At 40.3% G+C, this 72089-nt stretch overlaps 1 long non-coding RNA gene across 1 annotated transcript; it reads left to right on the top strand.

The window, feature by feature from the left end:
• The first annotated feature begins 32518 nt into the window (after window positions 1–32518).
• LOC122560963 lies at window positions 32519–44191 on the top strand. Its single transcript, XR_006314864.1, has 3 exons — window positions 32519–32618; window positions 41897–42025; window positions 43788–44191. It is a non-coding gene; the product is annotated as an uncharacterized LOC122560963 (long non-coding RNA).
• Window positions 44192–72089: the final 27898 nt, after the last annotated feature.

Raw genomic sequence — 72089 nt, 5'->3', positions numbered from 1 at the left:
TTGGTTGCCCCCACATTCCAATAGATGTGCAGGTCAGGTAAATTGACCATGCTAAATTGCCCATAGTATTAGGTGCATTAGTCAGGAGTAAAGTAGGAAATGAGTCTGGGTGGGTTACTCACCAGAGGGTCGGTCTGTTTGCCCATGAAACCCCAGTACCTTTGACTAATTTGAAATGTATGCAATTCTGGAGGTAGAATTCTGAGATTATGTTCTAGATTATATTCTCAAATGTAAAATATTCTATTCTTGTTGGGAGTGACAGCACAAATCTAGAACTCAACCTTCGAGGCCTATTTATATAGGAAACGGGAAATATAATGAAATGCAGGCCATGGTTTTTGAGCAAAGGCAATAAGCTAATGTGGAACAAAGCCTATGATGACACTAAACATGGAGTATTGTGCACAGTTTTGGGCCCCATATCCCAGGAAGGATGTACTGGCCCTGGAGCGGTTCAGAAGAGGTTCACGAGAATGGTCCCAGGAATGAAAAGCTTAACATATGAAGAACGTTTGAAGACTCTGCATTTATATTCCTTGGAGTTTAGAAAGATGAGGGGCAGAACTAATTGAAACTTACAGGATACTGAATAACCTGGACAGAGTGGACGTTAGGAAGATGTTTCTGTTGGTTGGATAGGCAAGGACCCAAGGGCACAGCCTTAGAGTAAAGGGAAAACCTTTCAGAACAAAGATAAGGAGAAACTTCTTCAGTCAGAGTGTGGTGAATCAATGGAATTCATTGCCACAGTAGGCTTTGGAGGCCAGGTCATTGAGTGTATTTAAGACAGAGCTAGATAGGTTCTTGAGTATCATGGGGATCAAACTGGAATATGGGGTTGAGAAACATATCAGTCATGTCTGAATCGCAGGGTAGGCTTGATGGGCTTAATAGCTTAATCTTTGCTCCTATATTTGATGGAGAAAGTGAGGGCTGCAGATGCTGGAGATCAGAGCTGAAAATGTGTTGCTGGAAAAGCGCAGCAGGTCAGGCAGCATCCAAGGAACAGGAGAATCGATGTTTCGGGCTTATGCCCGAAACGTCGATTCTCCTGTTCCTTGGTTGCTGCCTGACCTGCTGCGCTTTTCCAGCAACACATTTTCAGCTCCAATATCTGATGGTCTTATGAAACATAAAGAAAGGCAATTACAAGGGAGTTCTTTTCCTGACCCTAAAGTGGTGAGGTGGGTGGGTTGTGGTGGGGTTCGGTGGGGTGGGCTGAAGGAGGATGGGGTGGAGTGTGGAGGGATTCAGTGGGATGGGCTGAGGTGGGAGTGAGGTGGGGTGAGGTGGGGTGAGGTGGGGTGAGGTGGGGTGAGGTGGGGTGAGGTGGGGTGAGGTGGGGTGAGGTGGGGTGAGGTGGGGTGAGGTGGGGTGAGGTGGGGTGAGGTGGGGTGAGGTGGGGTGAGGTGGGGTGAGGTGGGGTGAGGTGGGGTGAGGTGGGGTGAGGTGGGGTGAGGTGGGGTGAGGTGGGGTGAGGTGGGGTGAGGTGGGGTGAGGTGGGGTGAGGTGGGGTGAGGTGGGGTGAGGTGGGGTGAGGTGGGGTGAGGTGGGGTGAGGTGGGGTGAGGTGGGGTGAGGTGGGGTGAGGTGGGGTGAGGTGGGGTGAGGTGGGGTGAGGTGGGGTGAGGTGGGGTGAGGTGGGGTGAGGTGGGGTGAGGTGGGGTGAGGTGGGGTGAGGTGGGGTGAGGTGGGGTGAGGTGGGGTGAGGTGGGGTGAGGTGGGGTGAGGTGGGGTGAGGTGGGGTGAGGTGAGGTGAGGTGAGGTGAGGTGAGGTGAGGTGAGGTGAGGTGGGGTGGCAGCGGTGAGGTGGGGGTGCCGTGAGGTGTAGGTCCATCAGATTTCAGTAAGATCCATACTATGACAAACAAGTTCACAGTCTCAAAGCCAGAACCAAGATGCTGCCATTGCCATGGAAATTGCCAACCATTTACCGTGCCCCCATTTCTAGTCAAAGTGCCATGTTTGTAGGAAGGTTAATCATATCCAGGTACCATGCAGAAAAGGACAAAAAAGTGATGCTCCAAGTCTTGGTAAAGCTCCAGGTCACAGTCTTGCACCAGGTTGAGGGATGATACATATAAATCTATCTCCAGAGTCTGAAAATCCTCAAATGTGCACGTGGTAGATGTGGAAACAGAAGCTGATACTTTTGAGCAAGGAGCATCATAAATTGTTGCTGCAGAAAGCAGTTCACTGATTGTGAAGGGTACTTGCTAAGTGGCGAGCTAGGCACTACATTCCATGTTTCTGTCAATAACTATCCCACAGTCTGTAACAATCTTCTGAGTTAACGTTTAAATACGCTCCTAGGGCAAGGTTTAGTTTGCTTCAGCATTATATAAATAGAAAAGTAAGACAGAAGTGAGACAATCTGATAATGAATCATGATACATGAGGCATAAAACTTAGAGAGTTCAGAGCTCATCAAAAAGTTAAAGTGAGGTGATAAGGAGAAATTTGTGATTGGAGCTATAAAGAGACTCAGTGCATTCACACATCCAGCAAAGCTTCAGCGAGATTGTCAATGTGATGTTGGAATTGGATTGAACGAGAACATATGACAGAGGGAGAGCAGGATGAACCCTCTATAATCCAAATTTATCACATAAGCCAGAAAGACCAGGGAAGAAATGAAAAGTAAAATGAAACCGAGTTTGCCACTGTTCATTGTTGTCTAACACTCACTAATGAGTATGATTGTCCACCTTAGAAATTCCGTGTCACTGGTCATTGAGTCAGTGGGTCCTTGTGTAACTGATGCTCCCGAATCTAGAGCCACATCTCCAACCGTACACTTGGCAGTTGTTTCCTGGAGGTGGAATTGGTCCAAGTCAGTTTCTTCTGAACAAGGGTCTCTTGCACATTGATATCTATGTTGCATTTGTAGAGCAAAATGAGTCAGGAGCTTTGATAAAACAAACAAAATCAATTAATGTCATCTTCCCAACACCGGCACCTCCAAGTCATGGCATTCCTTGAGGAAAGCCTTCAGGGACTCCTTGAAATGCCGCCTTTGTCCTCCTCACACCTGAGTGCCTTCCTAGAGCTGAATGACGAAGACATGTTTTCTCAGTTGGAAGTCAGGCAGCCTAAGTATGTGGCTGGCCTAACAGGGTTGGTTTTGCATGGTCATAGCCTCAATGCCGGTGCTATTGTCTGCATCAAGGACACTGATGTTAGTACACCTATCCTCCCAGCCAATGCAGGGAATCTACCATGATCAGCATTGCTGCTACTTCTCAAGGGCCTTGAGGTGGCTACTAAATCTAGTCCAAGTGTGTGCCACTGGTAGAGCAAAATGTGTCAGGAGCTTTGATAAAACAAACTAAATCAATGAATATCACCTTCCCAACCATTGGTACACAAAGCCTAAGCAGAACAGCATCAAGCTAGTGGGAATGGAAGGGGAGAACCAGACAGAGGGAGAAGACAGAAATGAAACAGAGGATTGATGAAAGAAGACAAAATCTTTTCTTCATTACTGCACAATTTTTTTCTTTTGTTCAATGTGTACTGGTGGCAGGCAACAATTTTTTGACATGTTAATTACGCTGATAATATTGATCAACGGTGCTTTCACAGTGATTGCAGAAATACAATTTTTCAACCCAACCTGTTAAATATTCGGCTCCAATTGATGTTGGTTTAGTTGTAACAGGTAGAGTTTTATCAATGTCTGAGTCATGTGGGCTACAGAGAGACTCGTGACAGATTCAGACAAAATGTCCATCAAGGTTGATCTCAGTTGGGAGCGTCTGTCTCCGTCTTTTATGCTTTAGATTAGCAAAGTGGTAAGTTACTCACTGGAAAGTGGCACATTGCCAATCCGGGGATTATTGCTTGTTAAGTGACTTGTTAACAACCCAATTCACCTCATTAATATTTTGAAGCACAAACAGAAATTGTTGGAAGGTCCGGCAGTATCTGTGGAGAGAAAGCATTTCAGATCCGGTGACTCTCTTCAGAAGTGATTGTAGCTAGGTTTATATGCTGCAGACGGAATGGTGGGTAAAGGAGTAAACAATAAGTGGAGGCAGAACCCAGAGGGAGACTCAGACAGACAAAGGCATGAATAATGTTAAGCAAGGGAGAGAGAAAAGCTAATAATAGAGACCATAGTAGGTGAAAGTAGATTGGCTATGCTGAAAACAGCCCATTTCATGACCAGGATTTAAAGGAAATGGAAGATGTTCAGGCCTTAAATATATTGAACTCAATATTGAGTCCTGCAGGCTGCAGGGACTCCAAATGGTAAATGAGGTGCTGCTCTTTCAGCTTATACTGAGACTTGTTGAAGCACTGCAACAAATCCAAGACAAAAATATTGATCATTGAACATGGTGTTTTGTAGAAACAGCAGGCAATTGGAAGCTCAGGGTTAGTATTTTAGACAGAACTCAGCCTCACAGCGCCAGAGACCCGGGTTCAATTCCCGCCTCAGGCGACTGACTGTGTGGAGTTTGCACATTCTCCCCGTGACTGCGTGGGTTTCCTCCGGGTGCTCCGGTTTCCTCCCACAATCCAAAAATGTGCAGGTTAGGTGAATTGGCCACGCTAAATTGCCCGTAGTGTTAGGTAAGGGGTAAATGTAGGAGAATGGGTCTGGGTGGGTTACGCTTCGGCGGGTCGGTGTGGACTTGTTGGGCCGAAGGGCCTGTTTCCACACTGTAGGTAATCTAATCTAATAGAACATGGGTGCTGTGCAATGCAGTCACCCAGTCTGCTGTGTTTTGTCTTTCCAAGGTGGAGAAGACCACACGGTGAAGAGTGAATACAGTGGACCAGACTGAGTGAAATGCAGGCAAATGCTTCACTTGGAAGGAGTTCCCGGACCCTTAGATAGTGAGGAAGAGGAAGTAAATGGTGTTAACACCTTCCGCGATTGTATGGGAAGATTGCATGAGGAGGTGGGGATGTTGAGAGTGGTGGGGAAGTGGACCAGGGTGTCCTGGAGAGAACGGTCACTGTGGAAGGCTGACAAGGGAGGGGAGGTGGCATCCTGGAGGTGGCAGAAATGGCAGCTTATTGTCCTTTGGATGGGATGCTAAAGGGATGGAATTGGGAGCTACTTGCTCCATATTTTAACACTTCTCACAAGCAGTGTGGTGAGATTTTCACTAGGCAACATTCAGTTGCCAATTTAAGGGGATTATTGCTTGTTAAATGCTTTGTTGATGACACAAACTCCAATTCTGTTACACATCTCACCAGAGCCTACATTAGAATTCCAGCCACTAGACTTCTTTGATGTCTAATCGAAAACAAAGGTTAAGGCATTTATGAAAGGATATAGCCATCGTAATAGCAAGTCATATTTATGCACGGCATGCCCTGCACTATAGAATCAAATCTTGACATTTATAATCATATAAAGGAAAATATCTTAGATGATTGTTTTCTTAACAGGTTCAAAAAGCTAACCATGAAAGATTTGCAACTTGGAATCAATTAGTGCAGAAATATGGGGAGGCAGGGAACAGTTTTTAGAGAAAGATCTGCAATATTTATTTCCAGTGTTGGAATCTTTCTCACAGTGAAGATTCTGATTTATAACGTGCAAAATTTATTTAAATAAATTGGTTTATGTACTGAAGGGCAGATACCTTTTGACTTTCTATTTCAGGGAAAGAAAGATTTGGAAAGATGACGTGCAACATTTCACAGATAAAGCATGAAAAGTTAAATTGCAATTAGATGATCATGTGCGTACAAACTGAAATAAATTAAATAAGCAACAGAATTTGTTGTGAACAGTTCAGTACCTTGGATTCGTTTTTTAAAACTCTAGTTCTGCAGCAATACTGTTTTATCATGCAACTGTTGATGATTTTAATAAGCATCAGTTACACACCGGAAAGCCCCAGGCTTAGAAATATTAATATGGCAGATGCAGGCAAAAATCCCTACATGAGAAGAGAGATGCCTGATAATAGACCAGGAAGCTGAGGAATGAATGGAAACAGGAAGAAGGTATCAGGGATTAGGAGCAATCTTCTTTGCTACCCCAATCATCAGCCTCAGTATTCACCTTTTTTTGCTTTGTGACAAGGGTCCACAGCATGTGATGATATTCCAGATTTCTGTTAAGTATATCCTCCATCCCCAGCTCCACTGACAAGAATGGCAGAAGCAACAACATAATGGAAATACCATCACTTCCAAATCATATGCTATTCCAACTTGGAAAATTCCTACTGTTGCTTCATTATTGATGAGTCAAACACAAGGAATTCCTTAACTTATCCAGTGCTGAAGAAATATTAGTGCAGTAATATCTTTTTGTCAATATTCATACTCGAAAGCTTTTCATCAGTATTCACACTAGAAAAAGACAATGTGGTCGAGGAGAATACTGAGATACAGGCTACTAGACTAGGTGGGATTAAGATCCATAAGGAGGAGTGTTAGCAATTTTGGAAAGTGTAAAAGTGGTTAAGTCCCCAGGGCTGGATGGGATTTATCCTCGGATTCTCTGGGAAGCCAGAGTGGAGATTGCAGAGCCTTTGGCTTTTATCTTTATGTCATCACTATCCACAGGGATAGTGCCAGAAGACTGGAGGGTAGCAAATGTTCCTTTGTTCAAGAAGGGGTGTAGAGGCAACCCTGGAAACTATAGACCTGTAAGCCTTACTTCGGTTGTAGGTAAAGTGTTGGAGAGTGTTATAATCATCAAGAAAGGAATAAGTTGACTAAGAATAGTCAACATGGTTTTTTGTAGATTAGATCATGCCTCACAACCCTTATTGACTTATTTGAGAAGGTGACCAAACAGGTGGATAAGGGTAAAGTGGTTGATGTGGTGTATATGGATTTCAGTAAGGAGTTCGATAAGGTTCCCCATGGTATGCTATTGCGCAAAATATTGAGACATAGTATTGAGGGTGATTTAGTGATTTGGATCAGAAATTGGCTAACTGAAAGAAGACACAGGATGGTGGTTGATGGGAAATGTTCATCCTGGAGTTCAGTTACTAGTGGTGTACCGCAAGGATGGTTTTGGGTCCACTGTTGTTTGTCATTTGTATAAATGACCTGGATGAAGGCATAGAAGGATGGGTTAGTAAATGTGCGGATTACACTAAGCTCGGCAGAGTTGTGGATCATGCTGAAGGATGTTGTAGGTTACAGTGACATAGAAAAGCTGCAGAGCTGGGCTGAGAGATGACAAATGGAGTTTAATGCAGAAACGCGTGAGGTGATTCACTTTGGAAGGAGTAACAGTAATGCAGAGTACTGAGCTAATGGTAAGATTTTTGGTAGCGTAGATTAACAGAGAGATCTCGGTGTCCTTGTACATAGATCCTTGAAAGCTCCCCCCCAGGTCAATAGGGTTGTTAAGAATGCATACAGTGTGTAAGCTTTTATTGGTAGAGGGATTGAGTTTCGAAACCATGAGCTCATGCTGCAGCTGTTCAAATCTCTGGTGCAGCCACATTTGGAGTATTGCGTACAATTCTAGTCACCGCATTGTAGTAAGGATGTGGAAGCTTTGGAAAAGGTCAGAGGAGATTTACTAGAATGTTGCCTGGTATGGAGGGAAAGTCTCGCAAGGAAAGGCTGATGGACTTGAGGCTGTTTTTGCTAGAGAGAAGAAGGTTGAGAGGCAACTTAATCGAGACATATAAGATAATCAGAGCATTAGATTGGATGGACAGTGGGAGCCATTTTCCTCGGATGGCGATGGCTTGCAGGAGGGGGCATAGCTTTAAATTGAGGGGTGATAGATATAGGACAGATGTCAGATGTAGTTTCTTTACTCAGAGAATAGTAAGGGCATGGATTTCACTGCCAGCAACAGTAGTAGACTCGCTAACTTTAAGGGCATTTAGATGGTCATTGTATAGGCATATGGATGAAAATGGAATAGTGTAGTTTAGATGGGCTTCAGATTGGTTCCATAGGTCGGTGCAACACTGAGGGCCAAAGGGCCTATACTGCACAGTAATGTTCTATGTTCTACATTCTATGTTCTATCTTCACTGCATTGAGTGCAGAAAGCAAAATGGCATCACCGTCTCCTCAGGGAGCTGGGGAAGGGCAATAAATGTGAATTTGTCAGACTTGTGGACAGCCAAAAACAGGTATATTGCAAAAATAATCTCCAGATGTTGGAATTCTGAAATAATAATATAAATTTCTGGAAACACTAGCTGTTAGAGCTTCATCTGTGGATGGCAAAGATCTGCCTGTTGATTTTGTCCAATATTTGTTCTCATCAAATTTAAAAATAATAGCATTGCACCAGATACTTTAAAAATAATTTAATACCAGATTTTAATGGTTTGGTTCAATGCTTCTTTAAGACATTGAAGATTGCACTACACATTTTATTCAATTCTCTATATCTTCCACACCTATTGACAATAATGATGAGGCTATAGTGACTTAAATCAATAGTTACATTGACACAGTGTTTTTCATTTCCTTGACCCACTGTACAGCTTGGGATTGCAAACACAATGTGTTGCTGCTTTCTATCACATTCCATTGTCGCATAATGAAACCAGGTTGTCATTCCATTAAATCATGCCTAAAAAATATTAATTTAAAGCATCCAAGCATATTACAAGGTCTGAAAACAAATACTATGACACATATTTGCAACTTGCACTTTGAGTTTTTAAAAATTTGACAGAATAATTTTAGACATTTCTTGAAAATATTTGGTACTGGAGAGAGAATTTAGATACCTAAATAGAAATAGCATTTTTAATTGTTCAAGTTAATGATTGTTCGAAGACCAGGTCTAAAAATCATAAAGATGATATGAGGCAGTGCTAAATTTCAATAGAAAATTATTCTCAGAAATAATAGATTATGTTATTCAGGTAATGACCTTAATCAAATAGAGAATCTCTGATCAATTTGCAATTACATTTTCTTGTGCAGCATTATATCTAAGGAGTAATGTGAATTATGAGTCTGAACACTGTACATTGAGTAGTTTTATGAGGAAGTAGATGTGTAAACTCTAAGTATGTTCCAAATTAGGACTGTGACTCTTCTAAAAATTGTATCTTTAATTCTATAATTTGGAGAATATGAAAAATCATTTCTAGGTCACAGGGTAAAAGGGGAGAATATATTCAACCTGGATTCTTGTCCTTAATCAATGTGTAGTCAGCTTTCTGGAGAATGCGCAGGTATAGAAATCAGGTGACAAAAACAGGCTCACCCATAACATGGAATGCTACGAAGAACTACAATTTGTGTGATGAGAATTAACAGTATTAGTGAGGTAACAGATGATTTTCATTGAACTGAAATAGCTTAATAGCTTCAGAAGAGAATGATCCCTGAACAGGAACACTGGCAGAATAACCTTCCATCCTCAGAGCTCAGCGGATGAATGTGTCAAACTGTGCTGTAGTGTACTTTGCGTTGCTTAGTAAATTTTGGGACACAGAGAGAATCAAAAGATATACAGAAGAGTCATTGCAGAAGATGCAGAGACCATCTGGCCTTACCCTGCTGCCATTCCTTATGATCTTAATACCACACATGTCCGAGGTTCACTGGGTGAGTTAGCTTAGCCAGTAATACCTGCTTTCTTTAGCTCATTTGGGGTGAGATTACAATTAATAAAGTAAACTGTTCATAAATATAATACTTATTAGGAATAAATGGTGAATTTTATGTGATAATAAGATTGGGTTCAACTGTAATACCCTATATATAAGTTGATGGTTCTGAAAGGGTTAACATTGGAGACTGCACTGGGTTCACAATCTGATGATATCACACAGTCTTGGGTGGAAAACCAGGAGTCCAATTCTAAATACTGATACGGTCACCTCTATCTCTTGATTGGCTTAGAAATTATGCCTAATTAGCTAATTCACACCAATTGTTATCATACAATAAACTACATCTTTTTGTTAAGTTGAAAATCACACAATGCCAGATTATAGTCCAACAGGTTTATTTGGAAGCACTAGCTTTTGGAGCGCTGCTCCTTCATCAGGTGGTTGTGAAGTATAAGACCTTTTTATGAAGATGTTCTTTTGATCATTAAGATCCACTGGTGTTTCATCCTCCATTGCTATTAAGCGAACAGCCTTTAGTTTCAGTATTGAAAAGTGGATTCGTGGGAGCACTCTACACCGACCACAAGTTGTCAATGGTTCATTCAACATGGTGATCAACATGGTGATCAACATGGTGATCAACATGGTGATCAACATGGGATCATTGCTCAAACACATCAAGGTGACAACTGTGAAAAATTATATTAGAGCCAGGAGAAAAAAACACATAAGTCAAATGAGTCTATGAACAGTTTATGAACATTATTTCTTCAAGAATACTCCAATAGTCAGTCAGTAACTGCAAATATTTGCCTAGAGAATCATTCTGCGGAATCTATGGAAAGAATGGCCGAACAAAAGCAGTGCTCTTGGTGAAAAGCTTCAACGTGACAATAGGAAAGTCAAGGGCCATTAAATTAATTTATACCAAGGCTGTGACATCAGAAATATGCGGAGCAGACTTAAGTTGACAAAAGAGGAATTTAAAAGATTGAGAATTTGGAATCTTGCAGTAAAAGGAAGTTTTAAAATTTAGGTTTTTGGTAAGATCGGGAAATAATAATTTTAAACCTCAAATTTGTCAGAGAAATTTACAAAGACCACAGCCACAGATGTTTATGTGAAATATCAGGGACAGGGAGATGCTTTCTATATTGTGTTAGAAAAAGCCATCTTACCCAGGAAGTAGCAGGATAATTCCATCTAGCTTGCAGAAGGCAGGAAAACCTCCATTTTGCCTGCAGGAAGTGGGAAACCATGACTATATACAGTGATACAATAACATTACTCAATAGAATTACAATTTCCAGCTTTGTGTTGCAATAATATCTGTCACGATTAAATAAGAAAGCAATGCTATAACAGTAAAAGCCTGAATTGATTTTAAACTAAGAAAATTAAAATGGTATTGTGATACTATACAATGACAAATGAAATTGCCATCTGATTACAAACAGCACAAAAATGTTGCCAAGCTGAATCAGCTTTATAATTTTAAATATAATTAACTGCAATAAACATCAACGACAAAAGAGATAATACTACCTTGAAATTTCTATATCAGAATTGGGACAAATCAGAAAATATTGTAGGACAACTTGGAGAAAACAGTTGTCACAAATCAAAATTGTTTTAAAATTAAATATTAAATCTCTTGTTGAACAAGTAAAAGCACTATTATATTCAGCAGGACCTCTAGCTGATGATCTTATAAACCTAGCAAAATGTTAACGAAGATACAAACACGCCTGACAAATTTCTACCAGCTTTGATAATAACTTTAATCTGCAAACAAATAAAATCCCTGAAAGGGCAAGTTTTAACAGAAGAGTTCAGCATCTAGGAAAACCTGTCAGTGATTTTATTATTGCCTTTTACAGATTCGCAGAAAAAGGGTAACCGTGGAGCTTTGAAATCAGAATTCATACAAGACAAAATCGTTGGTGAAATTGTTGAGTCTTTGTCAGGTGTATTACAGTCAAATAAAATTTGACTTTGGAGAAAGACATAAAAATTGTGCTGCAAATAGAAACCTGGAACTCACAGACGAATCTTAAAATGAGAAGGACAACTTCTACCACAAGAGGCAACAGAACCTATCCACTTCATTAAGTACATAGCTTCTCTAGACATATATACCAACTCAGCACAAAAGTAAATCAAACAGGAGATACAAAGAGACAGTGTCAGAACAGTGGAGTAAAAGAAATGCACAAATCACAAGCAATGCCTTGTTATGACAAGAAGAATGTTATATTTTTCAAACAATGGGTCACTTCCAGAAGTTATGTAGAAGGATGCAGTTTCACAGCAGCAAGAAGTCAAATGCCTAAGTTTAGCAAAGAAGCTAACAAAATAGAATCTTCCCCACTAGAAAGATACTACAGACAAGCAAAATTAATTGCTCAAGTGACCCAAACTTGACAGAAATAAATAGAGCATACAAGAGTCAAAACAGATGTATCAGGAGATTGAGAATAAAGATTTACTTCAATAAAATGGACATATGCTGCATGCACCCTCATAGAAGCCAGACCAATGCCACAGATTCAGAAGATTTTCTGATCTGAAAATCCAGGATACTGTGGAGAAGAAAGTATTTGGCTCAACAAAGGAGGCAACTTCCAAGATGGATATCTATGAGGTTAAAGATTAACTGTCAGTATTGGCATTACTGAAACTGTGGTTGAGAACAGAGAGTATCAGGGCACTTTTCTCCCCCTAACAACCCTAAATGGATCATGCAGTATTGCAGGAGAAAGTGAGGACTGCAGATGCTGGAGATCAGAGCTGAAAATGTGTTGCTGGAAAAGCGCAGCAGATCAGGCAGCATCCAAGGAGCGGGAGAATCGTGTCCAGCCCGCTTGGCACGCTTTCCTCATTCCTGAAGAAGGGCTCATGCCCGAAACGTCGATTCTCCCGCTCCTTGGATGCTGCCTGACCTGCTGCGCTTTTCCAGCAACACATTTTCAGCTCATGCAGTATTGCAGCCATGCCCTGGGAGACATGCTGGCAGCATTTTCCTGCTCTGCCATTGCTTCCCAGGGTCAGCCAATTCAACACATGCTGAGCTCAGGCATTCTGAGTCCTCAAGGTGAAAGCAGGTTGGGGTAGAGGAGAATCGAGAATATCCCCCTTGCTCCCCACTGCCTGCAGCAAGGTCTAGTTTGGGAACCTCAGCTGATCTTCTCTCTCAGCCATTTCCTCGACAACAGGTCTCTCCGATGCCTGTGACCTGGATGCATGTGCCCAATGAATGGAGCTAGTTGTCTTTAAATAGCATCGAAAGTATCCAAACCCCCCAGACACTCAGGTAGTGTGTGTACTCAGTGTGTGAGTAGCACTGACTGCATTCCTACATCTTCAGACTATGTTAACAGCATAAATATTACATGCTTGGTGGATTCACACTGACAAGTATGTATTATATGCACCCAGCCCCTGATTTCTAGATCAATATATATTTTCTTTCAGTTGTTGATCAATCTCTATGTTGTTTTTGCAGCTTCTATATTTGTTTCTCATCTGAAGATTTTGTGGTTTTTCTTTTTATCTCTGTTGTGTATTCCAAGATATGCCAAGACAAACCATCAGTTTTTTGGAGGATGATTGATTTCAGAATGCATCGTTTGTTGCATTTCCAAATTTCCAGCAGACATAGTAGAGGGAAATATTTGTATTTTGAGCAATGGTATTGGGCTAAAAGGAAACCTAAATGAGCTCATGCCAGAAGACCTATCCATAAGCTGCCAAGTCTGCAAGCGTCTGCTTGTTCGGACAGACTAAACGTTTGAGCTGCAGTTGCAGTATTTGGAGGCTTTATGCTTAAACCACAGGCTGAACAATTCACTTTGAACTCACTCGGTTTGCCATCTCTTCATCAGAGGAGAAAAACCCCAGCAGTCAATGTACATAGCAATTTAAAGGCTTTACTTAAACACTAAATTCCAATCTGATTGGTAACAGGTAAACATTTTTAAAATCCGCACTAGATGGGGAAAAAGCTAAGATATGAAGTGTCAGGACACAAGCAGTAGATTAGTCTGTAAAGTTAGTGAATAATACAAGGATATCCTAATGTCTTCTGCAATTTAGCTGAAACAATTGAAAACCTGATACGCTAAAACATTAGAATAGATTAATCTGCTTGTGTTTACTTTTCTGATCGTTACCATGGAAACTGGATTAATGTCCTTCAAATTCTCACAAAAGTATTGATTTCCACTATTCATATTACCACTCCCACTCTGTAAAACATCACCATCCATGTATGGTCATTTTCACAGGGATGTGCAGTATTTTTCACTCTTCTGCCCTATGGCGGATGAAGAAGCCAAATGTTTGGACTGAGTATGCATTCTTTGTCATTTCTTTTGCCACAGTTTGCTCAAATCTGAATGGGTGCTGCAAACTCCTCCATTACTAACAAACAGCCTACCTTCCTCCCTCACACTGTGCATTTATTCAAGGTTTAAACATGTAAGGTGAATCTGTCCTGTAAAATAATTACAAAAGATATGTATTTTGAACAGAACCCAACGCAATCAGACATCCTCTCAATGCTGCATGTACTGAAAATAATTCATTCAATTCATATCAGATGTTGTTTCTTCACAACTAAATTTGCCATCAATACTTGGGAATTTCTCAGTACATAAAGGCAGAAAAACTTTCTCTACAAGGCCAAAGAAAATGACGCCTTATATTGTGAAAAATTGAAAGGGATGTCATTAAAGATAGGAAGACTTGCATTAATATAGCACCTTTTGTAGTATCTGGACAGCCCAATGTGCTTTTCAGCCCACAATGAACAAATGAATTTAAGCTGCTAACTAACCACATAATAAGCCCTTTTTAAAGTCCCAGTTTTAAATTATTACTAATTTCCTCTTTAAAAGCATATTTCAGAATACTGTAACACCAGCAAAACGATAGCTATGTTTTCAATACTATTTTATGTAGATATCATATTGCAGAATACATTTTTAAAAAATATATACTAAGAAACAACGTTTTGTTGATCTACAAGAAATATTTCATCCACTTGTTAAAAGAAATGAATTGCCATATTGACATTGAATCATGAATACCTGAAAAGATCGAACTGTGGTTGTAAACTATTCTTGACAATGTTAATATTCATTTGCTAAAGTACTTCCATGTTATTTATCTGTCAATCATTCTGCCACAGAAAGCAGCTGGATGAGCCTGTGGGTAGAATGATTATAAATTGTTCAATTGGTCAGATGCATTAGTGGGTGTAATCTTCAGTCATAAAAGACTGGGGGATTAAAAGGTTTAACTATTTATTGAACAGACATAATGGAGTAAATTTTACCAGCCTCTGAATGATGTAGACGGCAAGTCAGATGGTAAATATTGTGAGTTCAGAAAGATTGAATCCCCAACAAAAATAAGACAAAGCCCAATTTTCCAGCCAACGTTTAAAAATAAGATGAGAGTCATGCTGGAGGGTGATGAGGGGCTTTTTACATTCATTTACACCTCATTATTACCTATTCTTATCTCACTTGTATGGAATTTCCTATTCACCCACATGTCAGAAAGAAACTAAATGGCACCAATTCCCATCAGAGCAGGTGTCTCTCGGACAGCGCCTGCATCCCACTTTCTCCTCCAGGCCTCTGTCTTGGACAGCAATTCCAAAAAGCTCAGGGTGTATTCCACTGGCAGCAACCATCCCTAACCAAGTTGGCATTGGACACGTGCCAGCCTCACCACATGATAATGGCAAATCTCCAACCCCTTAGAATACAGTTCTCCACCTCAAATTTGGAGCATGTGTGTGAGCGCGCGCGCACACACACACGCACACACAAACAGACATACTTTCCATGACAATGTTACTAAGAAGAGGCCACTTTGCACATACAGACAAGCACCTGACTCATGCATCAGATTAGGGCACATCTCTAGGCTCTTTGCTTGATCTCTTAGCTCTCATTCTCACTTGAGATACTCACAACACCTCTGCCTTACCTTGCATTTTTGTACTTTGCCATCTCATTCAAAACTGAAAACCTCACAGTAGTTCTGGCCTGCATTGCCATATAGTGTAGACATAAAGCCAGGCAGTGGATCATAATTGTCAGCATTGATCAGTTAGAAGGATGGATACATTGCTGTACATCAATGCCACAACTGCAGTATGTTCCAGTAGCTTACATGGTAAACACACTGATTATACTTCAACCAATTGGCCATGTCTCAAAGTCTAAAAGGAACAGACCTCAGTCAGGGGACTGTGTTCAGTCAGGGAGTCAGGGGCAACATCTGATTTCAATCCAGGGGTTTGGATATGGTCAGTCAGCTGCTTGGGACCATCAGAGTCAGAGGGTCAATCTCCCGCTACAGATTTTTCTTTTACCATGACTCATGTTCTAAGCTTAAAGCATAGACTTCTGTAACTGCAGTTTAGGCAGAGAGCCACAGCCTGTACTGCTGGTCCAGAGTAGTCAGTCAGTCAGGGAGCTGTACAGAGATCAGTCTGAGGCCTGGTCACTTATCAGTTAGGAACTTCCATCCAGGTCAGTCGGGGTGTACCACAGTCAGTCCTGGTGATCTGATTACTGAAAGGTTGGGGAGGGATCAGGAATCACCACTGTGGTAGAGAAGCAAGTCAGTTGTAGGATTTGGAGACAGTTTAAGTTTGAAGGGAGGTAACTGAACATTATAAGGGTTGGAGACAAAAATGGTGGGCATCAATTGGTGGGGTCAGGTACATCTCAATGGTTGGCATGGCTACTGTGAAAAGGCCGGGGCATGGGGTAACACTGAGAAATGAAAACTAAGTAAAAGAGTTTGTGGGAACTTTTGGACACACAGAACTGATGGGCGTTAATAGGGAGTGCAAGGAGGAAAGGACCATGAAGATTTGGATGAGTGGGGGAGATGGCAGGACCTTGATTACTCCCACTTTCCACCTTACATCTCATGTTAAACTGGATAGAAACATTTTACATACAATGAGAAAGATTGGATTTCATTTCGTCTCAGGGCTTCACTGACAGTTGGATGATTTGGTTCGAATCATCATTTTAAGTTGCCCAGAATTGATGATTTTCTTGCTTTCTCATCTTACCAACGACAGGATCTAATGAACAGTATTTAATTTGACTATCATTCCAAAGTACTTTGCAGCAGTGATATATAATTTAGTATCAGCCTTGGCTCAGTAATCACACTTGTCACCTCTGAGCCAAGAGGTCATGAGTTCATGTACTTGAGAACATAATTTCAGCTGACACGTCACTGCAATATCGTGAAGGAATTTGTGTGAAGAAATACAGCCATAAAGAAGGCTTGCAAGAGTAATTTTTTCTATAGATAAGGGTCCATCTCGGTAAAAGAGGATCTGCTGATTATAAAGACACATTTAAATATTGCACATGAGCATATGTTATTCTGAAATTCTCAGGAAAGATGGCAACATGTAGAAACAAGAATACGTACAGCTGTGGATTTTTCTTTTAACTATGACCCATGTTGTAATCTAAAAGCACGGACTTCTGACTGATAGTAAAACATTGACCACCATTGCCTTCTCAAGTTTGGCTTCCATAGAATCAAAGGGACCCATAACTCTCAAGAATTTGACAGTTATGTCAGTTTCTTTAGAATTAAAGAGACTTGACTTTCAAGAAAAGTTAAGTGATCAAAAACAAATTTGGAAGGTAAAAGAAGGAATCTAATGAAGAGATCAAATGAATAATTAATTCTGCAACACAAAGAACAAACTGGAAGGCAGTCACATGGGTTTGACTAGATAGTTACAAAATTTACTGCCTCTCATTCAATTAGAGTTATAGAGTCATAGAGATGTACAGCATGGAAACAGACCATTTGGTCCAACTCGTCCACGCCGACCAGACATCCCAACCCAATCTAGTCCTACCTGCCAGCACGCGGCCCATATCCCTCCAAACCCTTCCTATTCATATACCCATTCAGATGCCTTTTAAATGTTGCAATTATACTCTGCCACTTTCTCTGGCAGCTCATCCCATACACGTACCACCCTCTGCAAGAAATAATTGCCCCTTAGGTCTCTTTTATATCTTTCCCCTCTCACCCTAAACCTATGCCCTCTAGTTCTGGACTCTCCCAACCCAGGGAAGAGACTTTGTCTACTTATCCTATCCATGCCCGTCATGATTTTATAAATCTCTATAAGGTCACCCCTCAGTCTCCGACGCTCGAGTGAAAACAGCCCCAGCCTGTTCAGCCTCTCCCTACAGTTCAAATCCTCCAACCCTGGCAACATCCTTGTAAATCTTTTCTGAACCCTTTCAAGTTTCACAACATCTTTCCGATAGGAGGGAAACCAGAATTGCACGCAATTTTCCAAGATGAAGAATAATGTTACTTTAATAGTTGATGGGTATCTTAACTAAAATTCTTTTTGGAACAATAGTTGAACTTTGACTGGATTCCCCAATGTAAATAAAGCTGTATTTTCCTTGTTGTCTTTCTCGAAACACACTATGCTGTGATTGACTATTTTCACCAGACTTTGAATTGCATATTCAGTTCTTTAAAAAAGCATTTACATGTTTTAAAATGTATATTGTCTCACATATTCTTCTGTGTCAATAAATTGAGAACACAATTCCATAGCCCCTTGGTGGGCATACAGATGGAAGGTTTTCACCCAAACCATAATAATAGTCAGGAAATTATTGATTTTTCTAAAGCAGTTCGATACAAACTAGTGTCTGCTGAACGCCTTCAGTGGGCAGTTAAGAGTCAACCTGTTGGTCTGGGATCAAATGTTAGTCAGACCAGGTAAGAACAGCAGATTTAATTACCTAAAGGGCATTAGTGAACCAAATAAATTTTTATAACAGTCACTAATGGTTCAGGGTCACCATGATTAAAACCAGCTTTTAATTCCAGATTTATTAATTAATAAGTCCCACCAGTTACCTTAGTGGGATTTAAATCCAATTCCATAAAGCATGACCACAGAAGATGGTAATAATCTTGCCTAGCTCCCCTCCTTTGGTGGAAATAGATCAGTTCTTCAGATCCATTTAAGGGTCTTTGGGATGACTTTCTCTGCCTTAGGTTGAGAGGGATTATCCGGAATGTACTCCAGATCTTCAATCGTGCCAAAAAGGGGCTCAAATTTTTAAACTACAATGACAGGGATTTTAAGCTCACTTAAGTGTTAAGTTGAATATAAATGATCACAGAATCTGGCAGTATCTGTGGAGAGAAATTAGAGTTAATGTTTTGGATCCAGCAACTCAGAACTGTTCTAAAGAAGGATCACTGAACCCAAAACATTAACTGTGATTTCTCTCCACAGATGCGACCAGACCTGTTGAGTTTTTCCAGCAATTTCTGTTCTTGTTTTTGATTTCCAGCATCTGCAGTTCTTTCAATGAATATAAATGATCCCTTGGTCTCTTTTGAGGAAGATTAAGTGAATTTCTTAGCATCCTGCTGGACATTTATCCTTCAGTCAGCAACAGCAAAGAAATTGATGAATTTGTGATTTCTTTTTATCCTATTGAAAAACTTTGCTATGCATAAATCTGGCTTTGTGTTCACCCACCAAACAGTAATAGCTACCTCTGAAAAATAAGTAATTGCCTGTAAGATGTATAGGAACATCTTGAGCACATGAGAAGTATCATATAAATGTTGGATTTTTGCTGATCATCCACAACAGAATTGGAATTGTGATCACCAACAATCTCAATTATATGCAGCAATTTTCATGCAAATCAGGAGCTCAGTGGAAGCCACATGAATCATCTGAAACATAATGGACAATTTCCTGGGAGATAGGTAACTGCTATTTGGAATTCTTGGGCCTTTGTGGAATTTACAATCCCTATTCAAAATATGACTTGCATTGTTTAACTTTGAATCATGAAGCCAGGAAGAGTCAGTGTTCTGGGTCATTAAGGGTAACATTTTTTTTAAAATCTTAAAAATTACTTTCTGAGAAATGGTTAAGGTAATCTAAATTGATCAGGAATTTAACCCACGCATGACAGTACACTGATTACATAGCAATAACATGTTATAATGGAATGTATTAGGAAACAAATATTTTCATGCACGTGTTAGAAGATTTGTATTTTATCTATAACATAAAGAAAATAAAGGAAACTGTACCCCATAGGTATTTGCTATGGCTACACTGCATCACCCTCTCAAAGGCTGAAAAATGCAGAACTGAAGATGAAAATTGAACTCGACTCCCATTTATAACAAGTGGACAGTCTGCTATTATTGAAATTTATTCAGTATTAGGTAAATATAGTTTCAGAAACTGAATATCAAGTATTAAAAGTTGATTTAAATTTAATACAGAACTGATCACGATCAAAGTAACAAAACAATAGCTTTTGTTTTTATTCCAAAACAACTGAGCATTCCGCAGTGCAGTGAAGGTTGTTCAGTTCCCGGGAATGCGATTGCCTAATGGTATTATTGCTGGCCTGTTAATCCAGAGACCCAGGTAATATTTTAGGGCAGCATGGTGGCAAATGGTTAGCACTGCTGCTTCACAGCACCAGAGACCTAGGTTTGATTCCTGTGTGGAATATCTGTGTGGAGTTTGCATCTTCTCCCTGTGTCAGCGCGGGTTTCCTCCGGGTGCTCCGGTTTACTCCCACAGTCCAAAGATGTGCAGATCAGGTGGATTGGCCATGCTAAATTGCTCATAGTGTCCAGAGATGTGCAGGCTGGGTGGATTAGACACAGGGTTATGGGAATAGGTGGGTGGGATGCTCTTTGGAGGGTCGATCAGCTGAATGGTCTCCATCTACACTGCAGGGATTCTATTACTCATGGTTTTGAACAGTTCATCATTTTAACTCAACACATTTTTATCTCCTGCTGTTCATAAGCCACAGCTTTCTTTCCTTCAATCTTTCTTTAGGCTTATGCAGCCTGACAAGATTTGTTAGTTGTTTGTGTAAAAAAATCAGTCTCTATGGTGAATGGAACCAGACGTGTGCCTTTTGATTTTAAAAGCTTGAACTTTGAGTAGCACGGTTAAAATCTTAACTTTCTGCTGGAGGTAATTTGCATTAGTCAAATCGCGTCTCACAAACTTGATTGAGTTTGTTGAAGCAGTAACAAAGAGGATTGCTGAGGGCAGAGCAGTAGATGTAATCTATATGGACTTCAGTAAGGCATTCGACAAAGTTCCCCATGGGAGATTGGTTAGCAAGGTTAGATCTCATGGAATACAGGGAGAACTAGCCTTTTGGATACACAACTGGCTCAAAGGTAGAAAACAGAGGATGGTGGTGAAGGGTTGTTTTTCAGACTGAAGGCCTGTGACCACTGGAGTGTCACAAGGATCAGTGCTAGTTCCACTACTTTTCATCATTCATATAAATAATTTGGATGTGAGCATAAGAGGTATAGTTAGTAAGTTTGCAGATGACACCAAAATTGGAGGTGTAGTGGACAGCAAAGAAGGTTACCGCAGATTACAATGGGATCTTGACCTGATGGGCCAATGGGCTGAGAAGTGGCAGATGGAGTTTAATTCAGATAAATGCGAGGTGCTGCATTTTGGGGAAGCAAATCTTAGCAGGACTTATACATTTAATGGTAATGTCCTCGAGAGTGTTGCTGAAAAAAGAGACCTTCGAGTGCAAGTTCATAGCTCCTTGAAAGTGGAGACTCAAATAGATAGGATAGTGAAGAAGGTGTTTGGTATGCTTTTGTTTATTGGCCAGAGTACTGAGTACAGAAGTTGGGAGGTCATGTTGCGGCTGTACAGGGCATTGGTTAGGCAACTATTGGAACATTGTGTGCAATTCTGGTCTCCTTCCTATCGGAAAGATGCTGTGAAACTTGAAAAGGTTCAGCAAAGATTTACACGAATGTTGCCAGGTTGGAGGATTTGTGCTATAGGGAGAGGCTGAACAGACTGGGGCTGTTTCCCCTGTAATGTTGGAGGCTGAGGGGTGATCTTGTAGAGGTTTACAAAATCATGAGGAGCATGGATAGGATAAGTAGACAAAGTCTCTTCCCTGGGTTGGGAGAGTCCAGAACTAGAGGCCATAGGTTTAGGGTGAGAGGGGAAAGATATAAAAGAGACCTAAGGGGCAACTTTGTCGCGCAGAGGATGATACGTGTATGGAATGAGCTGCCAGTGGAAGTACAATTGCAACATTTAAAAGGCATCTGAATGGGTATATGAATAGGAAGGAATTAGAGGGATATGGGCGGAGTGCTGGCAGGTGGGACTAGATTGGGTTGGGACTAGATTGGTTTGGGATACCTGGTCGGCATGGACGGGTTGGACCGAAGGTTCTGTTTCCGTGTTGTACATCTCTATGACTCTTATGCTCATATCCAAATCATTTATATGAATGATGAAAAGTAGTGGACCCAGCAGCGATCCTTGTGGCACTCCAGTGGTCACAGGCCTTCAGTCTGAAAAACAACCCTCCACCACCATCCTCTGTTTTCTACCTTTGAGCCAGTTGTGTATCCAAAAGGCTAGTTCTCCCTGTATTCCATGAGGTCTAACCTTGCTAACCAATCTCCCATGGGGAACTTTGTCGAATGCCTTTCTGAAGTCCTTATAGATCACATCTACTGCTCTGCCCTCAGCAATCCTCTTTAAGATTAGATTACTTACGGTATGGAAACAGGCCCTTTGGCCCAACAAGTCCACACCGACCCACCGAAGCGCAACCCACCCAGACCCATTCCCCTACATTAACCCCTTCAGCTAACACTACGGGCAACTTAGCATGGCCAATTCACCTAACCTGCACATCTTTGGACTGTGGGAGGAAACTGGAGCACCCAGAGGAAACCCACGCAGACACAGGAAGAATGTGCAAACTCCACACAGTCAGTCGCCTGAGGTGGGAATTGAACCCAGATCTCTGGCGCTGTGGCAGCAGTGCTAATCACTGTGCCACCGTGCCACCTTTAAGTGGCTCAGTAGTGAAGCATTATTGGTGAATCTTCAACCAAGGAATACTTTTTGCATTGAGATGCGAATGGCTTAGAACTTAACAGGAAGGCTTGCATTTTCCTTAAATATGGTACAATGCTTTACCATCCACAATTTGGATGAGCACCATCTTCACCAGGTTAAGATAAAACAAAACATGCAATGTTCCATACAGGGGCTTGTTTGAGTCACGAACCCAAGGAGATTTGTTCTCTCACGGACCCCATGCTTTCAAAACCTTGCCTTTCACTGAAATGCAAATGTTTTTTGCCAACAAAGCTGATAAGTTAACATTTGTTGGAACCATAATGAATACATCATATCAACATGTTTAAAAGGCAAATCTCTTAACTCTTTGTTTCCATTGTTTGAGAAAATATACAAACATTGAGAGCTGCAGATAATTCTAGACAGACAATATCAATTGTAGATAGTAGTCTCTTTTAATTGCTTTGTAGTATTTGTATTGTTGGTTTTACATTAAACTGTAGTGAATGGCATAGGAAGATTAGAAAGTAACTAATAAATAATTGCTTTTTATCTGCTATCAGCCAGCAGACTGAAAAATCAGGTACAATCTCCAGAACAAAGGATAAAACAATGGTCTTTTGTTTCTGGAATAAGCAATGTAAATGAGAAGCGAATAGCAGCAATGGGTTAGAAGAAGCAAAAATGGAATTTATAGCCTTACCCGACCTAGTCCAAGACATAAATCATTTTTAAAACAGATAGGCTGTGGAAAGACTTTCCAGTTGATAAGAAGCAAAGGAAGGTTAGAAGTAATTTGAAAGGGTATGATAAACTGTCAGATACTGTAATTGAACAGCTGGCAGCTATGAATACTTTGTGAAGAAGAGGAGCAGGTCACTATATTTAGACACATTGATGCGGACTCTCGCCTATTTTCTGAGGCCCTCGAAGTTTGAGATGTGGGGATTTCAGATTGCTTCAATGACGATTGATTTCAGTCCTAAACTTTCAGCATGGAGCTTCTTTACATTATGAACAATCTAAAAGGAATTTGAACTAAGAATACAAAGTATTCTTAGGTCATTAGACATGTTAACATCTTCAGCAATATAATCTGGAAAGTTATGTATCAATTATGCATTTTCATTGTTGCAGGTTGAGTAAAGTTATTAAATTCTTAATGTTAAGATAACTTAGGCAGAGTATATGAAGTACTTCCCATTTCCTTGAGATGTAGATTCTGGTCGGACAATGTTGGTGGCATCCTGAGTGTGTATTTTTATTTGTGAATTTAAAACATCAGTTTGATTACTTGATCTAAAAACCAACTGTTTTCCTGATTTTAAAAATTTGTAACACAGGTCTATCCTTTGTGGGCTCCAACTGGCTATGCAAGGTTGATATTTTTGTTTTGGTGTGCTGTTGTTTCAGATTTCCAGCATCCATAGTCATTGTTTTATAAGCAGCCAATGCTCCCCTGCTTCTTTGATTCATGAGGCATTCATGTGGTTCAGGTAAAATATAGAATTGGATCAAGCTGTTTTCGGACACCATATCATATCTTGAGATAACATTTTCGACATCTCTCTATGTTAAGTCCGCTGCTGAATTTATTACACAAGCTGTTACCTAGAACCTAATAAATAGCATTGATAAATTTTGTTAACCTTTTGATGGAAGAGTTAAAAATCATTACATCTAAACATGATTCACTTAAAATTGTTTCTTCTATTCATCTAAATATAGACAGTGGGATACTAGGATAATATTTAATCAACATTGCAAATATTTTTCCAATACGAAATGAAGTGTATCAGAAACTATATAGTGGTAATGACACTGCAGATTATTTCACAAATATTCCCCCAGCCCCACCCTCGCTCTCAAACCTGGTGTTTCTAAAACGTGCATAGAATGTACTACATGAATACGACTGAAACCTGTAGAAATAGAGATAATGCTTATGTGCAATCTGTACTTCCCCACACTTAAACTTTCTTGATCTTCATGTCATCACCTTTTAGGGTATAACAAAAGTTCCACACTTCAGGAAGGAATGAGGGTCCTGGAGTGGGTGCAGAGGAGAGTTTCCAGAATGAATCCAGGATTAAAGAACTGTCACCTTAAAGGTTTTGTTAAGAGAAACTGGGCTGTTTGCCTCGGAGAGAATTTGGAGAGATTTGTCAGAGTGTACAACAGATAAAGTAGATAAGCTGTTTCAATGTTTAACAGTGTAAGCACATATTTTACATGTTCAGCAAAAGATGCAGGGTGCATTTAAGGAATAATTCTTTACACAGAGAGTCACAATAAGCTGGAATTCACAAATGATTGCAAAAGGAAACTGGTTGGGTCCTTGAAGGAAATACTTACAGGGCAGGCATGAAATTGATGGACCAAATTTGTCTGTATTATTATGACCCTGAGCGACCAGGAAAAATGAGAATTTGGCCTTAGGTAAATGCTAATGAACAGAAAGCTTTGTGATTTGTTCAGTAACTAAGACTGAAAAGTAAACAAGTTGTGGAAAATGAAGCAATTCATGCTCTGTCCATTTTGTAAGTGTGAAAATGGACAACAATATGTCAGGTACACACTGTACACTGGATTGTGTTCTTCTGCAGGTGTCATGGGCAGAAGAACTGTCAGACATTTCTTTCCATTTTAAAAAAAATCTTAAATTTGTTGTGGACCTAGTCTTTCATAGCACCTGGCTCAGCATATGCTCAGCTCATTCAGCGATGATGTGATAACAGAGGGAGATGACCATGGCAGAACTGTTAATCAAAGGACCATCATTCCTAAGGAATAGAACCAGAAGTAGGCCATTCAACTTTTGGATGCCCATTCCACCATCCAGTGAGATGGTGGCTCATCTTCAATTTGCACACCAGATTCCTGCACTATCCCTTCATGTTTTTGAAATGTACAAACCTATCAAACTTAGTTTTGAACATACTCAATAATTGTGCCTCTACAACCCTTTGGGCAGGGAATTCTAAAGCTTCACCACACACTGTGTGAAGACATTTCTCTCATCTCAGTTCGAAATGGCCTGTCCCTTTTTGTCAGACAGTTCCACACGCACATACACACATACACAACTACCCTGTCAATCCTTGCAAATATGTTATATGTTTGAATGAGATCACCTCTCATTCTCCTAAATTCCAGAGTATACAGGTCCAGTATATTTAATTCTTCCTCACAAGGCATTCCATCACAGGAATTAGCTTGGTGAACATTCATTGCATTTGCTCTATGGGAGATAGTACTGGGGAGATATGTACAACTACTGTTAACCATTGGAGGACATGCTTTCCCAGGATCCAAGTTGTGAACAACACAGTAAGTTCTATCTGCAATGAAAGGACTGAAATAGTTCAAGAGGCAACTTTACAACCTTCTCAAGGGCAACTAGGGATGGGCAATAAATACTGGCCAGTCAGTGACACCCACAAATGAATAAAAAATAAAGTTTAACCATTTTAGAAATTGCCTTCATTGAAATGTGATTTCAGTCTTCTAAAAATCAACCGCTGGTTCTCCCTCAAGAAATACATAACATTTTTAAAAATCAAAAGCTTGAATGAAGATTTCAGTAACAACTGGGCTGAGTTAGATTTAAGTCAGATGATGTTAATGTGGAAATGGATGGCCTTGGCAATGGCACAAATATGCATTCGGAAGATCATCTTGAGGTCAATTATGACATCAAGTTTTGATGTGGAGGTGATGGTGTTGGACAGGGGTGGATAAATTTAAAAATCACACAATACCAGGTTATTGTCCAACAGGTTTATTTTAAAGTACAAGCTTTCAGAGTGCTGCTCCTTCATCAGGTAACTAGTGGGGCAGGATCATAGGACACAGAATTTATAGGAAAAGATCAAAGTGTCATAGAACTGATGCGATATATTGAACAAACCTAAATTGCTGTTTGTATCAAGTTTGTAATCTGAAACTGTTGTCAATGAGAAGGATGGAGATGGTAGCGTTTGAGAAAGACATTTCTCCTCATCCAGATTCGAAATAGTTGGCCACCTATCCTCCACCTCACCTCTGGCAGAGAGTGATTAAACCAGCTATTCTCCATGCACTGTCAATTCTGCTGTGGACTAAAGGGAATGTACATGAGAACTGCACCAGGTAACAGTCAGGATCAGAGATAGTTGTGGTTTTATTGAAGACTAGGTTATCACAGGTGAAGCTGAAGGTATAGTTAGTCAAATTGGTAACTACAGACATGTTACAGCAAATGACAGGGCAAATGCCATAGACAGTTGGGAATTTGAATTACAGTTGTAAGTGAATTGAGGAGGGATATTTCTGGAGCAGAGTACACAAGAAGGTAAGATTGGGATGTTGTTTCTAACCCATGCTGCAGACCTCCCAAGATCCAAGGTACCATAAATGTCAACTATATTGTATTGCAATCAACAAAGAAACAATAATCAGCTCTGACTAGAGTCACAATTGTACCAAGGTCAACCAGGTGGGCCTCATGCAGTATGAGTCCCTGACTGGGGCTGTTAATCTGATCCAACCAGGGAACCCTGGCTGACAGTTGTGAACATTAGTGTCAGACATCCTGGTCACTCTGAGGGAGCTACATCAGTGTCAAGGACTCTAGACATATAAATAAAGGGTGACTTGGTGACAGGATACCGGCCTCTATGGAGTTATTTCAACTACATCATAAGAATTAATCACAGCATACAATTCGAAAGGAAAGTTTAGCTCTGCCCATGATTTCATATTCAAGAAATCAATTAGTTATTTTCTTCATCACTGGCTTCATTGAAATATGAATGCTCCTCATCACCTTTCTTTGACATAGTCTAAAGGAGAAAAAGAAAGGAACAAAGGTGAATGAGAGTCAGCAGTCGAGGCATGGACTGTGAGACTTCACAGTGGAATTAAGAATACTATAACTCTCAAAACTGAGGACTGGCAAAAATCTTCCAGGAGTTCTGCCAACTTGATTTGTTGGTGTAAGACAATGGGAAACCACCAAGGTGTCTTGTAATAGCCCTGGCCTGTTTCAAAATAATTCATTTGTTCTCTTAAGAGATTTAGAAAACAATTGTCAGTCTACATTGTTTTATGTGTGAAAAATATTAACACCTGATTGTCAGACCATCTCTTGATTGTTCAGGACTTTCTCTTGATCTCTGAGAAAGTGGAGTTGGCATGACTACAGTCACCATCCTGATACGTTTCTGAATCGAAATGGATGGCATCACCCAAATATCTGGCTTGTTTGCGACAACAGATAGTGCACAACGCCAGTCTGTGCACAGTTTCCTGGTATTAGAGGGGTTAGTTCGAGTTCATTCATCTGTTTTCATTCATGCTTAACGGCTTTTTTTTGCTGTACGTTCCTCCTGAACAGTTCTATCCTGCTTGATAATCTTCAAAACCATCTTAAAAATATAAATCCCACATTTATGCAAATTAAAAACTTGAAAGTAACAGATTTTCCTTTGTCTGCATCAGGCAGACATCTGCTGTTAATACGATTCCAAAACATAACATGAATATTTAATTTTTGAAATGGTATTATCCAGTATGATATTGGAACATGAATGTATAACACACTAAAATACATTTCAAGCCACATACTGGAATGATATCTTTACTATAATAATTTGCTTTTTTTACATGCAGTCAATGATTATGTATATTTAACTGACTAGCTGATAACTTACTCAAAGATGATGGGGTATTAACCATTATGTGCATACACAGTAGGAAACTCATATGTTAATCTCAGAAATAATTGCAGACACTTTGTCAAAGGAAGACTACTTAAGATTTAACTGCAATGCTCAATTTAATGCAGACTTTTTCAAAGCATTTGTGGTCATTCTTTGGCAGCATTGTGGTAAAAGAGAAACGGTATCAGTCCACTTTTTTTTGACCGCTGAAACAATAAATAGTTTGTGAATTGTCCCTGTATTAGTTAGTACAGACAGACTATAATAGGAATGTCAAATTCTGTCACTTTCTTCAAAAGGGTTACCAAGAAAAATTATGCCTGGGACACAGATTAGATTAGATTAGATAAGATTACTTACAGTTTGGAAACAGGCCCTTCGGCCCAACAAGTCCACACCGACCCTCCAAAGAGCAACCCACCCAGACCCATTGCCCTACATTTACCCCTTCACCTGACATTACGGGCAATTTAGCATGGCCAATTCACCTGACCTGCGCGTTTTTGGACTGTGGGAGGAAACCGGAGCACCCGGAGGAAACCAATGCAGACACGGGGAGAATGTCTGCAAACTCCACACAGACAGTTGCCTGAGGCGGGAATTAAACCCAGGTCTTTGGCGTTGTGAAGCAACAGTGCTAACCACTGTGCCACCGTGCCCACATCCACTGGTTCTCTCTTATCCATTCTACTAGTTATGTCCTTAAAAAGTCCAGAATGCTTGTCAAACATGATTTCCCTTTCATAAATCACTTTTGACTTTTTCTAATCCCATTGACATTTTCTAAGTGCCTCATTATCACATCCTTTTAAGTAGATTCAAACATTTTCCCTATTAAGTTAACTGATCTATAATTCCTTATTTTTCCTAAACCCCATATCCTCCAGCTTTATTAAATAATGAGGTTACATTTGCCACCTTTCAATTTTCCAGGACTGTTCAAGAATCTACAGAATTTTAAAAGGTGACAAGCAACTCATCCACAATTCCATGGTCATGTTCTTTAGTACTCTGGGATGTAGATGACCAGGTCCTGGTGATTTATCAGTTTCAATCCCATTAATTTCTCTAGCACTATTTTTAAAAAAGCACTATCAAATTTCCTTCAATCCTTCTGCAAAATTCAACCTTTGGTTCCCTACAATTTCTGTGAAGTTACTTGTGTCTTCTTCTGTGAAGGACTCTGCCACGTTTGTGTTCTCTGGTATAGAAACTCCCGTAGTGGACAGAACAGATCGACATTTATCTCTACTAATTGTTCTCTTTTTAAATACTGATTAAAGCTTTTACACTTGTAAGTTTACTCTCATGTTCTAATTTTGCCCTTTTCTCAGCACTTTTCTCCCTTCCATTTGCTCTTCCATTTAGCAAATCTTTGTAAATTTGTTCCCTTGCCTCCACTATGTAGTTCAGTGGGCTCTATAAGGATCTGAAGGATCCAAGCTTCCCAAAAATCCTAGACAACACTCAACTGCCCTAGAGCAATCTTGGCAAATGTTTCCTCATCCAATGTTAACTATAACATTTTGTATATGTTTAGACTTATTCAGAAAGTATTTACAACAATCCAAATATTTAGTGCTCCAGCCAGATTCCGAATGTGTTTGTGAACACAAGCGTATTAGTGACTAGACGTGTCTCTTCTTTTGAAACAACTGTAAGCATGAAGTTATATTTATTTAGAACTAGGTTTCATTTGCCTGTGGTTCTATCTTGTTTGTTTGATCCCTTTACCTCTTCCAAGTGGAAAAATGAATCTCATTTCCTGTGTATTACTCTTTAAATCTAGTTTGTTGTTGAACAACCTCCCACCAGCAAGTTTAATGTTTCTGGCCCAAGTAATTGGCACTTTGGGATTCAATGTCCAGTGGATATCAAAAGTTGTATTTTGAAAAAATATTCTGCTTAAAGATATCATAAATTGTTCAGAAACCTGCCTAGAATTTGACAATCCAAGCTGTCTTGTTCCGTTTTGAATTGTAGGCTTCATGTTCAATCTCTTTGTCCACTGTGGAGGTGTAGTGGACAGCGAAGAGGATTACCTCAGATTATAACAGGATCTTGATCAGATGGGCCAATGGGCTAGGAAGTGGCAGATGGAGTTTAATTCAGATAAAGGCGAGGCGCTGCATTTTGGGAAAGCAAATCTTAGCAGGACTTACACTATTAATGTTAAGGTCCTAGGGAGTGTTGCTGAACAAAGAGACCTTGGAGTGCAGGTTCATAACTCCTTGAAAGTGGAGTCACAGGTAGGTAGGATAGTGAAGAAGGCATTTGGTATGCTTCCCTTTATTTGTCGGAGTAGTGAGTACAGGAGTTGGGAGGTCATCTTGTGGCTATACAATACATTGGTTGGGCCACTGTTGAAATATTGCGTGTAATCCTGGTCTCCTTCCTATCAGAAAGATGTTGTGAAATTTGAAAGGGTTCAGAAAAGACTTACAAGGATGCTGTCAGAGTTGGAGGATTTGAGCTGTAGGGAGAGGCTGAACAGGCTGGGGCTGTTTTCCCTGGAGCGTCGGATTCGGAGGGGTGACCTTATAGAGGTTTACAAAATTATGAGAGGCATGGATAGGATAAATAGACAAAGTTTTTCCCTGGGGTCGGGGATTCCAGAACTAGAGGGCATAGGTTTAGGGTGAGAGGGGAAAGATATAAAAGAGACCTAAGAGGCAACTTTTTCACACAGAGGGTGGTACGTGTATGGAATGAGTTGCCAGAGGAAGTGATGGAGGCTGGTACAATTGCAACATTTAAGAGGCATTTGATTGGGTATATGAATAGGAAGGGTTTGGAGGGATATGCGCCAGGTGCTGGCAGGTGGGACTAGATTGGGTTGGGATATCTGGTTGGACTGAAGGATCTGTTTCCATGCCATACATCTCTATGAGTCTATGACTGTGGATGGAAAAGAAGCCCAGAATTGATGTTAAAGAGGGGATGACTACTTTTGGAAGGGATGTAGCGACAATAAGGCAGATTCATTTTTGTGCAGCCTATAGAAGTACCCCTCCTCTGGACATACAGGAATGAATAAAGCTTACTTTTAGTTTTCTCTGTGGCTGGACCACTGAGAGAAAACAAGTAGAAAATTCCTAGTTCACACTCCATCAAATACTGTCCTAAATATCATTCAGAATATATCAAAATGTTGTAACTTACATATTAAAGAAAATTTACAGCCTGATAAGTAGGCCCCTATGCAGCCAGTGTTGTTCAGAGTGCTGCTGTAAGTTAACAAGGCATTTTAAGGCTGCTACGAACAATTTATATGTGTTGGCCCAAGTTTAAAATCTAACCCACTAATTTATCTGTTCTCTTTCACATGATGCTGATTGGCCCAATAAAACTGTTTTCAGTTTTATTTCCTGTTGTTACACGTGAACTAGAGGTTTATATTAGTGTTTACTGTATTATGAATACATTTTTTAAAGTTTCATTTAAATCTGGTAAATGCTTGTGCCAAGATTTGGAAAAGAGTACAATATAGCCATATATATCAAGTGGTTTATGTGGCTTACAGATTTTTACATGGTTACCATGTCAACCTTACAAATTAGGCATTTTGTACACACACCACACTTGGAACACCAGTACTAGCTATTACCCTGAGACAGCTGCATTGCTGACCTGTGAATAAGATATGGTGTTTTTGTAACAAACTAATTAATGTTGGCAATGCTATATTGCAAATTGCACTGAGGCTGCCCTGTACTACACCAGAACTAGAAAGGTTTGGTTTCCAAAACTGTGTGTCTGAAATGGGAAAACATTCCATTTCCCAACATGATCATTCCCTTTTTGATAAATTTCAAATAGGTTTAAACAATCAAGATCTTTTAGATTAAAATAGTTACTTCCATTTTACCACTTTTACTTTCAAAAGAAATCCCTATATATGTAACTTTGGAAACAGTAAAACTAACAAAACAGGAAGAATTCAGTCATTAGTAGCACAGTCACTTAGAGATAGAAAATACTTTGGCAAAAAGTTTGATATTATTAAAGTAAGATTACTGTTTTTTTTCAGTGAGTAAACAATTGTAGCTTAAAATCCCTTGGCTGTAAATCATTTAAGCCTGCCTAGTACCACTAAGTGCAGCTTTATTCGTCTGCTCTATCAGTTTGTCTGACTGATCAAGGACCTTGTCACAGGACAATTTAAACATTATGCTTTTATTTGGAAGGGAGCAATAGAACAGTTGGTTTGTTTCTCTACTGTGCAAACCTCCTATCCTCTAGATACAGAACAATGATGCCAAAGGCCGTAGTCTAATCCACCATTAAGCAATGTTTCCCTCTTGGCTAAAGAAGACAGTTTAGAGCAAGCAATGGACAGAGCTAAAGAAGCTAAACAATGTTTTGTTCATCAAGTATTGAGACCTTCAAACGGTGCTACAGTTAATGTAACAAAGTATGATTGAGTATAAAGGTAAAGCAAAACTTTTTTATAAAATGAAGTTGTTTAGGCTGAAATTAAGGTTCAAGGTATTATCGAGAAAGAAAACCACGTCGGTTGTGTCAATTGGATAAAATAGAAGCGTCACCGCAGATATGAAGTTTCTAAATAACTTATGACCTTTATGAATTTAAATTAACCATTCGTGACCAAAATATGCGAGCAAGAAACAAAAATCTTTTGAATTTGTTTCAAATCTGCCGGAAAAAGAGTGGATTTATCTTGCTTTAACTCCCCTATGTCTGGACTGAGTGCTGAATTGTTGTGGCATGCCTAATTGGCAATACCCTTTCCCGTCGCACTGAAAGAGGTGTTTAATACAAGAGAAAAACAGTGTTCATTCCTTAGTAAATGCTGTGTAGAGCACTGGAATGAATATTAATGTAAGGAAGTTGACTGCAGCGAATGACAATGAGGTCGCTTGTGTTAAAGACTCAAGGTCTTATTTATACATGCATTGAAAAATAAACATCGTTCATTAGAACATTCTGAACAAGACCTTGAATGATTATTTGCAAACAGAAATACATTTACCCATGAGATCAACTAGAATTAGGTAAAACCACAATAGAGTTAAGCAATATCTTTGAGATAAAATATTATTTTCCTAGCCTGTAGTGAAATAAAGCAACAAGTTCAACAAATTTTACCCTCTTAATTAAACTTTGCCTACTTAAAATTCCATTTGACATTGCACTGGGTCACTCCGCATACATTCTGACGTGAGAGTGCAGGCAATGTTTCTTTTGATCTGAAGATTAGCTTTGTGCAAGATAACGTCAAACTCCTGGCAGAACAAATTCCTTGGCATTAGTGAAATTGTTTGAATGAATGAAAGCACTTCTTTACAAAACTCTTAAATAAATGTTAGCTGTAGACAACTGTTTTATAAACTCCTCAGACTGAGTTTTGTGTTGCATTGAAGTGTTAAGGCTACACTGCACTCTTCAGATGACACAGGAAGGAACAAATCCTCCAGTATCAATTGAATCTTGCCATTTGTCTCCAACTAGTCATCCATCAGTGCAAAAAGACACAGCTGAACATATCATTGAATTGATCTTTGGTACAGTTCTAAAGCTGGAAATCATTCTATTCCATACTACTCTTCAAAATCAGAAAAGTATTCAGGGTAAATTCAATGTCATCCAACAACTCTGCTCTTCTTGGTGTATCAAGAAGAGAATATTGACCTACTGTCAGAAACAAATGAGTAGTATCATAATTTTAAGACCAAACCTTAGATTAAATGGATCCACCTTGTCACAAAAAGTCATTGCACAGTGGATCTCAAATTTTAAAAAATTCAATCAGACATGCTGAACTCCAGAAAGCCAAGTGGTCAGAGTTCCTGCTGGTTTCCTGTCATAAATCTGAAAGGTATAATGTGGAGGTGCCGGTGTTGGACTGGGGTGGACAGAATTAAAAATGACACACCACCAGGTTATAGTCCAACAGGCTTATTTGAAAGTACAGGCTTTCAGAGTGCTGATCCTTCATCAGGTAGCTAGTGGGGCAGGATATATAGGACAAAGTGAGGACTGCAGATGCTGGAGATCAGAAAGTGTGGTGGTGGAAAAGCACAGCCAGTCAAGCAGCATCCAAGGAGTAGGAGAGTCGACATTTCGAGCATAAGTTCTTCATCAGGAATGTTGGGTGGGGTGGGGGATGGAGGTCCCTAGGGGACTGAGAGATAACTGGGAGGTGGGTGAGGCTGAGGGGAAGGTAGCTAGGAATGCATTTGGTGGATGAAGGTGGGGGGTGTTGGTGATAGGTCGGAGTGGAAAGTGGCTGATGACCTTCAGGGCAGAGGAGATGACTGGTGGGGTGCAGTGAGAGAGACATTTTTCCCTGCACCTCCAAACACCTCATCTACTGTATCCGTTGCTCTCAATGTGGTCTCCTCTATATTGGGGAGACAAGATGCCAAATTGTGGAATGTTTTAGAGAAGATCTCTGGGACACACGCACTAAACAACCCTAACGCCCTGTGGCAAATCACTTCAAATTCCCCTCCCAGTCCGCCAAGGATATGAAAGTCTTGGGCCTCCTCCACTGCCAAATCCTAGCCACCCGATGACTGGGGGAAGAACACTTCATCTTCTGCCTCAGGACCCTCCAACGTAATTTCACCAGTTTCCTCATCTCCCTTACCCCCACCTCATCCAGATCCCATGCTCCAACTCAGCACTGTCCTACCTGTCCATCTTAGAACTTAGAACACAGAACATTACAGCGCAGTACAGGCCCATTGGCCTTCAATGTTGCGCTGACCTGTGAAACCAATCTGAAGCCCATCTATCCTACACTATTTCATTTTCAAGCATATGCCTATCCAGTGACCATTTAAATGCCCTTAAAGTTGATGAGTCTACTACTGTTGCAGGCAGTGCATTCCACGCCCATGTTATTCTCTAAGTAAAGAAACTACCTCTGACATCTGTCCTATATCTATCACTCCTCAATTTAAAACTATGCCCCCTTGTGCTAGCTATCACTATCTGAGGAAAACCTGTCCACCCTATCTAATCCTCCGATTATCTTCTAAGTCTCAATTAAGTCACCTCTCAACCTTCTTCTCTCCAGTAAAACAGCCTCAAGTCCCTCAGCCTTTCTTCGTAAGACCTTCCCTCCATACCAGGCAAAATCCCAGTAATCTCCTCTGAACCCTTTCCAAATCCTTCCACATCCTTCCTATAATGCAGTGACCAAAAATGTATGCAGCCACACCAGAGCTTTGTACAGCTGCAGCAGGACCTCATGGTTCCAAAACTTAATCCCTCTACTAGTAAAAGCTACACACCTCGTATGCCTTCTAAACAACTTTATCAACCTGGGTGGCAACTTTCAGGGATCTACGTACATGGATACTGAGTCTACACGTCTACACTACCAAGAATCTTACTATTAGTCCAGTACTCTACATTCCTGTTGCTCCTTCCAAAGTGAATCACCTCACACTTTTCCAAATTAAATTCCATTTGCTACCTCTCAGCACAGCTCTGCAGCTTATCTATGTGCCTCTGTAACCTACAACATTCTTCTGCACTATCCACAACTCTACCAATTTTAGTGTCATCCACAAATTTACTAATCGATCCTTCTCCACCCTCATCCAGGTCATTTATAAAAATGACAAACAGCAGTGGACCCAAAACAGATCCTCGCGGTACACCACTAGTAACTCTAGGATAAACGTTTCCCATCAACCACCACCCTCTATCTTCTTTCAGCTAGCCAATTTCTGAGCAAAACTGTTAAATCACCCTCAATCCCATGCCTCTATACATTGTGCTATAGCCTACTGTGGGGAACCTTATCAAACATCGCACTGAAATCCATATACACCAGATTAACTGCTTTACTGTCACCCACCTGTTTGGTCGCCTTCTCAAAGAACTCAATAAGGTTTGTGAGGCATGACCTACCCCTCACAAAACCGTGTTGACTATCGCTAATCAACTTATTTCTCTCTAGGTGATTATAAATCCTATCTTTTATAACCTTTTCTAACACTTTACCCACAACCAAAGTAAGGCTGATTGGTCTATAATTACTAGGGTTGTCTCTACTCCCCTTCTTGAATAAGTGAACAACATTTGCTGTCCTCCAGTCTTCTGGTACTATTCCTGTAGACAATGATGACATAAAGATCAAAGCCAAACACTCGGCAATCTCCTCCCTTGCCTCCCAGAGAATCCTAGGAAAAATCCCATCCAGCCCAAGGGACTTATCTATTTTTTCACTTTCCAAAGTTGCTAACACCTACTCCTTGTGAACCCCAATCCTACCTAGTCTAGTAGCCTGTATCTCAGTATTCTCCTCAACAACATTATCTTTTTCTAGTGTGAATACTGACTTAAAAATATTCATTTAGCATTTCCCATCTCCTCTGACTCCATGCACAACTTCCCACTATTACCCTTGATTGGCCCCAATCTTACTCTAGTCATTCTTTTACTCCTGATATGCCTATTGAAATCCTTAGGTTTTTCCTTGATCCTATCCGTCAACGACTTCTCTTGTCCCGTCCTAGCTCTCCTTAGCTCTGTCTTTAGGTCTTTCCTGGCTAACTTAGCCTTCACATCCCATTCCAACATAAGCTTTCTTCTTCCTCTTGACAAGAGATTCAACTTCCTTAGTAAACCATGACTCCCACACTTGACAACCTCCTCCATGTCTGACAAGTACATACTTATCAAGGACCTGCAGTAGCTGTTCCTTGAATAAGCTCCACATTTCAATTGTGCCCATGCCCTGCAGTTTCCTTCCTGTGCTTTTCCAGTGCCACACTTTTTGACCCAGGATATATAGGATACAGAATTTAGAGTAAAAGATCAAAGTGTCATACAACTGATGCGATACATTAGACAAGCCTAAATGGGTGTTAAATCTTTAATCGTTAAAAATGGGGATGCAGGTTTTGCTTTATTATTATGTAAATCCCTGAAATTCTTTCCAGTCACAGCCCCAAGATAACTTAAGGTTTTATCAGTTTTTTAAAAAAGCTGACATCTCAGCTCTAACAATGCATTAAAGGTGTCTGCAACCCAATCTGGAGTCAGTCTGGTTTTATTTCCAAATTAGGAATTTATAAAATATCACATTGACAGACTACTTTTGAACAAAATAGAAAGAATCTGTAAATTCAAATCTGCAAATATAAATTGATCCTTTAGACTTATATATGTGTGTACATGTGTGTGTGTGTGATCGAGTAAGAGTGAGAGAGAGAGAGTGTGTGTGTCTGTGTGTGTGTGCGTGAGTGTGTGTGTGCATGTGGGAGTGTGTGTGTGCGTGTTTGATAGAGTGGGAGCGTGAGTGTGATGGAGTATATGCCTCTGACAGGGTTTGCACTTGAGTGAATGTGTGTGTGTCTGAGTGTGAGTGAGTGTGTGTGTATGTGAGAGAGAGAGAGGGAAGGAGCATGTGTATGAGAGAGGGTCTGTGTTAAAGTATGTGTGTAAGTGTTCTTGTGTGTGAGAGTATATAGTGTGGTGGGGTCACCTGTACTGTGACATGAACCCAAGGTCCCAGTTGAGGCCATCGTCACGGGTGCCAACTTGGATATCGGCCTCTGCTTAGCAACTCTGAGTTGTTTCATTTCCCAAAGTCCTCTTTGGAGTTCACCCAAAGATCCAAGGCTAAATGCCCTTAAGGAAACTGCTAAAATTCCCAGTACCCTATGTCTCTCTCTGTTCTAGGGATCTCCTTTCATGCCTTAAAAGGTCAAAGCTTCCATCCACTCAATTTTAAATAGAAGGAAGAGAGATAATGTTAGCAAAGCAAGATAAGATAACAATAATGATAATGTTGATGATGAAGGGAAATAAGCTAACCAAACTTAGAGAACAGGGAACTAGCAGACAGCTAAAGTGATCCCTTTAGCTAAAATCTAAACAATAATCAAGGAAGGTCAAAGCAGATTTAAAAGGGAAGACTATATTTGATGAAGCATAGAGAATTCTTTGAAGTAGTATAAGCAAAACTAGATAAAGCCATATATTATGTGTAATCTGGATGGATCTTTAAGAAGACTCTGATAAGATCCCACTCAATAAAATATGGATGAAGTTCAGAGCACATAGAACCAGAGATACAGATGGAAAAGTGGATGACAAACATGTTTAAAAATAATGAATGAGGAGGAACTCAGTTCTGAGATTGGCAAAAGGCATTAGGTGATGTTTCACAGGGGTCAGTAATAGGATCACTGTTGTTCTCAATTTACATGTTTACATCAATAGTTTGGACTTAGGAATCAATAAAATATTATCAATTTGTGATTAACATCAAATTATGGGAATAGTTAATGCAAAGAAAGATGATGAGAAAATAAAGTTGTAGAATGGGTGTGTTATTGTCAAATGAATATTAGAAGGAACAACAGAAAGATCTCATATTATTTGGATAAAAGAAGCTAAGTGAGATGAATGAGTAAAGAGATGGAAGGTAAAGATGAACAAATAGCTAAAAGTTGCAATAGGTTAGTATGGACATTTAAAAAATCACACTGGGCAAGGTTGTTCATTTACAAAAGATTTTTAAAGGTTATGCTAAATACATGTAAAACCTTATTTAGACCAAATTCTCAGATCTGATGGACTTCAGCCTTAAACATAATGGCTCATGAGATACTTAAAGTTTTCAGCTTCCCAAAATTCTCTAATTAGATTGGAAAATAATGAATGTAGCTCCTTTACTCAAAAAAAGAGGGTGACACAAGACAGGATACTACAGGCCAGCTAGCTTAACATTAGTCATAGGGAGAATGTTATTTGTCAATTTGTTGATGCTCACAGAGTGTGTTTGCCATGTATGCTGCAGGTGTGAGTTTGTCATGGTAGGGTGCCATTCAGCAACATGTTCAACCCATTTATCTGACAAGCAAGCCCATTTGTCAGGCCTTTTGCCTGTACTAAACAGTAAGGCAACACAAACGTACTGTGAGCTCTTAAGGGCAGGCTGAGGGGCCACCATGCAAAAAGACAAAGTGAGGAAATGGAAAGGAAGGGTGTTGTGTGCGCGAAGAGAGGGAACAAGGGGCTCCGAGCTGCAGCCTGGCTCAATCCCTGAGTTGTTGTGGAGACAGTGAGGTCTGCAGATGGCTGGAAATCAGAGTTGAGAGTGTGTTCCTGGAAAAGCACAGCAGGTCAGGCAGCATCCGAGGAGCAGGAAAATCGACTTTTTAGGCCGGAGTCCTTCATCAGGAATGAGGCTGGGAGCCTCGGGTTGGAGAGATAAATGGGAGAGGGGTAGGGCTGGGGCTTGGGAGAAGGTAGCTGAAAGTACAATAGACAGATGGGGGTGGGGGTAAAGGTGATAGGGAGAGGAGGGTGGAGCAGCTTGAAGACATAGCTCTTCAGTTGTTGTGCCTACCGCTGCAGACTATATGTCCTTGTTGCAGCACTGTAATGTTAGGTATCTGTGCACTCCAAAGTTCAGAACCATCTTATAAGTAGATTGGAGATGTGCCCTGATGATATGATGAGACTGAATGTCAACCTCTGTGGACATGGGCTGTGAGTAGTGATTGCCTCTAGAGTATGCCTTGAGATGTTGGTGCTGGCATCAAAGTCAAAGTTCTGGAGGAGCAAGCGGTGAGCTGGAGTCTCCAGGTACCTGCTCAGACTTTCTTGTTGGGAATTTTGAGAGTCTAGATTCTATGAGTGAGTGGGAGAATGAAAGTCTGGATATCGATGAGGCAAGATGATGTAGTAATGAGGATGCACAGAACAGTAATCCCTGTTTAATAGGCCCCTCACTGGTCACCAATGAGACTTTCATTTTGACATCCAGGACAATGTGACTTTTTGATCTCAATGTCAAGAAGGGCCTCATTTGACCTCTCAACCGGTCTTCCAAAATTACTTGCCAGAGTCCAAAGTTTCCACTTTAAAAATGAAGTAGAAGCCAGAAGTGCAAGATAGTCACATGGCAAATTCTAGAGAAATTTCTTCATACAAAAAAAAGAACGTATAGCATGTTACCACAAGAACTTTTTAAGTCAAATAACATAAATGCATTAAAGAGGAAGCTAGGGAAGAAGATGTTAATGTTGTGTGGTGCCCTGGTATGGGTGAGACTTTGGAAGGCATTAAAAGTCAACCACAAAGTGTAAAACTGAGTCCCCTGTAGGCTGGACCCAAAACGTTAACTGATTTCTCTCCACAGATGCTGCCAAGCCTGTTGAGCTTTTCCAACAATATCTGAAGTTGTTTCTGATTTCCAACATCTGCAATTCTTTCTCTTTCACTTTGGGCTGGATTTGGGTAGGGAGGCAAATTCTCTTACTTGAAGGTTAATAATAAATCAGATGGGTTCTTGTAACTTACTGAAAAATTTCACCCTTATATTTTTGATCCTTGTCCCTAAGTTTTCAAATATTGAGAAGAATTCGTTATAATTTTAACTTTCATTTCCAGACAGGAAATGTCAAATTTGTAATTCATTTTGCACCATACCTGATTTTATTTTTCAATTGAACTCCTGACATTAAAATTACCCTGAAGTGTACTAGTTACATTAGATTAGACTAGATTAGATTCCCTGCAATATGGAAACAGGCCATTTGGCACAACAAGTCCTTACTGATCCTCCGAAGAGTAACCCACCCAGACCCATTCCCCCTACCCTATATTTAACCCTGACTCACGCACCTAACACTATGAGCAATTTAGCATGGCCAATTCACCAGACCTGCTCCTCTTTGGTTTGTGATTAAGTATTTGTGATTAATGAATCCAGTTATAAGATTTAACTTCCCATGAGTTGTTGACAATCACGTCTTTTTGAAGAAAAGATGTTGGCTTTCCTCGATAGTGCCAGTTCTATTGTTGGAGGCTATTACATATCAAAGGCATTGCTTTCAAACTGCACCTTCTACCAGCATACCAACCAATGATTGAAAGAACAATATTGTATGGCATCACTGTCCCAGTGTATGCAAACAGTACCTTGGAGAATACAGCTGCATCATTTTACAGGCATTAAATAGATGCATGTGGGTTCAAGAGGACAAGGGGTACATGTGCCCATATTCAGTGTTGGAAATTTACCACCTGCCATATTGGTCAGGGATTCTCTGCAGGTATCGAAAGCGCATGCCTGAAACATGGATTAGTATCCAACTTGCATATACGGAAGAGCCATTTTAAGGCTTACTTTGCAAAATTGAGGCCATGTTCGGTGCCTTCAGTTTGCTAGCAATACAGGAACAATGCCCGCAATACTAATTTGCTATAATTCTTCAGCACTGAAGAGATTGATTGGACTAGATTGGTTTGGGATATCTGGTCGGCATGGACGAGTTGGACTGAAGGGTCTGTTTCCATGCTGTACATCTCTATGACTCTATGACTTTATTTGAGGTTTTACCTTCACTTGGTTCGAATCCAAATTTAAAAGACAATAATTATAGCTAGTGTATATACTAAATGAAGAGCCTTTCAGTTAACTTTGCAGTTGATACGAAACAAATTGTTCAATGATTTTATCAGTCAAGAAAGTGCAAGAATTCTTCCTAGAAGTGATGAATGCTGAAAATTAATTTTAATGTGTTACAAATGAATTACACCCTTCAAAATCATGGATTGTGCAATATAGATCATGAAGTTATAACCACCTCTCCCCCACCATCTCTTATGCTCTTCAGAATAATCTCCTAGTCATGAGAAATAATTCCTGCTGACAGATGCATTGAGATAAATCCATTCACTGACCATTGTTTGTCATCTCTTCAATATTCACAGTAAAAAGTTCACCTTCAAATCAGGTGGCCCATAAAAATGGCAAACCATCTCAGTGAGTGTAAAAGAACGTGATAGTAGCCTTCACTTCAGCTGCAAGAAGACAGATATGTAACTGAAGATTTTCTAAAGGTGATTTTTTTTTCAACTTCCCAACATTCTCTCTTTCCTTCCTATTACCGGATCAGAAGAATTGTTATTCATTTGTGCACCTAGCTAATGTGTGTATTTGCAGATTGCAGACAGAGCAATTTACAGCATAGAAGGAGGAAATGCAGCCCATTTGTGTCTTTGGCAGTAATTTGCTAGAACAATTCCAAACTAATCCTATTGTGCTCATAGGCATGTGTTTTCTTTACTTTCAAATATTTTGTGTTTTATTTTCCCTGTATAAGATACAGGGTTGATTTTTCTGATGGATTGCATAATTGTCTGATGTGGGTCATGCAGAATTTCATTGCTGCTCCATGTTTGGCTCCAATTGCAGGTTGGACTCCAGACTGTGCTGGAATGTCCAGAGAAATACATGACACTTAGAATTAGGAAGCAAACTGAATCAGCACTCTGCCTCCAATAATACACATCTCCAAATAGTACTTTTTGGTTGCTGGTTGCGTTTGGTGCAATAAAATTGCAAAGTCTTTCATACTGAGTTGCTGGAGAACTAACCTCTGGTTGCATTTGTGCTCTCCTATTTCAATGGCTGCAGGATATCTGGAGAAAATAGAAGCAGTGATGGGATTAACACTGAGGTTACCACAACAGCAGGACAGCAGTAGAAAGTATGTCAAGCACAGATCCAAGATTGTAAACGATATGGTGTTATGGCAGCATCCCTACCTCTTAGGCAGTAAGCCTGGTTTCATGCTCCCCTCCCAAGTTGGGTGTGTGTTCTAACATGTCTGAACATGTCTGTGGGCGGCACGGTGGCACAGTGGTTAGCACTGCTGCCTCACAGCGCCTGAGACCCGGGTTTCATGCTCCCCTCCCAAGTTGGGTGTGTGTTCTAACATGTCTGAATAGTTTGATTAAAATAAAACAGTATGCAGGATCTTACAATAGGATGCCTTGCCTCATCACTACAGAGCAGCAGTGTGTGAGAAGGCTATGCTTCAAGAAGCAAGTCATCATTGACATATGTCATCTGTTTCTGCAAGATTGGAGTCGAAGAACAGGTCACAGACAGCACAGCCAATAACTGTGTCGATGTTGACAATAAGCCATTGCCATAAACAAATCTCAGGTTGTGATACCTGATGTAGCAGAATCAGACAATCTTGCTGTTGTTTTGATCATCAAGTAGATGGCATGTCACCATTTTCCAAAAAGTCGACATTACATCTGCTTCTCGATGCAGCCTTCTTCCAATCAGAAGGAGAAAGCTTTTGAATATCCCCCATCTGTAGGGGACGATTACATACCCATTGTCTGGTTTGCATGGTCTCTGCCAGAAATCCACCACATAAGGGGAGATTTCACTGAGGTATATAAAATTGTCAAGGGCTGCAGTATTATGGATGGGAAGATCCTATGTCCTTTAAAGTAATTATCAGAATAATTGGAGGTGAGCAGTGAGGAATTTTTTCACCCAGATGCTTCCAGGGGTCTAGATTTCAAAGACTGAAAGGTTAGTAGCAGCCAAAACTCTCATTAAAATTTTAAAAAAGGATTTAGATATATATGTGAAGTGCTATAACCTAGGTAACTATGGACAAAAAGCTGGAAAAACTGGGATTAGGCTGGCTAGTTCTTTTCCAATTTACAAAGATGTTGTGAGTCAAATGGTTTCCTCCATGCTGTAAATTCACTGTTTCTGTATTCTGTAACAGGAAAGGCCTCCACTGTCTCAGTATTCAGAGTGCAGATGTCAAGATTTACTGTTTTTATCCTGCAGAATTAGATGATTTCAAAGGGACAAACCTTGCAACCATCATGAGAGGATGAAGAGGAAAATGAACAAAATGGGGAAGGAAAAGGGGATGATGAAAGTGAGCAGTGCTACAAGAAATGGAAAAATTCCCATCTAGCCTATTCTCCATATTACATAGAGTCCCAGTCTCTATCCAGACTGAAGTAAGGTCATTGTCTCATCATGGGCGGTTTGTTTCCAGCTCCTCAGCATCAACGGACTCTGCAGTGTTCAACTATCTAATTATTTGGTATTTGATTATATATGTCTGGTATCTGCTTTCTGTGTGTGATTGTTTGAGGCTGGGTGTGGTGGCTGAGAAAGAAAAACTAAACTGTAGGCAAGTAAACTGTTAAGTATGACAGCAGACATTTTAAAACACTGAATAAAACTCCTATTCAGACATAGAGCATGGAGTGTATCATCTCTTCATATCTTCCAACATTCTTCACATGGAAAAGGTAGAAAAGAATGTTCTTCTCAGCCTCTCTGCCCAAAGGCAGATCCAACTAATGGTGCCACTAGCTCCACCATGGATAGGACAACAAGGCAAACCCGAATCCACCTCAGTTAGAACTGAGATCAAAACTCTCATTTTTGGCACTAATCTGATCCACATTGACCATTGAACCAGCTGGCCCACCAAGAAGTCCAATTCACACTTTTACATGTAACCGAGAGCTGTAGGTAGTGATGGTAAGGACTTCAAACTCTTTTAATTATATAGTTGACCAGATATCTCCCCTACTATTTGTTTTAAAAAATTCTCAAGGTCAGGTTCGTAGGAGAGTAGTCTGACACAGAACAAACGACCAAGAGGCGAGTCTGCTAGAATATGGGCATTTTATTCCCCGCAGCGTCGCCACAACCAACGGGTCTGGCTTATACTCACTCTACATGTTACCGGAACTGGGAGCCGTCAGTTCTCGTAGAGCGGTTGCCAACAACCCACGCTCGGCGGTTAAACGTAACCCCGGAGCAGACTCACCGAACTGGAGACTTTTCCAGCTGATATACTCTTTTCCAGATATAAACATTCATGTGAACAGCAGAGCAAGGCTAAAAAACACATTCCATTCTGGTTACATACAGATAAAAAGATTCACACGGGGAGGTGTGTAATAAGATTCACACGGGACTAAGCAACACCTCCATTCCGGTTAGATTCACACATGTATTGGGACATAATTTTTAACCGTTTCACCACATTCCACTGCTTGACCCAATACATGTGTTACATCAGTTTTTTGGACATGCCCACATCCTCCGCTGTACCCCAGGCAAGGGGTTCTTCGGCAGGACTGGGATCCTTTCTCAAACAAACTGCCACGTACATGCCCACATCCATGCCATCCCGGGACGGTCGGGACCTCCACAGTTTGTTCCTCTGGTTTCTTAGCCTTTTTCCAAAACATTGTTCTGTATCAAAATCTCTCCTCAATTGCGATTGACCCTGCTCGCTGCGCCAAAATGTTTTTAAAAATTCTCATGGTCAAGGACCAGGCTCGCAGGAAAGTAGTCTGACACAGAACAAACAGCCAAGAGGCGAGTCTGCTAGAATATAAGTGTTTTATTCCCCGCAGCGTCGCCACAACCAGGTCTCGTACTTACAACGGGTCTGGTTTATACTCACTCTACGTGTTACCGGAACTGGGAGCCGTCAGTTCTCGTAGAGCGGTTGCCAACAACCCACGCTCGGCGGTTAAACGTAACCCCGGAGCAGACTCTACCGAACTGGAGACTTTTCCAGCTGATATACTCTTTTCCAGATATAAACATTCATGTGAACAGCAGAGCAAGGCTAAAAAACACATTCCATTCTGGTTACATACAGATTAGAAGATTCACACGGGGAGGTGTGTAATAAGATTCACACGGGACTAAGCGACACCTTCCATTTTCGGTTAGATTCACACATGTATTGGGACATAATTTTTAACCGTTTCACCACATTCCACTGCTTGGCCCAATACATGTGTTACATTATGATTCACACATGTATTGGGACATAATTTTACACCACACTATTCCCACATGTTATTGGCATAGTTTGAAAGATTTTACAAATTCATACTGTCATGAATTATAATACACAGACTAGTAATCTTTAATTCCATTTTTGGATTTGGTACCGGAGATCTTTGTTTGAAACAAAACACAATTAAATGAGGCAGGAGACCATGTTTTAAAATGACTGCAGAGATCACTTGGTCTACCAGATATGCCAAGTTTCGAAAATAAACACTTTATGTAAATGTAGTTGATATGTCCGAGCAGTTGCACTGTAGAATTGCACACTTACCATTGTTCAATCTACCTGAAAAACAACATAAGGTTAATAAATAACTCCCATCTCATCCGAAGAAACCACCAGAGACAAAGGAAATCCATAAAAAAACCATAAGGCTAAAAAGAATGTTAAAACCAATCACTATATTTTGATGGTATCTTGATGGCCTTGACAATGGGAGTTCAAAACTCCTTCATGAATAAGGATTGCCTCCATTGTGTAATAACAGCCAGCTGCCACATGAATGAAACCCCAGCTGGGAAGAACTAACATTGTGAGCTTGTCTATTACAAAGAGACATCAGGATGGAATAGTAGTAGCATCTCTCTGTGGTGGTTAACAGAACCTGAATCTGGTAAGGAACCTTGCCTATCAGTTGGTATATTAGAGATTCAGGTATGTGCTGCCTCACTGACTCACAAAAACACCACTTCTGATAATGATGGTTCTATATGGTCTGGCTTTCACACAATTCCTGAATGAATAGCGAGATGTTGGATTCGAGCAGATGTTCATTTGCATTTTTAAGATTGTTGACAAAAGGAATCTAAGAATCTGTGGCTATGTTTTCCACATTTTTAGAATAAATAGCAGATATGCCTTTTTGTTTCAAATTTGACCTATTTGAATTTATATGAATGCGCAACTCAGATGAATGATTTTTGAGAATTATATAAAAAGGCAGCTGCTCATCATGATGTACTTATAACAAGGATTCTTTAAAGGCTCTCAAACAATTAACAAGCCACTTAACTAATCCAGCTGAAGTATGCACAATATGAGACAATAAAAATTGAATAATATACTAATTTATGCATCTCACAAGCAACGAAGAACATGAATCGTAAGGTGTATTTATCCATAAAATTAACGACATTATAAATGTCTTTATTACTGACCAGCAAAAAGAGCTGTAGCTCCAGACTCTCACTTCACAATGGGAGCCAATCTAATGCTGGCATTTTAGTGTAGTTATGGAGCAATGATGCTTACAAATTTCATCATACCTTCTCACTGTAGTACAATGGTCACAAGCCTTAACATCATGTAGATAATCAGTCCCCTCACTTAAACATATTTTGAAATCTGGAAATCAACTGAAAATTGATGACCTGAGCAGCTCATTACCCTATACAATTAAAATGATTTTCTCACTGTCCCACAACTGTACATGCAAATCTTATGGTGATAACTGTTACAATGATAACTAATTATAGATTAACGGTGAGCATTGATTTCAGTGACAGATCTAAAAGGAACATTTGATATCTACAATAAATTATGACTGTTATATAAATCATTTATATTTCCTAGAACTGTTACACTTACTTCCTGTAACATTGGACAGACTGGTTATTAATGTAAAATTATATTTGCAGCGAAATTAAGATTATATTTTAACAATGTTAGATGGCCAGTGATGTCATTAACAAATAGAGGAAGACAGAAGTTCAAATATTCTTCTCGAATACAAGTACGGTCTCTTGGCTTCAAAGCTGCTAACGTTAATGATTGATATCACTTTCTTCAAAACTGATAAAAACACTTACTACAAAACTATCAATATTTAACACAAGGCAGACTGAAAAGGAGTTCAATATTATAGCAATGATTACTGAGCTCCTGAAGCAATGTGTTACCTTGTGAATATGTCACTTGAATCTGCCACATTTCAGAATTGAACATTTTCAGTTTCAGAGACAAAACTGTTGCTTCAGGTTTTTGGATTACAATAGGGATGAGCTGTCACATGAATCAAGTAACTGCAAGAGCGAGAAGATGCATGCTGTAACAAGTGATCTCATCATACAATACTTTATAATGATAAGGTGAAAGGTATAGGTTAATGGTGGGAACTGGATAATGCTTTATAATCTATGTTGATAAATGTAATCAATTTTTCTCCCCAGTCTATAAGGTGCACTATTAACTCCTTATCACCACACTCTAATGAAGTAATATTGATGTTTGCTCACACCAACTTATGGCTTATGGCCCACTCCCTCCTGCACTGAGACACCACACACACCTCAATGGCCAGACTGAGCAGCATTCTCCTTTTCATGTGCATCAGCATCCCCAGCTGTGCACCCACCATTCTGTACAGTTTATCATGTACTTGGTGGTTTTGATCTGTCTTTATTTAGCATGGCCTTTCTCCTATTCTGCTCATAACTTTAAGCATCTTCTTTAGTAATTTGTGACCTGGCTTTTATTTTAACATTGTTCTGAGTCCCAATCAATGACTTCCTACATGCTTTGCCACTGAGGGCATTTTGAAGCTGACCAGGTGGGTGGGTTTCTCTCCTAATTCAAGCAGCTGAAATTGTCACCATGGTAGGAAGCTGGCTGAAATTGGTCAACTGCTGACTCTTACCTGTACACACCAGAAATCCCGATGGATCAGGAAAGGTCAGTTATTGAAGTATCTAAAACATTAATTATCTACTATTTTGAATTCTGATTTACCAGTGTGTACACAGGTTTACCAAGCTTCCTGGAACTCATCCAGGAAGGTGAGGCATGAGAACAACAGGTTTTCTGAGTGAGTGGCAGATAAGGAATGGTTTAAATTCAACAATCCTGCAAGAGTTTCCTTGCCTCAGTACAAAACAGGACATATACTGATGATGTGTGCACTCATTGCTTTGGAGCTGATTTCCACTAATTCAGTAGTCCTTTCTTGTTCTTTGCAGTTTATTGCCTTTGATCTACACTTCCAAAACTTTCAACCTCCAATTTAGCATGGAGACATTTATCTGGCTTTGTCTGGGACCTTGAACGAAGAACAAGACAAGCTAAAGCACCAGCAGTAGAAGAAGAGCACAAGTTCTTCAGGAGTCTTGATGTTTTCTATCAGCTGATCACTGACAATTGTAGCCTCCTGCAAGGGAACCTCCTGCCAAGTGAACCAGGTGCACTGGCTGTCATAGTCACCACAGCCCTTAGTCTCTCTCCACTCCCCACCTCTCCCTCTGAACACACCTCTCTTCCCCCCCCCCCTCTTTATTCTCCACCCTAACACTACGGGCAATTTAGCATGGCCAATTCACCTGACCCGCACATCTTTGTGACTGTGGGAGGAAACCGGAACACCCGGAGGAAATCCACGCAGACACGGGGAGAATGTGCAAACTCCACACAGTCAGTCGCCTGAGTCGGGAATTGAACCCGGGTCTCTGGCGCTGTGAGGCAGCAGTGCTAACTACTGTGCCACCGTGCCGTACCCTCTGAAGAGATCACTCCTGTTAGCAGCCCAAATGTTGATGGCCAACAGCAGCACCTTGGCTGTTATAGAGCAATGCTGGATGGCTTCATGTTCAGAACACTTCAATATGCAGCAGCCAGTGTATTCTGAACGATAGTGAGTTGCTGCACATTGAACAACATTGTGCAGCATAGAGGATCAGTCAGGTGCTAAGTACTCTGTCTCTTTGAAAGGAGTTAACAGGAAGAGAAGTGGTGAGGCTGTCAGTAACTACACACCAAGCTGTCCAGAATTCAAGCTCACTTCAGTTATATTGAGGCAAGACAACTGTCTTGAAAAATTCAGATCCCATTGGGCCATCCTAACACAAAGTCGTCTCACAATCAGCAATTCATTCTTCTCACAAGCTCACAATAGTTATCTTTCATATTTGTTCTACCATTGTTCTCAAGTCACATAGCAGGTGGTAGGTGAATATGAGCACAATAGGACCACAAAGCAATAAAATAAAGTTTGTGGTGCATAAAAATGAAATAGAATGAGACTATGTAAAAGAGTATTCAACATCCAAGTGACTGCAAACTCTTCATTGTTCCTTTTTATTGCTTCTATCCTTTGTTACTTCCCTCTGTGGATTCAGCAAAGCCAGAGATGTTTATTATTGCCCTGCTCTGACTGTTCAGTTGCTCTTGACCAATGGCCTCTGAGCTTTGGAGCCAATGAGGGTCTCACCAAGGACAATCACACTTGCCTCAAATGGAGCAGACCTGGCCATTGGGGTAGGGGGCAGCTTTTGAAGCCCTGATTAGGGAAGCGCAAGGAATCAGAGGTGGAAGGGCTTTGTGCAGTGTACACCTTCATATTTCCATGCTAGCCAGAAACTGGAAAATACATTACGGGTCGTCAGTGTAATGAGCAGACCTCTGCTGAGTTTCCCCAATTTCTTTATGGTTCCTGATGGAATATCACAAACTGTTAAGCTCCTGAATGGGAAGGGATGAACTCGTCCCCCTTCTTTATTCACCTACCCTCTTGATTCATTGTCACAAAACTAATTTGAAAAGTTCCCTTTCCAGATCTGGATGAATTTATGTTTTAAAAGGAGCCAAATTAATTAGGCTTTTTTTTAATTAACAAAGAATGAGTTTATTAACCACAAAATGAGGGAAGAATTAGTAATGCAACACACTTGCACATAGGTTAGAAATAAGTGGTGACCTTAAAAGGTAGATACACAGATCAGTCCCTGATTTGTTCATGAAGAGCAAATAGTCAGGCATTATAGTCAATGCAGTGGAGGTGATTAGTTATGTTGCAGTCTGTAGGTGAATGGTCAGCTTCATGACTTTTGGTTTTACAGATTGGTTGAGATTCTGTGGCTTTGATGCCTTTCAATGGTGATTGAATTCCAACATTCACCGTGAGAAAACCCTTTTGCTGACATTTTTCCTTTGTAACTGGTTTGCAGCACTTCGAGTGAGAAGGGGTCTTTTGACTGTGACTTTACAGCCCACCACCACTCAAACTCAGGAGGGTATACACAAATAGTCAGTCACATGGATCCAATTCAAAAGGTTTGAAACTGGCTTTTTAAACCTATGTTTGTCTATACTGCCTGCAAGAGATGGCTTTCTGCTGAGAGTGGAGGAATAGTAAAAGCCTCTTTATCATTTCTTGTTGATCTCTCCCTGTTTGACACTTTCCTGCCTATTTACCTGCGTGAAATTCCATGAGCTTCACACAAGACAACCAGACCTTCAGGCAGGAAATCTAAATCTGTAGGCACACTGCAGCAGTCCTTCTTTTAAAAACAACACTTACTGGAATTAGAAGTAAAACACGTGGGTTTCCTCCAGGTGCTCCGGTTTCCTCCCACAACCCAAAGATGTGCAGTTTAGATGAATTGGCCATGCTAAGTTGCCCATAGTGTTCAGGGATGTGTAAGACTTGGTGCATTAGTCAGGAATAAATATAGGACAATGAGATAGGGGGATGGGCCTGGGTGGGTTACTCTTCAGACGGCGTTTTGGGCCAAAGGGCCTGTTTCCATTCTGTAGAGATTCTCTATATAATTTCAGCACTTAATGCACCATCCCAGAGGAGGAGCTGAAGTAGGCTGGCTTTCCCTTGATCCCCTCAAAAGTTGCAGCTGATTTTTGTCGCAAAACCACTTTTCTGCCTGAATATTATATCCTGCAGAGTCCCAACATCCACTGATCTCAGCCAAATATATTCTCACGGTTCGTGAATCTTCAGCTCTGGGATAGACTGTTCCAAAGATTGATAATAATAAGATGGACACATTGCTGTCCTGCTGGTATACAATCTGCAGTCCTTAGGATTTCCCCATGTTGAATTTACACTGTGGTAGTAGCCCAAATACGTGAATAACAAAAACAAATCAAAAATTCATCTTTTCAGATTTGCCAACAATATCTGAATTTCTCTTGACTTTGTTTTCTCAACCCCAAGAAACCTGTGCAAAAGCAAAAAAATGTGAATTTTTTTGCAGTATATCTGGAAGCTTAGTTTCAATATTTCCATAGGGTAGCAGAGTGGTTAGCACTGCTGCCTCATAGTGCCAGGGACCTGGATTCAATTCCTGCCTCCGACCGCTGTCTGTGTAGAATTTGCACATTCTCCCCATGTGCATGTCGGTTTCCTCCAGGTGCTCCGGTTTCCTCCCACAGTCTAAAGATATGCAGTTTAGGTGGATTGACCATGGTAAATTGTTCATAGAGTCCAGCGATGTGTAGGCTGGATGAGTTAGGTATGGGAAATGCAGAGTTTCAGGGATTCGCGAGTCTCGGTGGGATGCTCTTCAAAGAGTTGCTGTGTATTTGTTGGGTCGAATGGCCTGTTTCCACACTGAAGGGAATCTATGATTCAATATGTTAGTGGAATGATCTGCCTCTCCAGGATCTTACAGTCAGATACACTGGTGTTATTTATATTTAAATTATTAAACTTTAACATTCTCCCACCCGTGATGGAACATTATGGAGTATGTCAATATTGAAGCCAATGATTCTGCAGATCCAGTTTGAATTTTCTCCCATTGAAGTCTAGGCCATGTTCCCTGGTCCTATAGTTCTGGATGAAGTGAATTTTTTTGTCAGTTTTAACATTACGCCGACCCTTTAAAATTATATAAGCTGCAGCTCTTGGCTTTCTGTTTCCATTGAGATGATATCCAATTAACATAATTGATCCTCATAACCCAGTTCCCCATCCAAGTTTTGCAAACTACTAATCTTAAAACTTGTCCAATCAAATTTTAGCAACCTCAACTTCCCGATCTCCAAGCCAGAAGATTAAGATTTTTAAATCAATATAAACTAGGTAAATAAAACGGCTAATCAATTAGATTTTTGTCCTTCAATTTCTGAAATCTGAGTTCAGCTTCAACAAAGATAAGATTATCCTATAACAAACGATATCTTCTCTACATCTATGCTCTCAAGATCCTTCAGGACCTTATAGGTTTCAGTTAAGTTGTCTTTTCTTCTAAACTCCAATGGATGTCGTCCTAGACTTTCCATCTAAGACAATCTGTCCATTCCAGGTGTTAGTCGGGTCAACCTTACCTGAACTGCTTTCAACATCTGTACATCTTTCCTTAAATAAGGTGACCAACATTGTACACATACATTCAGATGTGGTCTCATCCATTTCCTCTATAATTGGAGCATAACGTCCATACTTTTATATTAAATTCCCCCAACAAATTATAAGATTTCTATTAGCTAGCCAATTTCCAATCTGAGCCAACATGCTGCTCCTACGTGCTATGAGTGTTATTTTCCACACATTTGTTGCTTCATTTTGGCCTTCTGGAAATCTAATTACAGTACATCAATGATTCCCCTTTATCCAACACATGTTACTACTTTAAAGCACTCTAATAAAGTTATAGGGATGTGCAGTATGGAAACAGATCCTTCGGTCCAATTTGTCTATACCGACCAGATATCCCAAATTAATCTAGTCCCATTTGCCAGCATTTGCTCCATATCCCTATCCATGTGCCCATCCAGATGCCTTTTAAATGTTGTAATTGTCCCTGCCTCCACCAATTCTTCTCGCAGCTCATTCCATCCATGCACCATCCTCTGCATGAAAAAGTTACACCTTACGTTCCTTTTATATCTTTCCCCTCTCACCATAAACGTCTGCCCTCTATTTTTGGATTCTGCTACCCTGGGGAAAAAAACTTGGCTATTCATTCTATCCATGCCCTTCATGATTTTATAAACTTCAATAAGGTCACCCCTCGGCCTCTGATGCTGCAGGGAAAATAACCTTAGCCTATTTAGCCTCTTACTATAACTCAAACCCTCCAACCCTAGCAACATCCTTGTAAATCTTTTCTGAACCTTTCAAGTTGCACAACATCCTTCCTATAGGAGGGAGATCAGAACTGAACACTACTCCAAAAGTGGCCTCACCAATGTCCTGTACAGCCACAACATGACCTCCCAATCCCTATACTCAATACACTGATCAATAAAGGCAAGCATACCAAACTCCTTCTTCATTATCCTGTCTATCTATGACTCTACTTTCAAGGAACTATGAACCTGCACTCCAACGTCTCTATGTTCAGCAACACTCCCCAGGATCTTACCATTAAGTATATAACTCCTGCCCTGATTTGCCTTTCCAAAATGCAGCACCTCTCAATTATCTAAATTAAACTCCATCTGCCACTCCTCGGCCCTTTGGCCCATCTGATCAAGATCCCATTGTATTCTGAGGTAACCTTCTTCGCTGTCCACACCACCAATTCATCTGAAATCTTACGAACCATGCCTTCTACATTCACATCCAAATCATTTCTACAAATGATGAAAAGCAGTCGACCCAGCACCGATCCTTCTGGCAGACCGCAAATTTAACAAATAGATTTGTTAATCATGATTTTCCCTTCACCAAATAATATTGATTCCTATCTGATTTCCTTGAACTTATCCAAGTGCATTGCTTATCAATTCTTTAATAATCGCTTAATAATCATTTTCCCTATGACAGATGTTAAGCTGAATGTCCTGTAGCTTTCTTCTTTCTGTCTTCCTCCGATTTTGCATTAAATTTGCTATCTTTCAATCTAATCCTCCAACTTCCTCAAATATATTCTTTATAGGGAGTTTTGGAAAATTAAAACCAGTGCATCAACCATCTCATTAGTCACTACTTTTTAAGACTCTGAGATGAAGTCCATCAGGAATTAGTCACCTGTCAGTCTATGGCTCCAATAATTTATTTTTACACTTCTCTGATGATTGTATTTTTCCTGATTTCCTCCTCCCTTGCCTTTCCCCATAGAATCATAGAATCCCTACAGTATGGAAGCAGGTCATTCAGCCCATCAAGTCCACACCAACCCTCTGAAGAATGTCCCACTCAGACCCACCCCCAACTCTAACCCTGTAACCCTGCATTTCTTATGACAAATCCACCGAGCTTGCACATCTTTGAACACTATTGACAATTTAGCATGGCCAATCCACCTCACCTGCACATCTTTGGACTGTGGGAGGAAACCGGTGCACCTGGAGGACAGACACGGGGGAGAATGTGCAAACTTCACACAGACAGTTGCCCAAAAGTGGAATCGAACCCAAGGTACATCATGCTGTGAGGCAGAAGTGCTAACTCCTGAGTGACTGTGCCACCTTATTTATAGCTTTAAAACCCTCCAGCTTTGTCTGAATGTTTTTAACCTAATTTAGCTCTAACCCACACAATGAAAACATTTTCTGGACTGCATTTCATTGCATTTAGGAAAGGCATCATGTCTCCAGTTCTCTAGCTAAGGGTAAGCAGACCTGATGTTTTATCACTTTTTATCTTACTGGCAAGTAACCTCTTATGACAACATAGCCCAAACCTGTTAAGTGTACCAGTTGCCAAGCTTGCATTAATTGCATTTATTCCAGTTTCTACAGTTAACTTTTTAATTCTTAAAACTAAAAATAATGTTCTCAAACTAAAAGGTGCATTTTGAAACACATGAACCGTGAACCAAGTGTTCGTAACAAGGAAGTCAATACATGATTTCAAACATGGCTGCCTCTCTTCCCCATACAATGGGAAGAACACTAACCCAATTAATTATCCTTGATCCCAAGTTCCTTTCATCTGAAAAGAGACTGGATAGTTTACAGTACAATTGTATCCATGTCGATAACTATACAATTTTCTGGGACTTTGGCAGGCTCAAGATTGAGGTATTGTACCCCATGTTTGTAAGTACTGGCATTGTCTCCAACCATACATAACCTGCACTTCTTCTCAGTGAAACAATCTGAGGCCTACTTACTTGTCTAACTATCAAACCACCCAGGCTTACCATCAGGCAGATTCCAAAGACAGACAGATCAAATGGTCTCCTTCATTCATCTCAAATTTAAAGCTATCTGAAAATAATGCTATACAACCCAGAAGCATATTCCGAAACTATAACAATTGATTCAACTTCAAAATTGTATGTCACTACTGTGTGATACCGCTGGATATTTGAATTGGGAGTGGTGTTCGTCCTAGGGAGTGTTGCTGAACAAAGAGACCTTGGAGTGCAGGTTCATAGCTCCTTGAAAGTAGAGTTGCAGGTAGATAGGATAGTGAAGAAGGCGTTTGGTATGCTTTGCTTTATTAGTCAGAGCATTGAGTACAGGAGTTGGGAGGTCATGTTCAGGCTGTACAGGACATTGGTTAGGCCACATTTAGAATATTGCGTGCAATTCTGGTCTCCTTCCAATAGAAGGATGTTGTGAAACTTGAAAGGGTTCAGACAAGATTTACAAGGATGTTGCCAGGGTTGGAAGATTTGACCTACAGGGAGAGGTTGAATAGGCTAGGGCTGTTTTCCCTGGAGCGTCGGAGGCTGAGGAGTGACCTTACAGAAGCTTATAAAATCATGATAGGCATTAATAGGATAAATAGACAAAGTCTCTTTTCCTGGGGTGGCGGAGTCCAGAACTAGAGGGCATAGGTTTAGGGTGAGGGGGGAAAGATATAAAAGAGACCCAAGGGGCAACTTTTTCATGCAGAGGGTGGTGCGTGTATGGAATGAACTGCCAGAGGAAGTGGTGGAGGCTGGTACAATTGCAACATTGAAAAGGCATCTGGAGGGGTATATGAATAGGAAGGGTTTTGAGGGATATGGGCCGGGTGCTGGCAGGTTGGACTAGATTGGGGTGGGATATCTGGTTGAAATGGATGATTGGAACGAAGGATTTGTTTCCGTGCTGTAATTGTCTACGACTGTCTGACTCTATCAGGTCATGTTACTTGCCTTAAAACAGACAAGTTTCAAAGGACGCCTTCTTTAAAAATAGGGACATGCACTGCAAATTCAATTTGCTTCACTCAGAAGGAGTTAATTCACTGTTAAATAATTGTTTACATCAAAATTATGCTTGAAACAAAAATGTTGAAGGAGTTTATGATGTTGACCTGAGATTGGTCATTATTAACTGTATTGTATCATGTGTCTCTTTGTCCCTGAAATGAATCTTGACACTTTGACATTATTCCTGCTGCCCTTGTTATCTTATTGAAACTGTTCCTTCAAAAAGAAGAATTTACAAAGGGGCTCCTTTTTTTATGGAAATTAAAATATATTGTTCTCATTATATTGTAGTTTCGATACTCTTGGAATAACCTTTTATAATTTGTTTTGGTGCCTTAAATAAACATTGTCTTGTGTTTATAAATTGATGAAATAGATAACAAAATACACATCTATCTATCTGGGAGAGAGAGAAAAAATTACATTCACTTCGAGACCATTACTAAGTATTTACTGTAAGTGTAGCTTAGTTTTTGTAAAGAGCAGCGTGTGGGCAGCTATGTGAGAAACGAATACGACTGTTTTATAATGATTAACAGCCGTAGATTTTAATTCTAAGTTTGAAAGGGGTTGGAATAGAATGGAATGCTAGAACAATTACATCTGCAAACAGTTAATTTAACTGCTTCCTCACAATGTTGTTTATGTGTATTAGGATGTTAGGGTAGTTCAACACATCAAAGTTCCAACTCACTGCCAAAAGGTTAATGGGTCCTCTTTCAACCACACCACCTACACAGGACCTGAAGAAAAGAAACAAAAAAACGGAAAGGAAATAACTTAAAAAGGTGCAAGAGAGAAAGAAACCAAAAACTCTAAAGACAGGAAACAGGAGTGGCCATATTAACTGAATTTTATTGAGGTAGGAGATTAACTCATAGCAGTTTCGTTCTTGAGAATTGCAAACTTTCTATTAACCTTTTCCATTATAATTTCCAGTATCCACATTCATAATGAAGATTACCAAAGCAATCAATGCAGTGTCACCACTGACAGCAAGTTGTAAGTGCTTCCTGAAGAAGGGCTTATGCCCGAAACGTCGATTCTCCTGTTCCCTGGATGCTGCCTGACCTGCTGTGCTTTTCCAGCAACACATTTCCAGCTCTGATCTCCAGCATCTGCAGACCTCACTTTCTCCTGTAAGTGCTATGTGCCAAGTTTAAGTAGACTGTTTTCAATCTAAATGTGGCCGAAGAAATTTATGGTGTAAATGTAAAAATTAGTACAGAATTTACAACTTTAAAATGGAAATGAATTATATACCTTTATCAATGACTTTCTAATGATTTATAGCATCTCCTCACCTGAAAATGACACTTGAATTGAAGTGAGACTCCCAGAATTCACCCCTACCTGAAATCATGCAGATCACAGGAGGAGGAAGGTAAGCAGGGATGCCATCTCATGGCCTCACCAGTAAATCATTCATGCTAGCTTTCTGGGCTCCATTAGATGCTCTTGCCCTCAATGTCATGGAGTTTGTGAAAGGTGATCCCAAAAGACTTACAAAATTCTTAAAGGGATAAATGGGGTGAAGTAAAGAAGATGGTTCCCCAGCTGTGGGGTCCAGAACCAGGGGATGCAATCTTAGAATGAAGGAAAAGTGATTTAAGACTGAGATAAAGAAGAATCTTGCTGTTAAGTTGAATTATCAGTGACAGTCGATTATTGTATTCTTGGAAAGGCCAGGTGAAACCTTCCAGTTGTTGCTGAATTCATGAAAATGTTCACTCCGTAATGTTCCAGGTTGTTTCAGGAGAGGCCTCCATTGTTACCAGAAAAATTCAAAATGGTAGAGGGCCCTATTATACATACATAAACAGCCTATTTCATGTGGCTGAGCCTGGTATTGTAATGTAAGGTGTGGGATATATTTGTTATATGTATATTTCAGTTTGTCTGAAAGAGTTCAGTAATTAACCTTTAGATTAAAAACCACACAACACCAGGTTATAGTCCAAACAGGTTGTGGCGGACCACAACCACCTGATGAAGGTGCAGCGCTTCAAACGTTAATGCTTCCAAATAAACCTGTTGGACTATAACCTGGTGTTGGGTGATTTTTAACTTTATATACGCCAGTCCAACAGCAGCATCTCCACATCATAACTCTGAAGTAGTTCTGTAGCCATGGTAATTTCTTTTAAAACACAGTGTGAGAGAAAGACTTCATGGAAAGTAATAGATTTTTGTTTACATTGGAAGAGGTTACAAGATAACAAAGGAAGCACTGCAGTGCCTTATGCTTTGAGATAGAAGATTTTGAATCTTTTTTTGGGCTTGTGGAGTACCCATAACTTGGAAAGCAGCTTCTTAGTTTCAGTTTGGGGTAGTTCTGTAGGGTTCTTAGCTGAAGCTGGATTGTGTTAAACAGTTGCTCCTGAGAAAGGGGGAAGATAGTTTTATCCTGCAAAAAAAAAGAAGATAAAACTGTTGATACTGAAAAACATAATTAAGACAAGCCTTATGTGGGATAGAGAAGGAAATTCCCTCTGATGTTTGACTACTGTAGGAGAATGCTAAGAAATCGTGAATAAACCATGCCATGTCATATGGAATCAGATAGTCTCCAGGGTGTAAGGTAAATTTTCCCTTTCCACCAATAGAATATGTTTGATAAAACAGAAAATGCTGGAGACATTCAGCCGATTTGGCTGTTAATGGGATTGCATTTTCACTGTGTTTCAGCATATTTAAACTTGTGTAAATATTTTAGGTTGTCCTATTTTATTTTCATCCCTTTCATTAACTTCTTTTTCATTGTTAAACCTGAATCTAGAGTTTTGCATGTTTGTGTTCTACATGTCTTCCTTCTTCTTCATCTGCAGATTCCCATGCTGTTGTGTTTGACAAGGCCCTCAGCCACGTCCAATCCATTTCCCATACTTCAGCCTTCATCCCTTCCAATTCTTCTAAAAACAATTACAGGATTCCTCTTCCATACCACCAAACTCTACATTCAGAGGATCATCCTCTACTATTTCCACCGCTTCCAGTAGGTCACTGCCACCAAATATACCCTCCATTCCCTCCCTTCTCAATATTCTGCAGAAGCTGCTTCCTCCATGATACCCTGGTCTACTTCTCCATCACTCCTAACACTTCCATACCCCCCTCCTTTGCACTTTCCCATGCAATCGCATAAAGTGTAAAATTGCTCTCCCACCTTCCCCCTCCTCATAGTCCAAGGCCCCTAAGCACACCTTCCAGGTAAAATACCATTTATTTGTACTTCCATCAATCTAGGCTAATGTATTCGCTGCTTACAATGCATACTGCTTTACAATTGCAAGACCATACACAGGCAAAGTGACACCTTCATGGAAAACCCCTACTGTGTCTGTTAGATTGACCTCGCCCTTTCAGTTACTTACCATTTTAATAAATCATCTTGCTCCCATGCCAAATTTTCATCGTAGGCCTGATACAGTGTTTCAACAAAGTTTAACGTAAGCTGCAGCAACAATATATCATTTCTACTTAGACACTTTACAGCCTTTCGGACTCACTGTTGAATTCAACCACGATCTCTGCCCTCCGTTTTGATTACCAACCCACAAAACTGCCTCCCTCAACTGCGGCATCCTCCTTCCACACTGTCAATAGCATGTAAGTCACAATTTTCCAACTCCTTTCAATTCTGAAGAAGAGTTATACTGGACTTGAAATGTTAACACTGTTTTTCACTCTCAGATGCTGCCAGATCTGCTGAATGTCTCCAGCATTTTCTGTTTTATTTAACATATTCTGTTGCTGGGAAAGGGAAATTTACATTACACCCTGGAGACTATCTGATTCCATATGACATGTCATGGTTTATTTACGATTTTTTATTTAGCCTTTTCTTGCATATTTAACGAGACACAGACTATTTCCTACTTGTTTTGTCGACAGCTTTTCCGAAAGTGTAACTAATTATTTCCTAACACAGGTCTCTCTAACATTCCACTGATATCACCTCAGTAACTGAAAGAAAAGAATGCAGTATAATTTTTTTAAATTGTTGAAAAGAGATTAGACATGTTAAGTCCACAGTATTTTTGCCATAAAATACAGATTTTATGTCACCAGTTTCAGAGACACTCATAACTATTTTAAGAATATTCGAAAGATGTTTTCTAGAACTTACTGTTAGCATTAGGAATTTATGTTAGCAATAACTCAAAGCAATAAAATTAACAGTAAAGCACAAGTTTCCTGTTCAAATATAACAGTACTGAATCAACAAGGAGGGAGGGTCAGCACACAATGTTGGGGGAAAGGGGGAAGTGAGGAGTTTGCTAGAAAGGTCAGGAGCAAAGGGAGCTCCCGTGGAGGGTCAGCCGTGGATTTGAAAGGGCATCCAGAGTGGAACAAGATTAGATTAGATTAGATTCCCTACAGTATGGAAACAAGCCCTTCGGCCCAACAAGTCCACACCGACCCTCCGAAGAGTAACCCACCCAGATCCATTTCCCTCTGAGTAATGCACCTAACACTAAGGGCAATTTAGCATGGCTAATTCACCTAACCCACATCTTTGGACTGTGGGAGGTCCATAGAGTAAAATAAAATCCATAGAGTGAGGCATTCTTTCCTACCTGCCTTATGTTTCTTTTTAGATTTTGCTTCTTCTGGGGAGAAACTGGTCATGGTGACACTGGCAGCAATGGCATCAATGAGGAAGGTGGAAGGCAGTAGTGAGGCAGTTTCATCAGGGTCCAGAGTGAGCTGGCAACTGTTGAGCCTGGCGTGGCATTCAGTGGTGAGGAGGCTGGCGGAGGGGTGACAACGGGACCTGGTGGAGACAACGTTGGTGAGGTAGGCCCAGTGGCAAAAGATGTCACCCAAGCAGTGGCTACTTCGACATTGATTTGGTCTTGTGCTGGCAGAAAGGTTACGGACTCTCTTTAAGCCAAGTCTTTTTTTAAATTAGTTTTAAACTATTCAGAGTGGCACTGGATCATGGCGACAGTCGAAGCATTTCTGGGTATTTTACTGTATTTTTTTGCTGTAAAATGCATGTGACAATAAAATAATATTGTCATTCATACAGGCTTGAGCACGTGACCTACCAGGCCACACCCTGCCCCTGAATTCCTCCTGCCATCCTCAAATTTGAGACCAGGTTTGAAGAAAGTATTGGCTTCATTTGTGGTTAACAGCTTCATTTGTGGATGGGGTCAATGGGCCACTTTTGGCCTCAGTCACTCTCGATACAATTGCAGAGAGTTCTGGGCAGAACACAGAGCAATGGGAAGGCCATTCCTGCAAAACTACTACCTTGTCACTTGCAAACCTGTGTGAATGTCACTATCAGCTGAAGATGACAATGGTTTGAGAAGTACATTTCTTTTAATCATTGGACATCATTTAACATGGTAATGTCCAGTTCTTTTTAGAACTTGATGAAAGATAGTTTGAAATACATGCCGGTGAAACATTTGCCACATCAGCATGAATTGCCAAAGCATTCTTGGTCTCAACAATGTCATTGAGGAAAATACAGACTGACAAATAGATATGAAGAAGATGTCACTCTTTTGTACCCAACAAGCATTCTACAAATGGCCGGGCAGTTTGCTTGCTGCAATAACAATACATCATGTCAGAGTCATTTGAGGAAGATATTGGAGAAGACATACTTTTAAAAACCAAATTAAGTGTTAAAAGAGAATTTTCAAAACTTCACAAACTAATACGTGAACTAGACAAACTGTGTATCATTGGTAAGGGTAACTAGGATTGGCTAAGTTGTTAAGTATAATCTGTGATAAGTACCTCAGTTTTGGAATACTATGATACCGAACTTGGAAGGTAAAATCTATTATCTAATCAACCAGTTCAGAGATGTACTTACATATAACAGCATTTACATTAGCCAGCTTTAGGCAGCATTTACTGTTCATTTCTAGTCATCCCTCAGAAAATGGTGGTGAGCTGCCTTCTTGAACCTCTGCAGCCTATTTGGTGTAGGTACACCCACAACACATCAAAGTTTGTGAGAAGATTTGTAGCTCGGTGCTCGTTGTTGTGGTTCTGTTCGCCGAGCTGGGAATTTGTGTTGCAGACGTTTCGTCCCCTGTCTAGGTGACATCCTAAGTGCTTGGGAGCCTCCTGTGAAGCGCTTCTGTGATTTTTCCTCCGGCATTTATAGTGGCTTGTCTCTGCCACTTCCGGTTGTCAGTTCCAGCTGTCCGCTGCTGTGGCTGGTATATTGGGTCCAGGTCGATGTGTTTGTTGATAGAATCTGTGGATGAGTGCCATGCCTCTAGGAATTCCCTAGCTGTTCTCTGTTTGGCTTGTCCTATAATAGTAGTGTTGTCCCAGTCGAATTCATGTTGCTTGTCATCCGCGTGTGTGGCTACTTAGGATAGCTGGTCGTGTCATTTCGTGGCTAGTTGGTGTTCATGGATACGGATCCATGATCCACAGCCGGAAGCAGCAGAGACAAACCACTATAAATGCCGGAGGAAACATCACAGAAGCACTTCACCGGAGGCTCCCAAGCACTGAGGATGTTACCTAGACAGGGGACGAAACATCTGCAACACAAATTCCCAGCTCAGCGAACAGAACCACAACAACCCACAACACTGTTAGGGAGGGTGTTCCAGGATTTTGAACTATCCTGAAGGAATGGCGATATTTTTCAAAATCAGGATAGTGAGTAACCTCAAAAGGAACTTGCAGGTGGTGGTATTCCCATCTATGTGTTGTCCTCCTGGACAATAGTAGTCCTTGGTTTGGAAGTTAACAAGAAGACTTGCCAAATTTCTGCAGTGCAGCTTGTCAGTGGTACACATTGCTGCTACTGAGCGTCAGTGGTGGAAGGAGGGTATGCCCATGGATGTGATACAAATCAAGCAGGCTGCTTTGTCCTGGATGGCATCAAGCTTCTTGAGTGTTGTTGGAGCTGCATCCATCACACACCTAACTTGTAGATGCTGGACGGGCTTTAGGGAGACAGGAGGTGAATTATTTACTGCAGAATTCCTAGCATCTGAAGCTGCTTTTGCAGCTGCAGTATTTATTTATTCACCTGTTTCTTCAATTGATCATAATAAGGCTAAGTAAAAAAGATCCTTCCTTAGTAGATAACTTTCTCCCACATCAAATATCTTTAAAATTTAAAAGGAGCCAATTTAACCAGGCTTTCTTGGGTTAAAGAAATAATTAGTTTATTAGCTGCTAAATGCAAGAGGAAGTAATAATGCTATTCACATGTACAAAAATTAAATTGGAAAGTGAGTCCAAAAAGTTTAAAACTTAAAAGAAATACAAATCAATCTCTGGATTGTTCATGGTGACTCGATAGTGGAACACAACTGACATTACATTGGGTAATACTGGCAGTGTTGACTGTGATAGCTGAGCAGTCATATTTGTGATTCTTGGCTTTGCAAGTTAGCTAAGATTCTTCTGTCCTGTTTCTATTTAGTAGTGACTGGTTTGCAGCACTCAGAACAAGAGAGGGCCTTCTCTTGTTACAAGGAGTATAAGCACACTCAATGGCTGTTCTCAAGTTGCAACTTTCACAGCTCATTTTTTTCACACTAGCATATCAGTCCTCATATTAACACATAAACAATTAGTTTTTACCCTTTCTTTTATATGTTCATGGAGGTTAAGACACAAACATGCCTCTCAACTCAAATCCACTGTCTGAAATATAACTAACAGGAGATCTTTTCCTGTTAAGAGGAGTTACTCAGGTTGCCTTGCAGCTCTGCCTTTTGAAGTCTATTGCTTTGAAGTTGCCTTGACACCCTACAAGGAGGGAGATCCCAAGGGTTCACATAGGGAATCTCCCAGCAGTCAGTGAATTCCATTAGAAGTTAGACTGGCTTGCAATCTTTGTTTAAAGAAAGGCATATGCTTATCCAAAGTTTCAACATGTCCAGAAGTAATTTGGGGCTCTGATCCATCTGCATGACATAAATGAAAACAAAATCAGCCACTAATTCATTATCATTTTCCTTATCTTGTCAATATTTCTACAATCAATACATGAAAAAAATGGCATTTTTGTTTAATAATCTCATGAATATTCTCCTGGGTTGCTCATAGCAAAGCCTAGATATTCATTCCTGGACCTCACGACAGTACTGGAGGGTTGGCAACTCAAGGTCAAGAAGGTAACAGAAAAAGAGATGATGGAAATTAATAAGGATGTAGATGGAGTATTTTAAACCTTGTACAGCAGATCACTCACCCCAGCCACAGGAAATGGTCTATTAAAATTAATCTTTTGTTCCAGGTGCTTTCAGTTATTGTATTGGTCATAACAAAATACTAATTGAAATTGCTTTGGCTCAGCTATTTTAATTGGCAGCTAATATTAGTAGAGTCAATCATTACCAGCGGCAGTAAAGATTAGCAGAGTGAGACAGGAAAGGACAAAAAATTTATTACTAATAGTACATCGGTGGATGAAGTTAGGTCAGGAATTAGGATAAAAGTTAAAATTAAAAACACTTTATTCTGAACATATGAAGCTGTTATATTGGGTGAAATACATCAATGGCATAAATAAGATGAAAGGGTTTGCCCTTATAGCTATTACAAAGACAAGGTTGTTTAGTGACCAACATCGGAATTAAATTCAGGTACTTGACATTCTGAAAAGGTAGCCAAGAGACAGGGAAGGGTGTAACTCTACAAAAAAGGGTGACATAAGCTCAGTAATGAGGATATATCTTTGTTCAGAAGAGAAGGAATTAGGATCAATATCTGCACAGATTAAACAAAACAAAGGTCAGAAAACATTGGTGGGAGTTGTTTGTTGTATTGATTGGAGTGTTAATCAGAAGTGTAGTTGCTCCATTGTTCTATATACTCAAGAATGAGATCAACCAATTCTTGAACTCTACATGCGAATTAAAACATATAGGGATGGGGTCAGAAGTCACACTATGTGTGACTTTGATGCTAGCACCTCCACAACATAGAGATTGGGCACGGGAATGGAAATCAAAGGTTTGGCACCTTTTCACCTTGGGTAAATCCAGGTGTACAACATGCACTGGTCCCCTATATCCAAGCTATTATGTGCATGCTGAAAGAACATTAATAAATTTGTGACAAAATATTTCCCTTTTAGTAAAATAATATTGAGATCATGTTCATGCTGTACTTGCCTAAGTGTATTGTTAATATTTCCTTGATAACAGCTACTAGTATTTTCCCAATGATTGATGTTAGTTTAACTGGACTGGAGATGACTGATTTTCTCTTCCTTTCTTTCTTGAAAAGCGTGTAACATTCTCAAAATTTCCATTGCTGAATCTAAGGAATTCTAGAAAATAAAAGCCAGCACATCCACTATGTCTGCAGCAATCCTTTTTGGTAATTTCCCGACTCAATTCTTCTTCTTAGGCAGTCCCGTGACATCAAGAGTAGTTCTTCACTCCAGCTTTGTAATCCAATGCAGGATCTACACTTCCTGCCAGAGGTAAGGTAACTGGTGTTTGAAGAGATGTTGTGGGGCTGAGGGAAACTGGAATGCTCAGGTTTTCACATGCCTATTCAGCCTCTCCCTATAACTCAAATCCTCCAACCCTGGCAACATCCTTGCAAATCTTTTCTGAACCCTTTCAGGTTTCACAACATCCTTCCGAAACAAAGGAGACCTGAATTGCACATTACATTCCAAAGGTGGCCTAACCAATGTCTTGTACAGCCGCAACATGACCTCCAACCCCTGTACTCAATACTCTATCCAATAAAGGAAAGCATACCAAATGCTGCTTTCACTATCCTATCTACCTGTGACTCCACTTTCAAGGAGCTATGAACCTGCACTCCAAGGTCTCCTTGTTCAGCAACACTCCGCAGCACCATAGCAGTAAGTGTATAAGTCCTGCTCTGATTTGCTTTTCTAAAATGCAGCACCTCGCATTTATCTAAATTAAACTCCATCTGCCACTTCTCATCCCATTGGCCCATTTGGTCAAGATCCCATTGTAATCTGAGATAATCTTCTTCGCTACAGCTCCAATTTTGGTGTCATCTGCAAATTTATTAACTATACCTCTTATGTTCACATCCAAATCATCTATATAAATGACAAAAGTAGTGGACTCAGCACCAATCCTTGTGACATACCACTGGTCACAGGCCTCCAGTCTGAAAAGCAACCCTCCACCACTACCTTCTGTCTTCAACCTTCGAGCCAGTTCTATATCCAAATGGCTAGCTCTCCCTGTATTCCATGAGATCTAATCTTGCTAACCAGTCTCCCATGAGGAACCTTGTTGAACACCTTACTGAAGTCCATATAGATCACGTCTACCACTCTGCCCTCATCAATCCTCTTTTTTACTTCTTCAAAAACTGAATCAAATTCGTGAGACACGATTTCTCACGCACAAAGCCATGCTTACGATCCCTAATCCATCCTTGCCTTTCCAAATACATGTAAATCCTGTCCATCAGGATTCTGTCCAACAACTTGACCACCTCCAATGTCCCATCTCCGATGTCAGGCTCACCGGTCTATTGTTCTCTGGCTTTCCTTACCACACTTCTTAAACATTGGCACCACGTTTGCCAACCTCCAGTTTTCCAGCACCTCACCTGTGGTTATCAATGATACAAATATCTCAGCAAGGGCCTAGCAATCACTTCTCTAGCTTCCCACAGAGTTCTAGGATACAACTGATCAGGTCCTGGAGATTTATCCACTTTTATATGTTTCATGACATCCAGCACTTCCTCCTCTGTAAAATGGATATTTTTCAAGATATCACCATCTATTTCCCCACTTTCTATATCTTCTATGTTCTTCTCCACAGTAAACATTGAAGTAAAATACTCGTTTAGTATCTCCCCCATGTCCTGCGGCTGCACACAAAGGCCGCCTTGCTGATCTTTGAGGGACCCTATTCTCTCCCTAGTTACCCTTTTGCCCTTAATGTGTTTATAAAACCCCTTTAGATTCTCCTTAACCTTATTTGCCAAAGCTATCTACTGTCCCTTTTTTGCCTCCTGATTTCCCTCTTAAGTATGCCTTTCTACTCTTCTGAGATTCATTCAATCTCTCCTGTCTATACCTAACATATGCTTCCTTCTTCATCTTAACCATAACCTTAATTTCTCTAGTCATCCAGCATTCCCTATACCTACCAGCCTTTCTTTTGACCCTAACGGGAATATACTGTCTCTGTATCTCATTATCTCGTTTTTGAAGGCTTCCCATTTTCTAGCCATCCCTTTACCTGTGAACATCTGCCCCCATCTGCCCCCAATTAGCTTTTGAAAGTTTTTGCCTAATACTGTCAAAACTAGCCTTCCCCCAAAGTAGAACTTCAACTTTTAGATTCGGTCTATCCTTTTCCATCACTATTTTAAAACTGTATTATAGTCGCTGGCCCCAAAGTGCTCCCCCACTGACACCTCAATGACCTGCCCTGCCTTATTTCCCAAGAGTAGGTCAAATTTTGCACCTTGTCTAGTCGGTACATCCAAATATTGAATCAGAAAATTTTCTTGTACACACTTAACTGCATCTAAACCCTTAACACTATGGCAGTCCCTGTCTATGTTTGGAATCCCATACCATAGCCAGCCTATTATTCTTTCAGATAACTAAAATCTCCTTACGAATTTGTTTCTCAATTTCCTACTGACTTTGAGAACATTCTGCACCCTGTCTGAGATATCCTTGATCTGGCACCAACAAGGCAACACACCATTCTGATTTTTCACTGCTGGCCACAGAAACATCGGTCTGTGCCTCTGACTGGAGAGTCCCCATCACAATCATTTGCTTGGAACCTGACATACCCCTCATTGCATTAGAGCCAGTCTCAATACCAGAAATTTGGTTGTTCATGCTAACTTCTCCTGAGAATCTATCACCCCCTACATTTTCCAAAACAGCATACTTGTTTAACATGGGGATAACCACAGATGACTCTTGCGCTACCTATTTAGTCCTCCTATCTTTCCTGGAGTTAACCCATCTACCTGACTGTAACTGCAGCTTTTCTACCTTCCTATAACTGCCATCCTTCACAACCCCTCACACTTGTAAATTCCTTATTGCCCCTAACTGTCATTCCAATTGTGATCTGATAGGATTCGCAACCCAAGACACATAATCATCAGTAACATGGAAACTCTTCCTAAACCCCCACATCCAATACGAAGAGCCTATCACTCTACTAAAGGCCTTCTTTGCTCCTTCACAATCTACAGAAAATAACACCATCTTTTTACCTGAAAAAACAGTGCTCCAGGCTAACTTAGTACTTATGGTTTATATTTTTAAAATTTAATCAAGAGACAGATCATGATAAAACATATAATCAAGAAAGAAACCACTCTACTCACAACTGTAGACCTACAGCAAGGTTACACTTATAAACTATGCACTTATCTGTTCCTGTGCTGTATGCTTTCCCACACAGGTTCTTCCAAGGTCAACTGTGAATTTCGATGTTTGTTAACTTTTCCTAGATACACCGTAGCATGTTCTCCTCCTTTCATGTAGGGGAGAGAAAATCAGGAATACATTACAAAAGCTCTTATCCAAAATGTTTGAAAATGTTAGCGGAGATCCACCTGAAAGGCTGTCAGAAAGCCTTTCAACCTGAGGTCAGACTGAGATGGTGGTGGGTAACATACTGTGGGAAAAGGTCAAGGACTAATTCTCAATTGTGGAGATCCTCAAAGTGCTCCTTCCAATGAGTGCGTATTGCCTCATTATCCTTTCCTTGCTCTCCATGAGATTGCTCCATGGGTGCTCGGTCTTGACTGCGCTGAAGAATCCATCCACGTCAAAGATTATTAACTCAATAAATCATTAAGTCAGAAACAGCAACAAATGTCCCTATTAGACTCACTCGGGCATTTTTTCTGTAATGCCTGGTTTGTTGTTATTACTTGCATTTAACAAAGAATTTGTTATTTATTATGGCGATGACTTTGTGTTCCTGTGTTAACTAAAAAGCAGCATTCCATCTTAATTTGTGCATCATGACAAGTTTAGTAGATGTTAAAATTACACAACATGTTCTGGCATTAGCCAGTTATTTAAAATTCTGTACAAGTAAATTCAAACTTTTACCAGAACTTGTGTGTGAATACAAAATATAATAGAGAATATGAACTCTTGTTACATAAACATCTGCTAAATAAATTACTTGAGTCTTTTTTTTCATGTTGTCAAATAGTAACCTTACCGTCAATGTTTAAGTTTAGTGGAAAAACAGCAATCTCCCAAATGAGGCCATTAAAAGGGATTCAATTCCAACTCTGGTCTCTCAAACCGTTAGACAGAGAATCTTATTGCTATCGGTTCTTCATGGATGTTTATGAATGTTTGTCATTGATTCTAAGAAAAATGAGAATAGATGTCAGGAAATCAGCTAAGTAGATTCACAGAAGATGGCCTGTTGTGCCTGTCCCACATCTCTGAAGAGGTGTCTACCTAGTCTGATTTTCCTTTCCTTTCCCCAAATCTGTTTTTATTCTTTTTCAGACATTTATTCCTTAATTTTGAAGGCTGTTATAGATTCTACTTTCACTGGAGCTTGTGGTAGATCATTACGTTTGTTTATAATATCATACAAATAAACACAGACTTCCTTCTTAACATGATATCTTCTCCCTGCAATTTTCTTGCTGCCTGAGTTTTTGGAAAATTATCCACATGTATATTTTATACAAAAGTCTTACTAAAGACTCTGAATTTATATAATAGTGTTTACGGTCCTTTCTGGCTGGATTTCCAATCTTTTTTCATAGGGATTGGACTGTGAATCATCAATGCCCACTTTCAAAGGTGTTAAGGGATGATTTTCAGGCAATTACACTCTTAAGGAGCACAGCCTTTGCATGTTTTCTTAACCTGAAGCCCCAGCTTTCACTGTACATTTAAGCTTTACTTTTCTTTTATATGTTGCTTTTGACATTATTAGTTCCAGAGCAGAAGTCCAGCTTATGCTGACTAAAATAGCATCTCCTATGAAACAAAGACAAAAGGTGACAGATGCTGGAAACTTGAGATAATCAGCAGATCCTACAGCATCTGCGGAGGGAGCAGCAACTCATGTTGTATATGGGTCTGAAAGGGTTAATGCTGAGATGAGCTGCTACCATCATCCACTGTGATGATGTCATATGGAATTGTGGGCAACACAACTCAGAATCTGGAAAGTAACATGCAGTCCGGCTCTAACAATGTCTGTCACATCAGTGTAGCCTGAATCTAGTTAACACACTAACATGCAATAAACTATATCGTTTTAATGACAAGAGATTTTTCACTACCACATAGACCGAGAGGGCCTTATATTTCTGACATGTAAAGAGGTTGATGGCAGCACATTATCCGCTGCTCATTCAATATAGTGAGCAGAGATGCTCATATACATTAACATGGTGAGCACCGGTGTGGAATCAATTTCAAATACAGTCAGCTGCGAGGAGGAGAAGAAGACTTAAGAATTCAAAAGAAGAAACACTCACGACAATCTTCAACAGGAAAGGATACTCCAGTGACAGCATTTTAGACCTGATAAGAGACTGTCACAACAAAAGGGGTATGAGCAACTCAAAAGCAGATACACGCTTCACCATGAGTCTGTAGGAATGATCCTGAACCAGAGTTCAGCAATGAGAGAACAGACATTGAAGACTTCATGAGTAAAGTTTAAAATCACTGGTGGGTCAGGGGAAACTGTAAATTGGCACTGTATTCCAGGCTGGAAAAATGAGAACTTAAAAAATGACTTGCAGCTCAGATCAAGTGTCACCATTATAGGGAATGGATGCCACGTGACATGATTACAGAAATGGAAGTAAAGGTCCCCAATTACAGAATTTAGCTAAAGACAGGTAAATTATGCAGCCTGGTTACACAGCAACTAGGTGAGAGAAAGGAGTTGTGTGTGTGAGCAAGTGACAGCCACACTGGCTATGTATCGTGTGCAGTGTGGCTTTGTGCCTGCTGTGCCAAAACAGTGCCAATAAAAGGCAATGCCAGCTTGCCAACACTTGTCTGAGTGCAGCCTTTTAAAGATGGTTCAGATGCCAGGGATTCTAGTATATATCTGAGGATTGGCACATTGTTCTGGGAACAGCAGGTGGTGACATGGGACTAGAATCGAACAAGGCGGATGTCATAGGGGCAAGGTAGGTCATTAATAAGGTGAGTTTAGTAAGACACAGTGAGAAATGTCATTAGGTCACATGGTGAGAAATCCTCTTCAGTGCATTAACATGTTGCTCCAGTGGTTTGGCCTCATTATGCATCTTCAATCTCTAGAAAGTATGAGGTTACAGGGATTTAGATCTATAATTTCTGGCAAGTTTTGTCAATCACCATTAATTTCTTGGGAACCAGTGCTAACTTTACAGCTTGGTGTATTTTTCAATCCTGTCAGTAACCATATTGGAACAATTACTCAACCATACTGTAATATGATTTAGTCAGAGACTTGGCTCTCA

This window comes from Chiloscyllium plagiosum, chromosome 22, assembly GCF_004010195.1.
Source record: "Chiloscyllium plagiosum isolate BGI_BamShark_2017 chromosome 22, ASM401019v2, whole genome shotgun sequence".
NCBI lineage: Eukaryota > Metazoa > Chordata > Chondrichthyes > Orectolobiformes > Hemiscylliidae > Chiloscyllium > Chiloscyllium plagiosum.
Note: the sequence above shows the minus strand (reverse complement) of the source record. Positions and strands in the feature narration are given on the sequence as shown.